General features: G+C 35.0%; 4 protein-coding genes across 7 annotated transcripts; 3 read left to right on the forward strand and 1 right to left on the reverse strand.

Moving 5' to 3' along the window:
• Positions 1-4,023: 4,023 nt before the first annotated feature.
• LOC132282930 (F-box/LRR-repeat protein 4) lies at positions 4,024-6,395 on the forward strand. Its single transcript, XM_059784772.1, has 2 exons — positions 4,024-4,336; positions 4,418-6,395. Exon 2 carries the CDS (start codon positions 4,426-4,428, stop codon positions 6,169-6,171), a length of 1,746 nt encoding a protein of 581 aa, XP_059640755.1. The 5' UTR covers positions 4,024-4,336; positions 4,418-4,425; the 3' UTR covers positions 6,172-6,395.
• A 3,630-nt stretch (positions 6,396-10,025) lies between these two features.
• On the forward strand, positions 10,026-17,949 carry LOC132282927 (leucine-rich repeat receptor protein kinase HPCA1). Its single transcript, XM_059784767.1, has 19 exons — positions 10,026-10,680; positions 11,831-11,954; positions 12,066-12,140; positions 12,391-12,465; positions 12,572-12,643; positions 12,738-12,899; positions 12,986-13,060; positions 13,136-13,207; positions 13,326-13,397; positions 13,499-13,567; positions 13,662-13,736; positions 13,826-13,897; positions 14,000-14,134; positions 14,230-14,702; positions 14,796-14,942; positions 15,040-15,179; positions 15,265-15,484; positions 16,043-16,278; positions 17,252-17,949. The coding sequence occupies exons 1-19, from the start codon at positions 10,599-10,601 to the stop codon at positions 17,783-17,785; spliced, it is 2,910 nt and encodes a 969-aa protein (XP_059640750.1). The 5' UTR covers positions 10,026-10,598; the 3' UTR covers positions 17,786-17,949.
• Positions 17,950-19,502: 1,553 nt separating this feature from the next.
• LOC132282928 (probable galacturonosyltransferase 7) lies at positions 19,503-33,920 on the forward strand. 4 transcript variants are annotated; one of them, XM_059784768.1, is made up of 10 exons: positions 19,503-19,994; positions 20,680-20,711; positions 20,831-20,887; positions 21,126-21,185; positions 29,568-29,619; positions 29,747-29,793; positions 29,868-30,163; positions 31,486-31,843; positions 31,938-32,477; positions 33,075-33,920. In XM_059784768.1, the coding sequence occupies exons 1-10, from the start codon at positions 19,853-19,855 to the stop codon at positions 33,354-33,356; spliced, it is 1,866 nt and encodes a 621-aa protein (XP_059640751.1). In that variant the 5' UTR covers positions 19,503-19,852; the 3' UTR covers positions 33,357-33,920. The 4 variants fall into 4 exon arrangements, with proteins under 4 accessions (XP_059640751.1, XP_059640752.1, XP_059640753.1 ...); XM_059784769.1 differs by having other exon boundaries at positions 21,129-21,185; XM_059784770.1 differs by lacking the exon at positions 19,503-19,994 and having other exon boundaries at positions 20,682-20,711; positions 21,129-21,208.
• Positions 33,921-35,372: 1,452 nt separating this feature from the next.
• LOC132285875 (protein SCARECROW) lies at positions 35,373-39,456 on the reverse strand. Its single transcript, XM_059788109.1, has 2 exons — positions 37,097-39,456; positions 35,373-36,140 (listed from the first exon to the last, which is right to left on the reverse strand). Exons 1-2 carry the CDS (start codon positions 38,995-38,997, stop codon positions 35,675-35,677), a joined length of 2,367 nt encoding a protein of 788 aa, XP_059644092.1. The 5' UTR covers positions 38,998-39,456; the 3' UTR covers positions 35,373-35,674.
• Between the last annotated feature and the right edge of the window lie 30,590 nt (positions 39,457-70,046).

Genomic DNA, 70,046 nt, shown 5'->3' on the forward strand with positions numbered 1-70,046 from the left:
ATCCTCTAGATAAGTCCATGCATTGATCCATTTTGCTTTTCCTTCCCTTTGGGCTTGTCCACTGGGTCAAGGGTCGCTTTTGTAATTATCCTTATACATCAGCTTACATAATTTACTTTTCAAAGTAAATAAAAATGAGCAAGTACTTATTAATTGTTATTTTATTCAAAAATATAAAATAAAAAAATTCAGTTACACCTTTCAGTTTTGGCCAAATATCAATGAAGCAACTTTCAAAAATTAGTATTATATGTAACTTTGGCATGTAAAATGATATTATTACTCTTTTGACGTGTTAATTTATAAAAAAATTATTTCACACATAAAATTACTTAATTACCTAAATGCCTATAAACTGAATCCCTCTCTCCTCCTCCTATCACTGAGTATGTATGTATGTATGTATATCTCTTTTCGTCTCCATATCCTCTGGGAATTACAGCAGCCCTACAATAAAAAATCAAAGGAAAATGAATGAGACAAACCAGCTAAAGCAGTCGCAATGATACAAGTTATTACAACTATCAGGTGTCCAAGTGGCAGGGGCCAAGCCAAAAATTAAATTTAAGGATGGCACAGTGAAAAAAAAAATTTTAATAATCACTATAATAAATATAGATTTTATAAATCAAAAGACATAAAAAATAAATAAAAATAAATTACTAAAAATAATATATGTCAATCAATGAGTAATTTTAAAAAGATAAATAGTTAAAAAACAAAATTAAAAAGGAAAGAAAAATGAGAGAATTTTGAAAGGAAAAAAATTGGAGTTTGATTCAAAAGGAAAATTTTGACTTTTTTTTAAAGGAAATTAAACGAATTTAAAGAGTAAAAAATAGAAGAAATACAAAATTTAAGAAATAATTTTAGAAAATAAAAATTTTAGGGTGGTATTATATGAATTTTTTCATATATACATGTAAAAATTTATAAATTCAATATATATAAGGGCGACTGTCATTCACAGTTGCTATTCTTATTGGTGAGTGAAATTGTAATTAATGCTTTCATTAATTACAAGTTTCCAACTTTTGATGAAATATTAAAACTATTATATATATATATATATATATATATATATATATATATATATATATATATATATATATATATATAACTTTACTCTACTTTTCTTTTCAACCATGAATTCATATATATATAAATAGCTAACAATATGTGAGTATATTCTTTCTAATATGTGAGTGTGTTCTTTCTTCTCTTTTATTTTTAATTGTCATTTAACCTTTATATATATATATATATATATATATATATATATATATATGAATTCATGGTTGAGAGGATTGCATGTATATATATAAATTTGGCAACCGGATCTAACAAGGAAAAAAGCAGAAAAGAAAAGTACAGTAACCTGTACAAATCTAACAAGGAAAAAAAAAATGAATAAAAGAAAAGAAAAATAACGTTTTATATATATATATGCATATATTTATATATACATATATTGCCATACGGATCGAACAAGGAGAGGAATATATATATACATATATATACACACACACTATATATGTAAACGTCATCAAGTGAGAAGCGAGAACTGAGGAAACGGATAAAAGGCTTAAAAGAGCTGCATTAATTACAATTCTACACACCAATAAGAATAGCGACGTGAATGACGGCGCGAGCGCGACTGTCCTTAACATTTTCATGTACTGCTATTTAGCATGACTTAAAAAAACGGAGTTATAACCGACTCTATATTTAGATTGCCACGTTTACAAATATCACCGTTGTCAAGTTTTGTTTTCTCCACCGTCAAATCTTGTGAAGGCGTCGGATTGGGGGTTTAAAAAACTACTTTAGTTACAAAACACGGTGGTTGTTTCATTAATCCAACCACCGGTGATCCAGCAAGATCTGTCGAAGAACTCCCAACAATACTCAAATTCGTCTTCTGTTTATACGATCCCAAACACACACTCAAATTCATCTTCTGTTCCTATCATCCCAAACACACACATTCAATTTTCATCTTTTATTTGTAGTACTCACTCATAACCACATAACAGGGACAAGAACATTCTTGTTAAAAAGGGGTTGATTTTTTTTTTAGTGGTTGAGAAACGTTATGATGTAATTATGGAGTCCCAATCACCATGCTAACACCTCCCCCAGAAACAAATTTGCCATCCCATGAAGTAGGTCTTTCTCTCTATCCATGGTGATGAGTGATGAATGAATAAAAAGGTTAAAAAAAAAAAAAAAAAAAAAAAAAAAAAAAAAAAAATTGAATGAATAGGTGTCACTGCCGGTGGTGAGTAATAACATTCAGCCATATATTGAATCAGTTTTTTACCGATACAAGAAAGTCGTCAAAAATATCATTTTCCTTTCTCATATATTATAGTAAGTTGTTTTCCTTTCTCATATATTATAGTAAGTGTCGTGGCAACGTCCACGACAAAGAGAAGACTAAAAATTGTGATTATATACATTGTATGTATTATACAATATATATATATATAGGCAGATTCTCAATCTAAAAGAACAATTTTTTAATGGACCAAAAATCAAATAGTCAATTAGCACTTTTTTACTTTATAATCATAGTTAATATTTGTTACCTTAATATTCAATTTAAGGTAATTAATATTTGTTACCTTTATTCAATCTCTCTCCTCCTTAATCTCTTCCGTCTTCCTTACAATCTCAATCATTACAGCCATATCCATACCATCACAGCCACCATTCTGTCCTTTCAATTTTTTTATTTTTTCTTTCAAAATAGAATTTCATTTGTCAACACTATTAAACAAACCCTTTGCCTCCAAACACAATATAAAAAATAAATATATATCTTCACTCTGGACTTTTTCCAAATAACAAGAAGCATTAGCCACCTCAATTTCGAAGCTTCATTCCCCATATCTACTTCTAGGTCAACGGAGGTGGGTGGAGGTCAATTGATTCCTACACCAGTATATCCCTCGGAAGAGCATAGAGGAGATACTGATCACTTGGACACGATTTTTCGATACCATAAATTATTTCCAAAATTGGGATGATGAGATTGGATATTTAATTGTATTTGTGACATAAAATTTAAAGGAAATTGTAATGCGTGAAAACGTAAATGGAAATGAAAACGAGAAAATTGCAAGAATCAGAATATGGAGATTTTGCTTATTTTTGTCTTAGAAAATCCAAATTTGGAGACCTTTTATTGTTTCCATGCCAGGATTAAGCAATATATGCTTTGTTTGAGACTCCATTATTCACGAAAATGTGGAATAATAAGTCGAAGAAAAAAATTAAGAAAGCAAAAAAAAAATAATAATAATAAATAAATAAGAGAGCAATAGTCAGGCCATCAAGGGAAAAAAATTAAGAGAGCAAAAAAATAAAAATTATATAAATCAAAGTGCAAAAAGAAGAGAGAGGGAGAAAGAGAGAGTGACCGCTGTGGTCGTAGTGGTTGAGATGGTGTGAATATGGCAGAAGTGGTTGAGATGGCGTGAATATGACAGAAGTGGTTAAGATGGTAAGGAAGATGGAAGAGATTAAGGAGGAGAGAGATTGAATATTAATGTAACAAATATTAACTATAGTAAATTGAATATTAATGTAATAAATATTAACCATGGTTACGTTTGATAAAGTAAAAAAGTACTAATTGACTATTTGACTTATACAAGACCTAAGTTGTTATATATATATATAACCCTAATTTGTGAGTATCAATGATAAATTTAAACATATAACTGAGAAACGGAACCTAAATTTAGAAAACCCATTTTTATCAACAAGCCCATTTTTATCAACCACCACAACGGCCTTGGTTTTTTTGTTCCATGCCCAAGTGATTCAATTGGGTTGGGAAGCGTATGAATTTGATTAAAAATTTATGGATAAAATTATTATTTTTTGAATATTTTTAACGTGACAAAAAAATAAAATTAAATCAAAACAATAATAATTTTAAAAACTGTTTCAATAAATATTTGAATAAGCATGAGACGGTGCAACTAAAATTATTAAATTAACCCAATTTTCTTTTTCTCCTGTCCGAATTCTTCGATTTTCCTTCCTTTTCTATTACGCAGGAGCCAAACCGCGCATACCAGTTATCCGACGGTTATAATTAGGGGATTAGGGAGGAAGAGAGAGACATGTTGAAGAGAGAGATTCAATCGAAAAAGAAAAAGAAAAAGAAAAAGAGAACAATTCAAATTCAAATTCAAATTCAAATAACCCAAAAGTCTTCCAAATCGTGATCACTCAGCAGACTCCTTACTCGAATATGGGTCACTACTCCAGCGGAAGCTTCTGAGGAATTTTCCTTCTTCCCAAACAGTGTCAGATCCACAAAGTAAATTTCTATTTCCCTCAACTCTCAATTCAACTCTTTGCTATTTCACCGTTCAATTCTCTAATCAATCTTTCCATTCAGTTCAACAAATGGCGTTGATTTGCGTAGATTTGCCCGATGAATGCTGGGAATTGATTTTCAATCGACTCAATCACCACTCTCACTTCGAAGCCCTATCTCTGGTGTGCAAGCGATTCCTCTCCATCTCAAATCGGCTTCGGGTCAGCTTAGCAATCGTCGACCCAACTATTCTCATTCACGGTACTATCTCTAAACTCCTGCACAGATTCAAACACCTCAAATCCATTGATTTGAGTAAATACGATGGCGATATCGATCTCAATCGTGTGATTATTGAGATTGCTCAGTCTAACTTGAACCTCGAAACCCTAAATGTCTCGAAACAAAAGTGTCTCCCACTGGAGGGTTTGAAAAGGTTGGGTTCGAACATGAAGGGCTTGAAGTTCTTGAATTGTTCAAATCTTTCGCTTTTACGTGATGTGGAATTGAGAGTAATAGCATATTCACTTCCTTGTTTGGAAGAATTGGATATAAGTTATCCTGTCAATGACTTTGATTTCAATCTTGAATTGCGTCCTCATGATCCGAGTGAAATCCATGTGACTGATAGTGGTTTTGAGGTCTTGTCTCGCAAACTTTCCAACTTGCGCAAAATCAATATTTCTGGGAATTATTTCATCACCAACCGCTCTCTTGTAGCTCTGTCCTCGAGCTGTGTTCTTCTGAGAGAAATTAAGGCTTTGGACTGCTCATTCATAACCCAAGATGGGATTCATTTCGTTATGAGTCACAGTCCTGATTTGAGTTCAATATCAGTGAGTGGTATTTGGTCTCGTCTTAGATCACCATCTTTTGAAGATTCACTTAGTTATCCAACTGCTTTAGGTACTCTTCATCTCTATGGTGTGTTTCTTTCAGATAAATTTCTCTATTCATTAGCAAAAGCTTGTATTCCATTAAAGAGTTTCGGGCTCTTTGATTGCTTGAATTTTTCATTGTGTGGGATCTCATTGCTTCTGCATACATATCACTCTCTTGATTACCTAGCTCTTTCGGAAGTTGATTTTCTCACTGATCAGGCCATAAGTGATTTGTCTCAGTATCTCCAAAAGCTAATAACTATAAAGCTCAACGGATGTACTAAGCTAACCAGTTCAACCTTCTTCACCCTTGCAAAAAACTGTACTTTACTGACAGATATTGAAATGGAGAGAACAAATCTCCGGAAAGAAGACTGTAGTATGGATTTTGTGAAGAACCCACGAATCAAGTCATTGAGTTTCGCAGGGAGTACCCATCTGAATGATGAATGTCTAAAAAGAATTGCTTCTGCCTGCCCTGGATTGGAGCTGCTTGATTTGAGCTCTTGTTTGGGTATTGCAGAAGGAGGTCTTGCCGAAATTTTGAAGAGCTGTTGTGAGATTAGGCATCTGCGGATTGATGATTGTGGGGGGATTAAGAATATTGGGACGGGTTCAGAACTCCCCAAATTGGAGGTTTTGCGAGCTGCAAGGTCCGGAATCAATTCCGAAGGGCTGGCAATGATTGGGAAGAGATGTTGTGGGCTCCTGAATTTGGACTTGGAGGGTTGCTTAGGAGTTACAACAGAAAGGGTTAAGGAAGTGATTAGAAATTGCACAAGGTTGAGGGAGATTAATTTGAAACACTGTCAGAATGTGAATGTCATTAGTGTAGATTGGATGGTGTTTTCCAGACCATCATTGAGGAAAATAATCCCACCCCCTCGTTCTTTTTGTACTGAAAAGCAGAAGAAACTTTTATTGTGCCATGGATGTCAAGTTTGTGAGCTCTAGCTTTCCAGAGCAACCAGGAGTGCTTCCATTGTACCTTTGTTTTATTTTCTTATGTGTAGTGTTTGTTTTGTGATAATAAAGGTGTGGAGATTGAAACTGCATTGCATGTTAAACACACCTATGATTATTAGGTAAGTTAGAGATTTTAGAACTTAGTCAATTCAATGCCATTGTGTAAGATGTTTTGTGATCATAATAAGATTTTGGATCTTCATCTTGTTTCATTGTTTTCCATGTATTTTTTTTTAATGGTCATGAATGTTGTTATAGTTCATAAAAGTTGTTTGATATTTGCAAGATATACACAGAATGAATGTAGGTGGAGCTCTTAAAACTTAAGATGTACCAAAACCAAATACAACCATAGATAAAGTGGAGTTCTAAAAACCAACTAAATGAATCACAATTACTTGACTTTGTAATTTTATTTCTTTTTTCATATGATGTGGTATAGTTTGCAATCAACCAAGGTGAAAAGTCGAAATGCCTTTATATATATATTTTTCTTAATTGGTACTTACACACACATGCTTCCAATATGGCTCAAACCCTAAAGACTTGGTATCTGGCTGGCATTTAGATCCTGGACATTTCTACCTACCATTCCATTTCTGCAGATGTCTGAACTGAAAATCGCAAACCAATTGATCACTGCAGCATACACTTGGTTTCTGTGTCCTTTTCTGTCTCTCTTTTCCTCTTAAAATCCATGAATCAAACGGAAGCTTCACTGAAGACATTTAAAAAATCACTGTAAAAAATACAGTAGCATTTAAATATAATTTGTTTTTATATATTACAAAAATTATTATTTTGTACTATTTTATTACTGATATCCCGATATTAAATTAAATTGGAAATTTGGAAGAGTGATTAAATGACATCTACAGAGTTTCATATTTATTTATTTAAATATCTTATATTTTTACTTGCCAAAAAAGCAGATCTTCTATTATTATATCTTCATTATTAATATATGATTTTAATAAAGTGCGTTTAATTACACAGCAGACTAATTTATCATAACATTACGAGATACATAGATGTATAGTATCACTCTGATACTAGTTTTGGCTCACGAAATATAAAATTTTCAAAAATTCGTTAAGTTTGATTGAGAAATTGAAATGGTTAATTTTTTATAAATGATATTATTTATTGTAAAGCTATCACAATAGTAATACTCTCATGTGAGCTCAGGTCCTTAAATGTTAAAAAATTGATTGATTACACTCATTCTTATTACTCTAACTCCTAAGCATGATCACAAATTAATTTTAGAAATTCAGTTTTTCTTAAAATATATATATATATATATATATATATATCTGTTCATTGATATATAATATAGCAAATGGTTACCAACCCAAACCTGGTGATGGTGGGTGGTGGTACAAGATGATTTCTTTTGAACTCTCTCTCTCTCCTCTCTCTCTTACCAAATGAAGCCACCAACCTTCGCTTCTGAAGAGGATCATGTCTATTAAATTGCAATAACCACTCTTCAATGTGGACTAAATGTCACTCAGAGAAGATCCCAGTCCCCACTTCTGCACCCGCACCCATCGCAATCACCACCCATCACCCTAGTTGCTGGCCATACTTGACTACGGTATCTCCTTGCGCCCTATGCTCTATTTGTGTTTTAATAAAAGGGTGATTGCAAACAAGCCGAGTTGAGTTTTTGACTGTTTAATTTCGATCTCAATTTAAGTTCATACAAGCGTGTTCTAGATCGAACTCGATTCTTTTACTTGTTTAATTAATTTAGATTTAAATCTCGAATTTGAGTACAAGTTTGAGCTTGAGATCGAAATTATTATAAGGTTGTTGGACTCTTTTACTTGTTTAATCAATTTTGATTTCAATCTTGAGTTGTTCAAAATTATTGTTTAAGAGAAATTGAACTATATATTTGTAAACAACTAGATTTCTGTTGTACAGTATTAAATCTTCAAACCTATTTAAGCTATCTAAATAAATAAAAAAGCACGTAGATAAAACCACGGTAACCATGTTATTGGTTATATAGAAAGATTGTATACAATATAATGAAGTGCAAAAAAAAAAAAAAAAAAAAAAAAATGTCAGAAAAATATTAATGTAATTTGGTAAGGTTTTTATTTTTAATATATATATATATATATATATATATATATATATATATAGCTCCCTTTTTTTATATTATTTGTGCCCAACTCTTTTTCAGCTCTACTAGGTTTTTTCCCATTCTTTTGACTCAACGTAAACACAAATCAGAAAATAGAAAAATGGATTAACCTGGATGTGCATTCTTTACTTTTGTACTTTCTTTGGTGACTAACAAAGATAAGCAAGTTGCATTTATAAATCTCACTCATGGTCAAGTTGCATTTATAAATCTCACTCATGGTCACATTGAATTATATGCCCACGTATGGCGAGCTCTCCAGGCTTTGCCTTTGATAATTACTTTTTAAAACCAAAAGTCAAACATTTATAGTGATGTGAATAGAGAGAGAGGGATGGGTGACCCAAAAATTAAATTAAATTTAAATAACTTTAACATCATTAAAGAATTCTATAATTACCAACAATTATGGTACATTAAGACGATTAAGAGTAGTACTTATTACATGAAAATGGCTATATACCCAATGTTTCTCATTAATGCTCTATTAGGTAGAAATAAAAAAATTGGATGGAAGAAATAGGAAGAGATTTCGTATGTATTTTCATCTTTTTGTTAGGTTGAAGAGATTTCGTATGTATTTTCATCTTTTTGTTAGATTAGATGGATAAAGAAAAGAAAATAAGTTCATAATTTACTATGTTGTTAAAAAATAAATAAATAAAAAGTTTTAATTGTTTTTATCATTATATTGAATAATATTTATAATATTGTAATTTATAAATATAGTACTGTAATTTAAAACTTGTATTATTTAGGATAAAATTTTTATAATAGTCCACATGTCTTCTTTCATTTCTTCTGCCCATTTTTGAGCGGATAAAAATTTATAATGAATTTCAAATGAAGTCAAAATAACATTTTATGATTAAAAATAAAGTTATTAATCAAACAAACGAGAATAAGTCAAAAATTTAAAAATAACATTACTATGATTAAAAATAAATTGATTAATCAAACATAGAGCTCATTAAAATCATCAATCTAATTTTAAAAATTTTCTTCTCAAAATTTTATGTAATTTATAAGATAAAGAGTTGAAATTAGAAAAATTATATTATATCCTCGGCTAGTGGTTGGTGAACTCTCGGGCAATCCGTATATCCATGTACCGTGATAATTAATTATGAGTATTTAGCAATAGCTTGTCTCATAAGAAATAAAGTTTTTTGATTAATCGAGATATTCGATAATTGTTATTCTGAGTATCCAATAGTTTTTCTAAAATTAGATATGCCCTTAAAAATTAATTACATTTTCAAGATGGAAGCAGGTGGGAAACCGATGGATTTCAATGCGAATGTAATGTCGTTTTTGTATGGATCAACTTGACATTAGGATCAAATTGGACGCAGAATTGGGTTTAAATATTTATACAAAATACATGTACGAGATTAAATATTTATTCCCTTTGTTTCATAAAAAGTTTCACTTTTAAAAAAACGTGACTCTGACAATTTAAACTGACGCAGTTTTCGAACCTAACATTATTTTTTAAACGGAGGTGGTATAAAATATACATGCACGAGAGAGACCGACTGTGTGTGGGTCCAACTTCCACCCACTACACGTAGCTGTAGACAGTGAACATTGAATTGTTTGTTCTTAGTTACATGATTATTCATTTAGCGAGCGATGAAGTTAAAGATTGGGAAAAAAAAATGATAGTGCCCATTTCTTAATACAGAATCGTGTCTCTGTATTTCTTCACGAAACACTCACTACTTAAAGAAACGGTCTTTGGTTTTAACCCAAGACTGTCTATCTGTCTGTCTTTTTTGTGATCATCATGTTTGGGCCGGCAATAGGAATGGGTAAAGCATCCCAATCAGAAAATCAATATTCTTCCTTGTGTATGAGTTAGACCTTGTAGAGAGAGAAACACACATGGGATGAGAGAGAAAGTTTGGAGATAAGAAGATGATGATGATAGAAGATAATTATGTCAATGGTGAATTTTAGGAGGAGGAGTAGTAGTGAGATGGATAGATTGATTGGCTTCTAAGACAAGGGTAATCAATAAAAGTAGCAAAAAGGGTAGTCTTTTCTCTTTGCTTTGTGTTGATATTTTGAGACTAGAAATCATTAGTTCCTGCCTTCCTCACCCACCCACTAGAGAGACAAAAGGGTGGTTAGTCATCTATTGGCACTAATAACCACAACCCAACACACACAAGTTATTCATCTCTAAGAATTGTGGTGTGGTGTGTGTGTTTTTGTGTGTGTTTGTGTGCACTGGAGTTGTGTTGTTGCAGCAATGTTAGCCATTAGGCTGCTCTGGTTTCTGGTCTGCTGTGCAGGAATTCATGTGATCTCCGCCTATACGGACTCTCGCGATGGTGAGCTACATATGCTCTTAAACATATTTAAATAGTATATGTTTAAATTATCATGTGTTCATCAAGTGTTTGATTTAATTTCTAATACGGTTTCATGTTTTCTGTTACATTCGCAAATTTCACTTGTGGCATGATCACCTGGCTTATGAATTGCACATTTTGATGTTTCATGGGTAGCTTCAGGCATAAAATTTTGTATTGAAAAGAGGATTTCAATTGCTATGTAGTAATTAAAATGAAAAATTGGAAAGGAAAATGTGAAGTGCGATTTTCTCTTGATCACATGACCATGAAATTTTGCTTGCTTTAATTGATCATAAAGAGAAATTTCATTCTTAGCATGGCAAGTATTTGTAGATTTTGCATTTTGATACCTTATGTTCAGGCTGTGATTAGAGATTTTCAAAATCAAGGTAAAAAATCCTTCCTCTTTCTGGTTCTAATAATCCAAAGCAATTTTTAATTCCATGCCAATGTTTCTCAAGCCTTTCAGATGCATTTTTCAGGGTTCAGACTGAATTGTCTACAAAAATTTGTTATTACAACCACATTTTGCACTTTCTTAAGCCTTCGGTAGGTGTCTTCAGAGTTCAGACTGAATCTTCAATAAATATTTGTTTTTTAATTCACAATTCACACTCCATCTCCTTAGTTTCACTTAATAATGTTTAGACTTGATAGTAGGTACTTGTACAACAATGCAGGTAAAATTAAATTTGAAGTTGCTTGACTGGTTTGATAAATAGTGATTCATGATCATTTTTCACAAATGTAATCAAGGATAGAAACTGTTATCAGCCAAATTTACAAGTTTAGGATATATATATATTTTTTTCTAATGGGTATTGGTATTTTGCTGATGGGTATTTATAGACACTCTCTTTAAGCTTCTTATATTCTTGATACTAGCATTTGCTAGCTTTCCATAAGTGCATGGCCTGCACAATTTTCAAGAGTCCAAGTCCTTGACTTCATATTAGAAAACATTTCTGCTACATACATGGCTGCAAATTAAGATGAACACACACCGATATACTACCCTTACTTGAGATAAAGCCTCTTCTGGCTACTTAAATTCCTTGATATACTGCTCTTCTTGAGACAAACGCAGTATGAAATTTAATAAGCTTAAAATGGTGATATGATGCAGCTGTGGTACTCCGCTCTTTAAAGGATCAATGGCAACACACACCACCAAGCTGGGATAAGTCAGATGACCCTTGTGGAAGAGCTTGGGAAGGAGTCATGTGCAACAACTCAAGGGTGACTGCTCTGTGAGTAGTTTTCTAGTATTTCACCTGGTCATGGTTGATTAGTCTTTTTTTCGTCCTTCACTAAATGCCTATTCCACTGGATGACTGTTGCAAGCCTACTGATTTTTTCAGGGGACTATCAACAATGGGACTCGTAGGTAAGCTAAGCGGTGGTGACATTGGGGGGCTCACTGAATTGAAAGTGTTGTGAGTCTTCTTATCCTTTTATCAAAAGTGAAAGACTAGTCATTTAGTTGCAGCATACCACCAAAAGTACCATATGCACCAGCATTGAAATAAAATAAGAACATAATTCGGGTGTCTCTACTGTAAAGCAAAGAAAAAAGATTTGTGGAACATCCCGAAACATATATTGATGATGCTCTCATTCCCACACATTTTCAATTAAGGTCTGTTGTTGTTCATTAAGCTTAAGTTTGAAATTATTTTATTGCAGGGACCTTTCATTTAATCGAGGCCTCACAGGTTCCCTCTCTCCCCGGTTAGGAGATCTGACAAATCTGAACATATTGTGAGATCCAATAAACCGACTATTTCTTTTATCCATCCTGTTTTGGACTGGAATTCTTTTCCAATAAACACACATTTATATCAGTAAATTTTCTTTTCTCTCCCAGAATCCTAGCAGGCTGTGGCTTCAGTGGTAATATCCCAAGTGAATTGGGCAATCTCGCGGAACTAACCTTTTTGTAAGAATTGCTATAACAATTATCTCCCTTCATAATGGAATTGATAGCTTAATATTCTTTACTGAGTTTTTTCCATTCCTACTTGCCTTGACAGGGCTCTGAACTCAAACGGCTTCACTGGTGACATACCACCTTCTCTGGGAAAACTCTCCAACCTCTACTGGCTAGACCTGGCAGAGAATCAGTTGTCTGGAACTCTCCCTGTTTCAACTATTACCGCGCCCGGCTTGGACCTCCTTAAAAAAGCCAAACACTTGTGAGTGCATTTTAAATTTCCGACTTGCGTTCCGTGTGTAAATTATTTATTGCACAAACAACTGCTTGATACCTAAAAACCTGCAGCCATTTCAATAAGAACCAGCTTTCAGGAAAAATTCCACTCAGTCTTTTCAGCTCCGATATGGTACTAATACACATGTAAGTTGATATTCACCCACCAGTTTATTATTTTGATTATTCTCATTCTGACTGCTTGTGGTTCTGCAATGACAGACTGTTCGATGGAAATCAATTAATTGGGAATATTCCACCTACATTAGGACTTGTCCAGACTCTTGAGGTTCTGTGAGTAGACTCCACCATCTTGTTCATTTCATCCTTTTAGATAGTTCTTTATTTTTTTTTAAACAATTATCATTTTTCTCTCATCTTGTTTGGCATGCACGCTTTCAACCTGCAACAGTCGGCTCGATAGAAATTACCTGAATGGGGAAGTACCATCAAACTTGAACAACCTCACTAATCTCAATGAATTGTGGGTATTTCTGTTCTACCTGATTTAATATCAGTTGTTCATTTTAAAGTTATGATGATTGATAAGATGTCTTCCTTTATGGTCATATGTTTCTCTTGTAGGAATTTAGCACACAATAACCTGTCTGGACCATTACCCGACTTAGCTGGGATGAATTCACTCAATTATGTGTAAGAAGACTGTATGGAAGTTTATGCAATCCAGTTTTATCTACTAAAAAGTTGTATCATTGAACATGATGCCTTTGCTATTTTCTCTTCACAGGGATTTAAGCAACAACTCCTTTGTTCAATCAGAAGCTCCAGCTTGGTTCTCAACCTTACAATCCCTCACCACTCTGTGAGTTTTCAGTAATTGACATTGCAAAATGTGAAAAACTTCCTTAAACAATTGACCTATCTGATGTTGAAGTTTTCTATGGTGCTCAGGGTTATAGAATATGGGTCACTTCAGGGGCTTCTGCCACCAAAGCTTTTCAGTTTCCCACAGATACAACAAGTGTGAGTTCACAGATCAATTTAGAAGACCATGAAAAGTTAACAATATATTTAGAAAAGAAGCTTGGTTTACCTATTGATTCAAATATAATTATTTTTTTACAGTAAACTGAGGAACAATGCATTCAATGATACACTGAACATGGGTAACAGCATAAGTGAGCAACTGCAACTTGTTGATCTGCAGAATAACGAGATATCTAAAGTGACACTGGATTCTGGATACAAAAATACATTAATGTGAGTTTTCATTTCTTCTAAATGTCTGTGTCAACGATAATTAATGTACATTTTCCCCTGATCATCATTCATATTTGTCGATTTCTGTACCACAGACTTGTCAATAATCCAGTGTGCTCGACTGGTATCAAGAATACAGATTACTGCCAGATTCAGGCGCAAAACACACAGACTTATTCTACCAGCGTAGCAAATTGCAGGGGAAAATCATGTCCCTCGGATCAGAAGCTCAACCCTCAGAGCTGTTTTTGTGCTTTTCCATTAGAAGGGACATTGTTTTTCAGAGCGCCCTCCTTCAGGGAGTTGTCTAATGCCAATATATTCCACTCTCTAGAAATGACACTCTGGGAGAAATTAAACCTCACTCCTGGTTCAGTTGCTCTGGACAACCCCTTCTTCAATATTGATGACTATCTTCAGGTGCAGTTGGGACTCTTTCCATCCTCAGGAAAATATTTTAATAGGACTGAGGTACAGAGGATTGGGTTTGATTTGAGTAATCAAACTTTCAAACCTCCTCCAGAGTTTGGACCCTACTATTTTATCGCATCTCCTTATGTTTTCCCAGGTAAATGAATTCAAAATGTGCTTATAAATGCAATTTAAAAAACTTCCTTACTATTGAATGGATTACCTAAAAGAATACAAAAAAAAATTTCAGTTGGAGGACATTCTATTAGCACAAGTGTAATTGTTGGGATAGCAATTGGCTGTGCTTTACTGGTCCTGGTTCTTATCGGACTAGGAATATATGCTGTTCGGCAAAAGAAACGTGCTGAAAGAGCTATTGGATTAAGTAAACCATTTGGTAAGTCACGCAATCTATTGAAAAATTAAAGTTGGAGGCATTTGGTAGGTTTTGCAAAATGCCTTGTTAGCTCATTTTGTTTTCTTATGTGTTTCAGCATCTTGGGCTCCAAGTGGGAAAGACAGTGGTGGGGCACCACAACTAAAGGGAGCTAGATGGTTCTCTTATGATGAACTCAAGAAGTGCACGAGTCATTTCTCTGACAGTAATGAGATTGGTTCTGGAGGCTATGGCAAGGTAAGCCGTTCAAAGTCCTTGGTTGAAACCTAGGAAGTCTAGCAAGTCTAGCTCTAGTTGAAACTCATTTATTTTGTGTTTTTAGGTCTATAGAGGGGCTCTGCTTGGAGGACAATTGGTAGCTATCAAAAGAGCTCAGCAAGGTTCCATGCAAGGTGGGGTTGAGTTCAAGACTGAAATCGAGTTGCTTTCACGAGTTCATCACAAGAACCTTGTTGGCCTTGTGGGTTTCTGTTTTGAACAAGGAGAACAAATGTTGGTATACGAGTTTATGCCTAATGGAACACTAAGGGAGAGCTTGTCAGGTGAGCTCAATTCCATTTCAACTATTTATCATTTCACATAATAAGCAATGAGTAAGAGTTTATTCAGCTTGTGAGAAGCAAATACGAAATAAATGGAAATGAACACAATGCAAAACACAAGGTTTTAAGTGGTCCAGTGTGTCATTAAATGACCAATGACCTGCAATGGTATTAGTTCTTGTGAATCTCCAGAAAGAATTAAACAGAAAAGGAGTATCCAAACAGAAACCATGTAGAGAAACTTAAGACCATTACTTCATTATCTAAGAAAAATTAACCACCAAAATGAATTTAGTTGTTTTGATGGAAATTCTCTCTCTTTGATAGAAAGAAAAGTTGAAATATTAAAACCATCCAAAACTTTTCTGCTTATCTAGTTCAATTGATCGTGCCCCAAATGTAAAGACTTACAATCTTTTTCTAGACCTTTCCGTGAAATGTACATAGATAAAATTGTATATGATGTTATTGTAAAATTGTAAATCACTAGTGGGCAAACTAGTTGGATTTATCTTGTGTAGTCCATTTTGTATTATAACAACTATTTGTAAGTTGCAGGGAAATCCGGTATTCATCTAGATTGGAAGAGGAGACTTCGCATTGCTCTTGGTTCAGCCAGAGGATTAGCTTACCTTCATGATCTTGCCGACCCCCCTATAATTCACAGAGATGTCAAGTCCACTAATATTCTGCTGGATGAACACCTAACGGCAAAGGTTGCCGATTTTGGCTTGTCTAAGCTAGTGTCAGACAGCACAAAAGGGCATGTTTCAACTCAAGTTAAAGGCACACTGGTGAGTATTTCCGCACCCCAAACCTCTCTCATTTTTGCAAAGTATTACTGCACCCCAATAGGCTATATAGCCCATGGTAGTTAGTTGGCATTTTCTTGAGTTCCTTGTTAGTTGACATCTTCTCCAGCTTCTGAATTGGCAAAATGGTTAAATTGATGTTCTAGTTTTGAAAAATTAATTGAACAAGGTAGGGTATAAAAGTGGCCCTTTCTTTTGGAAGCTTTGGGAACAAGGGTGTTTGGCCTTTTCTTTTGGAAGCTTTATGGACAAGGGAGTTTTCTCTTGGTCTGATTATTTACTCTTCTTTTGGCTGAGGCCTAACTCCAACTTTTGATGCCTTCCTTGTAGGCCAAATATTCGTTACTAAGTTAAATATTAATCTATCACTCGAGGAAGAAATGATGATTTCTAAATAAAAATATTCATTGCCAACAGTTGTAGACAAACAGGCCGGCTAGTCTTCCCTCAAATGATGATTATTCTAGTTTTATTTATTTATTTATTATTATTATATTAGGGGGGGGTGGGGGGGGCAGGCACATGTTCAATTATATCCTCTCTTTTAATCTCCTCTGCAATACAAACATGAGCTTTAATGTTATAGAGAAACAGCTCATCTATTCTTCATGATTATATAATTTTTTATTTTTATTTTTTACCTTATTTACATATCATTTTTTTTAAAAAAAATATGTGCCACTTCACATATATCCTGATTCATAACCAGTAACCTGCTGCAGTTTTTATTTTATTTTTATTTTTACTTTATAGTAATGTTTGTTTTCCAACATTAAGTTGGTGAAAATGACCTTCGATTTTGTCCAGCCAACTCTGATAGATCAAGTAGAAACTTCCTTTCTCCAAAAAAGAAAGAAAAGTGTGGAATTGCCTTCAAAAATCTACGTAGCTAGGTTCTGTCAAAACTCAAAACTGATTCATGAATCAAAATCCTAACGATGCCATCTGGTTGCAGGGTTATCTGGATCCCGAGTACTACATGACACAACAATTGACTGACAAGAGCGACGTGTACAGCTTCGGTGTAGTGATGCTTGAACTGATAACTGCTAGGCAACCAATCGAGAAGGGAAAGTACATCGTCCGCGAGGTGAGACTGGTAATGGACAGGACTGACGAAGAGCACTACGGGTTGAGGGAGATAATGGATCCATCCCTTAGAAGCACCACATATCTTGTCGGGTTCGGGAGGTTCCTGGACTTGGCAATGCAATGTGTGGAAGAATCAGCTCCGGACCGTCCAACAATGAGTGAAATAGTGAAGACACTAGAGACCATTCTACAAAATGATGGGCTGAACACAAACTCAACATCAGCATCCTCATCTGCCACTGAATTTAACTCTGCTAAGGGTGGTGCTCCTCGACATCCTTACAATGAGTCAACTCTGCCTAAAAAGGATGTCAATGGCAATGGCAATGCCAATGATAGTGATGCCTTTGAGTACAGTGGTGGATACACTCTTTCCGCAAAAGTGGAACCCAAGTAGCATATATAAATATATATTATATGATGTTTTGTAGGTTTTCCTTTTTGACATTTTTGAATTGTTTTCTTGGAGAATTTGGTGACTATATGGTACAAAGACGATTACAAAGTTTGATTGTCCGTAAAATGTGGGAAAATTATTAGTAAAAAGCGTGAATTTGGTTACTACATTTTTTTTTTTTTTTTTTTTTTATTGTTTTTTGTTTTTTAATATGATGACAGTGCCTATAAAACGCACGCGCGCCCAGAGACACACAGTATTGTGAATGTTGCTGCATTATTACTAGGGGTACAACTGACAATTGTTCAGAAAAGCTGCTTGAATAGAGGATTTAAGAAATGTTCGTGGAAGAAATTTTGAGTGGAAGGATGGGCAACAAAAGTTGTTTTGAATTGTCATATGATCAATCAATACCTCATTATTTTAATTTTTATATAGTTTTTGGATCCCCTGTTTAGCTAGGTAAGAAATCATTGATATTGAATGTACAGACACTTAAATATATTTATTGTGATAACTTAATATGTCTTGGGAGAAAAGTTTCTTTCAACGGGGGTGGGGCCTTGACCTTCCAAAGAGAACTTGAAAAATAAAACCAATAAAAAATATAATTCAAAACATTTTTAATTTAAGTATACTTTGGGAAATGAAGAATTCCTTCCTAAGAAGGAAATCGGATTGAATAGTGAATTAACGAAGGATGCTAGACTAGGCTACTTTAAAGATTAGAGTGCTTTTTAAGTTGAGCCTAAAATTATTTAACTGCCGAATAATATATTACTCAATCAATCATCTGGTTAATTTCTTGAATGATTAAGGATTTTGTAGTCTAAAGGTATCTTCTCTGATGAATGGTAAAAGTCCTGAGTTGTTGGTGGTGTGTGTTTTTTCAGACAATGAAAAAAAAATAAAAATTCCTCCTAATTGCAACTGTGTTATTTAAATTTTATTTAAGAATTCCTTTCAAAACAAGCCAGCAGTAGAAATAGAGATCATGGGTGGGAATTGTAATTGGGCCTATATCATATCAACAAATGAACAGCTTAGGTCAAGCCCATCTTGAAATTAGTAATGGAACTAGTAGTATATATTATTCCTCAAAAATAATAAAGTAGTACCGAGTATTCTTTAGAGCGATTTATCCTGTGATTGCACATCAAGAACCAACTTACACTTGAAGCCCAACTGACTGCAGAGGTAATCTTGCACTGGACAAGGCTGAAAGAAATGAATGGACTCACAGTTTTTTTTTTTTTTAATGTTTTGGTGCCCTTTTTTCTGATCAAAAGTGTAAATGGACCAATTTGGAAAAGGCTGCATGAGACACAGCTATACTAAACTTCTTGACTAATTTGAAATATATATATATATATATATATATATATATATATATATTGATTTCTCAAATGACACTCATTTTTTGATATCCATTTATAGGAATGGACACTTATTTGGGATTGGGCTTTGGAGCGTTCATTTTAAAGATTAGAATACAGTTTTATTCAAACAAATCAACTTGAAAGTAATAATAATCGATTAGTGGCCTGTCGCAAGAAAATTACAGGTGATAACATAGAATCTTTTCTTACTATTATTAATTTGAAGTTACAATATATAGTAACTATAAAGTATAAATAAATAAATATATATATAAAATATTTGCATTTATTTATTTAGTTACCATTATAAATAATTTTTCATAGAAGTTGTCCAACCAACATGTGAATGTCGGCTGTATAAACTCGATCTGATTGAAGACCATTAGATCTGCTGATTTCACTTGCGAATTCTCTCTCTCCATCTCTTTCTCTCTCTAGAATGCGACTGTGATTCGAAGGAATAACACAAGCAAAGGAGAAGAGTCTGTCTCAGTGCTCTCTCTCTCTCTGAGTTTTTGAATAATGTAGATTGGACTTTTATCTCATAATTCTGGTTGCGATTGTTCCAAGGAAAAGGAAAAGGAAAAGGAATAAGAGAAAGCAAAAGGGAAAGGGAAAGGAAAAGGAGAGGAAAATAGTAGTATCGTAGCGTGAAGAAGGAAGGAAAAGGAAGAGTGAGGGAGACGAAATGAAGGGTTCGTCTTACACTCTTCCGGCGAAGCGGCGATGGAAAGGACTCGTGATTGCTGTGCTCGGCCTCGTTTTCCTTTCCATGCTCGTTCCCCTCGCTTGCTTGCTCGGCCTCCATAACGGCCTTCTCTCTGCATCCGGTATTACAATTTATACTCTCTCTCTCTATATATATATATGTAAATATATAATATAGTGTTTGTTTGTTTAGATCTGTTAGTATCTTCAGTTTGCAATGCACTTCTTGTACTATTTTCAGATCGAGAGTAGAGATTTTGATGTGTATAAGAAAATCTACTGTGTTTATTCGATTTTGCTGTGTTCATTTATTGTCGTTTCGTCTTTAATTGCCAAATTAGGCTAATTCGCAATGCTCTTCTTCTACTATTTTCAGATCTGCACTTGAGATTGTGATGTGTTTAAGCACATTTAGTGTGGTTTCATCCATAAATTGGTTATATTTGTTTGTGATGTGCATTCTGGTGCGAATAATGTACTACTTCATTTTGCCTTTACCATTTGGACTTATCACAAAATTTGCCTTTATATATGGATAATGTGATCCTTAATTACGCTTCTGATCTCCTGTTAATGGTTGGGTTTCTTCATCATATATTATGACGTGGGGTGATGTAGTATTCATTGTCTCCTTATTTGTACCTGGTCGTAGTTCCTTTTCCTGATATTTCTTGACGTGAACTCTGAATTTTATATCTAAATTTTTTATTTTTATTTTTAGTACTAAAAAATTTCACTTATTTATTTATAATATTGTTGTTGAAACTGAATTCGTCTAACGACTACTTCTTTATATATATTCTGCAGGATACACAAATGAACAACATAGTTCAACTTCAGTAAGGGTTTGAAGGCATTTATCAATTTAGTGCCAATTATGTGATTTTTATATTTTCATTTATTAATGATTATTTTTTAATTCTACCTTTTTTTTTTCTGCCTTTCCGGTGGGAACTAGGATGATATTAGAGTTTATGATCATCACGATGGCAATAACCGCCGGAATCAGTCAGAGGTAATGTGTTTTGTTTTTGAAACTGGATTTGAATTTTTGGCGATGTTGTATGCTTTATGTCTCCTGATCAGCAGAAGCAGAGGGACCTTTTTCTTTTTGCTGTCATTTCTCATTTTATTTTATTTTATAAGTATAACAAGGGATTTCTCATTTAATTCTTAGGACCATTGAGATATAATCTGGTACTTTATTTATATGTATGCATACTAATTTGTAATTGATTTATTAATTTTTGTAGCAGGACAAATCAACAAAAGTAGATGACCTTTTACACAGATTCAGACCAACTCTTCCAAAGGTTCATTGCCTACTGCTTTGATGGTTAAGACTCAACTTCTTGCACTGTTAACTTATTGAGAATAGTATTTTATTATATTTATTGCTTAACTTGTGTGAGAGGAAGTGGGCAGTGCTTCCGTTGCCTAATTTCTGTTTGTTCTGTGAAAGCTTCTCTCAGATGGGACCTTTTTTTTTTGCTTTTAAAAAGGTGACTTTGCCGTAGGCTGGTCCTTATTATAGAATAAAGGTCTTGGAATCTTAGAGGGCAGTTTGTTTCTTGTACTTCTATGTTCCTGCTAAAGTATTGGTGTTTATATTGTTGATCAGTAGTAACATCAATGTTATGTTTTTGAAAATTGAGATTTTGGAAGCATTGGTGACCAAGTTCAAAAATTTTGTAGTTTGAACTTGTGATTCAGATTACTAAATTGAATTTCTTGGAGTATTAGCAGACCACAACCATGGTTGCCGGTGAAGCAATTTGGATTCTGTTTTAAGGAACCTATATCCTATTATTTCTTAGGAGAATCAATGAGACATTTGATTATGTGGCTTCATGTAGCACGAAATCTGGAGAACCATGATCCTGTACTTTTTCGATTGTATTCCATCTTGAAGGAGCTCGAGGATAGTAATGAGTTTTCACTTCTCGTGGTTATCCAGCAAATTATTGGATTGTATGGCTTTAGGTACTTTTATTATTTAACTCACAGGCTGGTTGTTTGATGGTAATTTTCTACTTTATTTGTTCAATGCACCCAGAGATTTGTAAAGTCTAGTAACTTGAGAGCTTTTCTTTATTTGGATGACCTTGACATTGAGCTTTGAGCAATTTTTGCAACATTATGCCATCAAGAGATTGTCATATGGAGGTTTGTTGATTCTACATATTTACTGTAGGATATCAATAGATTGAAACCACCTAGACTAGCCAATAAACCACATGGGAATCAACTTAGTCTGCCCTAAATTTACTCTCAATTGGACACGGCTACAAAGAATAGATGCACCCCAGATATTGGTACTGATATGACAAACGCATCGAACCCAAGATAGAATCAAGAATCATGACAGAAAAGTAAACACACCACACAAAGAATACAAAAATTTTTACGTGGTTCGACAACAACCTACATCCACGGCGGCGAAAGTCTTCACTATGTGTAAAATCGGAGATTACAAGTTTTTAGCCCCACTCTGTTTCTACGAATTTCAGAGTCTCTCTCTTACACCACTCCAAACCTTAAACGCCCTTATATATTGGGCTACAAGATAGTAATTAGGGCCAACACAAAGCTCATCTAACGGGTCGTCGAGTCGTAACGCGACCCGGCACCAAATTCGGGCCACAACATCATAGTTACATCTCTTGCTTTGCTCCACAAATAATTATGGTATCACATTCAAAACAAGTGGTAGTAAAGAGACTTAATATCCCTCAAGTTTGCCTTCCTTAAAACCTCTTGACATAATTATGTGCTTTACCTGTCGTTGACATCCTACCAGTGCCTCCATTACCAAATTGAAAAGAATGATAAACAAAGGACCCTTTGCTTGAGATATCTCAAACTTACAAATAAACAACTGATGTGTCATTCATCATCATTGTCGTCATCCATGCCTTTATGCTCTATGGATGGAGTTGGACACATGAATTCTCTTCTTCCATGCAATCATATTATACACCATGTCTCATCTTTGATTTAATTTTTTAAAGTCATTTTTAATTATTTCATCCCATGTAAAGTGTGGTCGTCCTCTTTTTCGCTTACCTTCTAGGGAAACAAATTTTCCTTGTCTAACTGGAGCATCTTCGGGTCTACGTTGTATATGACCATACCATTTAAGTTTACTTTTTTGAAATTTTATCATTAATAGGTGTTATTCCTAGTTTTTCCTCACACGTTCATTGCTAATCTTCTCTCATTTAATTACTCCTACATTCTATCTCAGCATCCTTATTTCCAGTACATGGATGTGTTGTTCTTCTTTCCTTTTCAACGCCCAACACTCTGTGAAATACAATATAGCTGACCTAAGGACCTTTGTATAGAATTTTCCTTCTAGTTTATTTGATATGCATTTGTCCCATAGCATACAACTAGACAAGCCTCAATCCACGTAGGCCCAAAACAAATATTTTGGAAATCCTAATGAACATGATCTTATGGCTTTACAATATCTAACTTGCAGATCACTCCAACTTTACTGCTTTTAAGCTTAAAATGTACACACTCGTCTTTTAAAAACCGCATCTGAAATTTTGACAACCTGGCAACTGCTCTTGAAACCAATTTGTGGCTTTATGCCTCAGTATATCTTAGCTATAGATTTTTCCTACCAAGCTGATTGGCTTCAAGTCTATTGCTCTCCTTTCTTTTAATCAAGCCTATAAATGAGGCGTTCAAAACTTTTTATTATGAAAGTGATTCAGATCCTGCAGAACACTCTCCATGACCAGCCCTTAGCACTTCTGGAGCCACCCCTTCGGGCCTGAGTGCTTTATTCCCTCTCAAACTTTTCAAAGTTATTAATTCCTCTTCTATTAGAAGGGGGGTATTCCAACCACTCCTTGGTTACCTCCTCAAGAGAGTTGAGATCTAAGCCATCAACCTGTGATCTTTAATTGGTATACTCAACATATTGACTACATTTTTAATATCACAGTACACTGAACCAACTCTTACTGAACAACCCACCCACCACCACCCCCACCCCACCCTTCCTCCTACCTTTTAGGTACCAACTCCTCCAACAGGCCTTCTTCCCCTCTCTTTGCCATCGAACTTATAAATCTTCCTAGTAACTTAGATCCTACAGATACCTCCTTGTTCCAAATCTTCCAAGTCTTCCTTTAGCAACTTGATCTTGTGTGCCAAGACATAACCGATGTAGCCATTACCTAATGACCCTTCTACCAACCTTGGACCCTCTCCTCAAATATTGCTCCATTCAATTTTCTAAAGAATCAGGGCACAAATTCTACAACAGAAAGATCATAAGCTATTACTACGCATTTTGTAAATCAAGAAAAAACTTCTACCTAGCTCAAATTATAGTGCTTAGAATCTAGGAAACTTAATATATATTTATGCAAGGAAATAGAAACCTAAAGAAAAAAATATTTGCGAGCACAATCCCTAACTCAAATTGTTGCTACAGAACCATTTCTTCAATTGGGACAAAGTTTAGCGACGAACTTGAACCCAGTCTTCAAGCAAAATATGAGTGTGGTGGATCTCCATGACGAGTAACCCTCAAGAGTGTCTGCATTGGCACATAAAAGTACCATTGAATTGAAAGATCTCCATGAGCTATTGGCTTTGAATAAGTATGGTGTTGAACTGTACATCGATCAACATGTTGAGGTCTGCCCAAGAGAATATCATAGATTCATAATAATAGAGGACACTCTTAGAACTTCCTTCATATTGTCCAAACGTAACTGAAATCTTGACAATGGTATCCAACATTTTTTGAAAGTCCACAATCGTAGCTCGTTACTACAGTAGAAATTTATCGGGCCTCTTTGTGAAACTGAGTCCTAAACTCATTGGGTCCAGAGTCTAATCTACTTAGTTCATCACAAAACAAATTTTCATCTGAACCAATTTGACCTTGTGAATATTGGCCCCAAAATTGACAGAGCAGCACCAATTTTGCCACCTAGATTTACCAGTCAAACACCACGACAAATTAGTAACCACCACTAAATGGGAGGACTGCTTTTGACATGTTGTGTGATTGCATATAACTCTAAAATTGGAAGATAAATATTACAAAACAATTATTAGACCATCCATGCTTCATGGGACAATGAACAACATATTCATAGATGAATGAGGCAGAAGTGCTTATGTTGAGAGGGTGCGCGACAAGATAAAAGTATGATACTAGAAATGATTAGATACGTTAGATGGCTGAAGTAGAACTGATTGGAGATAAAATAAGAGGAGGTCATTTAAGATGGCTTCGCAATGTGCAAAGATGCCCTATAACTGCATTAACTATGAAAAGCGACATGGTTCTTATTGAGAAAGTCTTGGGGAAGGGGAAGACTGAAACTAAAATGGACTGAGACAGTTAAGAAATGAATGATATCATGTGGTTAAATGAAGGGCATATGTGGTTTAACTGTGGTATGACCTTGGAGTGGAATGGCAAACATAATTTATATACCTGACTCCAAATAGTTGGGGTAATGGTTTGTTGAGTTGATTTGGACATTGAATTGAAGGCCAAGAAGAGGGGGAAAAGTTTACAGTTCATTTAGGCATGGTGGATGATGTTTGAAAATTGAAATAGGGGGCTGTTCTTGGGCCGTGAAAAGCAAACTCAATTTCTTTTCCTTTTTGGATTGAATGAGCTGTAGATGGAATGATTGAGATTATGGACTTGGGAGTTTTACAGTTCAAAAGACACATCATTAAAGTCTAGTTGTAGGTTAATGAATTTACCAAATATGAAGAATATCACCTCTAATAATATAAGCTTCACTTATCATAACTCAGCTCCATTTTATAGGAATATATATCTATAAATGTATATACATATAAAATTTATAGGTTGCCAGACATATCCTCCTATTACTAGGACCATGACTTTCACCATTATGAGTTTTATACACCTATGAAAGATCACAAAAAAACCCTAGTAACTTGATTTGATCCAAAAGTAAGACTAGTGGACTGTTATAACAATCCCGGATGGGCAAATTTACAAATTAATACCTTTCACCACTAAAATCTAATAAATATGAATAAAACTCAAATATTGGCATATTATTGTGGAATTTACAGTAAATAATACTTGACCCAAATTTTTGGCACACATGATGAGAAGCACACTCAGTATAAATGTTCAATATTACTGTCAAACTAAAAATTTAGAATCTGATTTCCTACAGAGTCTTAAATATCAGTTATTACTCCATAGATAGCATAATGTTGTACCACTTTTGAGGAAGCAATAGTTGCTCCATTGTGATAGCAATGGGTGAATGGCTAAAGCAGTAGTAGAAGAAAAAACTAAGCTCACATTCTTTTCAGTAGTTCTAGTGTATTTAATCTTTTTATAAGTCTTGTCCTGAGGTCTAAAGTTGACATTCCCATTTGATTCTAGCAAAGTTATATTGGTACACGTCTTGTGTCCTTGTTCTAAAGCAAGCAATAGATGGCATGTTCCACGAAATTTAATTGTTGAGTTGACAATTTAGATTCAGTTTCTTCTACGAAGTCTCAAACATCAGTTATAATTCCATAGTCACAATCATGTTATAGCACCCTTTAGGAGGCAGTAGTGTTGCCATTGCTATACAATGGCAGGATTGGCTACAGCAGTAGAGGTAGAAGGAACTATTCTAAAAGTCTCATCCTCAGGTCTAAAGCTAACATTCCCCTATGGTTCTAGGCTTCTGATGAAGTGTTGTATTTACTTCTTTGGCATCCTTGCCCACCCTTCAGTTTCTCCATACAGGATTAAATTTTGAAGGTGTACCTGAAATTGATCATAGCATAATTATTATACATACAAAAAATTGATTTTTACTCATTTTATCCACATTATCATGAATCAAATCACTAATTTGGAGCTCAGAGCTAAATGGAGGTTTATTGTTTTGTAAAGTTTATATTATTTTTGTAATTATTCTGTAATATATTTTTAAATTGCATTGGAATCCCATTCTTAAAAATATAAATAATAATAATAATACTATCATACTGTGTCCTAAACGTTTCCCCGTGGTGTCCATGTTGTTCCCAACCAAGATAAGATATTCGAATTTTAGGATACTTTTAGCCGTGTTGGACGCGTGTCCAGCTGTCCCTCGTGCATGACGTTTATGGGATACGTTTCCGATACGTCCACTGAACTCCTAGGAGAAGTGTTTGTGCTTCCTAGCTTCCACTCTTACAAGGACTAAGGATTGGAAGTAATGTAGAAACTTTGACTACTAAAGACCATTCTCGATGAACCAGGACTCCCCAGAAAAATCCAATAGGATAACTTAATTATAATTAGACCCATGGGCCACTACAACGGTCCTTGTTTTGTAATCTTAAATCAATAAATACCCTTGAATCTTAAAATCTATATAAATGGTGTGTGTGATATACTACCAAAAAAATTAAAGTTAATTTGTGACGGCACAAATCATTCTTCTATTGATTAAATCCTTCTGTCATCTAGTAAACATGGATAACTTAATTGTTTTTATTCTCAACTCAACAAGTTTCTACCCCAACTGCTTTTAATTGATGTTGAAAAAGGTTGGAGATGTGAAAAGTATACAAATTTATTTAGAGACTATAACAGCTAGGATAATCTATTAGAAGTTTAAGTTTATTCTCTTAATGCCGCATGATTCTATAGAATGTAAGACTGGCATGTCAGCTCTATTTGAGGTCAAAAAGTCAATTGCTGCTATGTTGTCTGAATCGAAAGATTCTTTTTTGATTTAATCTCTGAAAATCCGCTTTATACCAAAATCGGTGTCTAATCAAGCGGAACTGAATCAAGCTTGATCTTCTTAGAGCTGAGCTTGAACAAAGTCCACTGGTCTCTAAAGCTTGATCATTGCTTTATACATGCAAAAGCTAGCCCACAGATCTACGTAATTAAAGTTCTACTGGCTTGGGTTAGAGCAGCCGTTTGCATGGCTCACTTGGGTTAGGCCACATAAATCTCTTCAGAGGTAGATAAAATTTAAATCGAGTGGTTGCAGCTTAATCTTTATTACTTGAAGGTGTAATTAACAGATTTCCTTCTCGTGATGGGAGGCTCTCTAAGAAACATGGATACTGACATAAAATGTGTCATGAACAGTGACACAACATATCTTAAAAATGTAGGAAACAGATATTGCGAGGACATGACAAATATATATATATATATATATATTTCATACAAAAATTACTTTATATATGAGAAATTTGTACTTTACAATAGCTACATGATATTTGTAACTTGTATATTATATACATGAAATGATGATTTCTCTCCTTCTATATCACTCCCTTCCATGGAATGTCAAACTTAATATAACTTTTATCAAAACCTTTAACTTGATTGTTTTTACAAGTTACAATAATAGTTTATTTCCATGCTAAAGAAAAGTTATATCCGACATGTAAGATTCATTAGTCACCTGTTTGGATGTGTTTAAGAAGTGTTGACCATATGTGTGAAATTAAGAAATTTATTTTCAAATAATGGAAATGTCGAAGATGTGTTGCACGTATGTTTGGGAGTGTTTGAAAAATGTCTGTGTCTGAAGCACGTCCAACATGGAAATGGATCCTTGAAAGTGTGTGTGCTTCTTAAGATGCTCTCCTATGCTCTATATGTATATTCTCAACCTTTGAAGCGTTTATTTGTTTCTATTTGGTTTGTTTGTACTTGTTTTCTCTTTCTTCCACTTCTAGTTGCTTGCCCTAAGATATTTGCCTGTTGGTTATATGTCTTCTTATAAACTGAGCTCCCCTATGGATTATGTGTCATCGTCAGCTTTGAAACAGATTTGTGTTCACACTAAGGTTACTATGTTTAAGTTATGTATTTCCCAAAAAAATATATATGAATAAAAATAAAAACAAACAAATTAAGGAAGAAGAAAGCTACTATATCGACATTATCGAGTGCTACTCGTATGATGCCTATCCTTTCGCTCGCTGCTCTTTAAAGTTCATACCCCTGTAGATGAGTTTGCTTTTTCTTTGTTAAAAAACCAAAAACTTGGTTCCTTCCTTATTCTTTATTAAGTCGTTTTTATTCTCTTAGCTTATAAATATTGAAAGCTATTGGGTTGCTTCCAAATGCACGAGCTTCATATTTTGGCCTCTAAATGTTTTTGTTGTTGCTTTAGGCTTTTACATGTTCTTTATTTCGAGCCCTAATATTTTCTTCTGGAGCAGTATGCGGAGCCGTTTTTATTCTAATTTTTCCAATATTCAGGGATTTGATTGGGGATCTCTTTTGTTGACTTCCATAGGAGGGGCTTTTACATGTTCTTCCCAAGTATATTTAGGGTTAATATTTTCTTTTGGAGCAGTATGCAGAGTCAAGTTTATTCTAATTTTTCCAACATTCAGGAATTTGATGGGGGTCTCTTTTGTTGACTTCTATAGGAAAGCAAGTATTCCCATTAATGTCTGATGTGGGTGCACTAGACTTTTTAGTTGTCACCTTATTGATGTCTACTCATCCATTTTCAGTCGGCATTTTTTCTTTGTGAATTGTCATCATCATACACTTTTAGCCCTTTTGCTTTCATATTTTTTATATTATTATTTGTATGCTAAAAATACTTGTATCAGAAACTAGGATGTGGATTTTGTTAATTCTCATCTAAAATAATGTTATGACCCTGTTTTTCTCATTGTGTTGTATGTACTTTGATCAGGATTTTCAAAGTGGTTCCTTTGAGGAAGCTGAGCCTGAAAATAAAACCAGTGGTAGGGATGCATTGCTTGGTTAATAGAACATAGTTCCCCTTCTTTTGGAAATTGTTGTCATAGTCCTTTCCTTCTTAACAATTGAAGCTCACGTGTTTCTTTTTCCCTTTTTTGAAATTACTTACAGGTTTTCCAGTGATTGTTAATGTGCCAAAACAACTTCCCAGAGAAAATGTATGAATGATTTACTGAATTTTGCCATCATGCGATCGAATCTCCACTTACTTTGTATTCAAAATTTGTTGCAGAGCACTACAACCGGTAAAGTTGAAGTTGCTAAAGAAATTAAAGGTGTTGATGACAGTGAAAAATCGTGCGAGATGAAATTTGGGAGCTACTGCTTATGGCGTCGTGAACATAGGGAAAAAATGAAAGATGCTTTAGTGAAGAAGATGAAGGACCTGTTATATGTGGCTCGGGCTTACTTTCCTAGTATTGCAAAGCTTGCAGCACATGACAAACTATCACGTGAAATGAAGCAAAATATTCAGGAGTTTGAACGTATTCTCAGCGAAGCTACAACAGATAAAGATCTCCCACCACAGTAAGTGATGATGACTTTATGATTTCCTAATATCCATCCATAGGCCTGCGCTATAAGAATTTTAAATGCTTCCTCTGGTGCAGCAAAGTGTTTGCTAATTGCCTGTGGATCTGCTTGCTAAGTTCAAATATCACATTTCTTTATGCATATGTTTGTTTAGTTGAATGTAATTTCTGTACTTTAAGCCTATACAAATGTTTTTACTGTAGCCTTTTCATAATGGGGACCATCAACAAATTCTTTCACTACATAGGTCATGTTGTATTATATTTTTAGCTGTACTGCCTATGCATGTTTCTTTTATGTGGCCTAGGTTTTCCTGGTGCATTCATAACATGGTCCATTGGCAAGTTTTTTGACTCGCAATTCTTTCTTTCATACATTTTATATATTGTAACATATGTAGTCTTACTGCTCAAGGCCTGCCTTTGTCTGAATTTATGATTCTGGTACATAAATGTATGGTATAAACCATGCGCTTGCCAATCAAAAATGTTTAGAGGTAGGTAGTTGGAACTTAAGCATGTTAAATAAAAATCATTTCCAATTTTTTGGGGTCACTTTTAGGACTTATTCTTTTCTGGCTTGTGCTATCTAGGGTCAATCTTTTGTTACATGACAGGGGATGATGTTTCTCCCTTCGTCCTAAATCCGTGACCCATGTTCTTGTGCTTCTTTTGTTGCCCTTGTAGCCATCTTATTTTAAATATTTCACATATTTTCTGCTGCAATGCTGATTTTTATTGAACATGCCCTAACTATATCAGTCCAATTAAGTCAATTTATTCCAACTTGACAAGCCTTATTTTCTTGGCTACATGATTCCATCTTCTCCTATCTATGTAAAGTCATATGCCATGTTCTTTGGCCTTCGGTATTATTCCTTTGGCATCTTCAACTCAGACCAAATTACTTATCAGTTCTAGACTTCTAGTGCATTTTGGTCTATGTTTACTTGTAAATTCCCATCTATTGCTGATGATTTTTTGTTCTTGAGCACTCCAGCGCAGTAACAATTCAATGCATTCCAGTGTTTCAGCATATATCTTGCTGCTATTGTTAGCAGAATAGTCAATAAGCTAACTTTTGTTAGCTATCTATTTCCTTTTTGGCCGTGGTTAGCTATGTTCAACGAACAGACTGAACTCATGCTCCACTTTCTCGCAGTGCTTACATTCTTCATGCCATTAGCATAAAACCCTATTTTGTTGCTATGATAGTAATTTATTTTTTCTTTTCTATGGTTTTATTTTCTCATTGAAGTAGCCCAATTTTATTAGTCACCGTTAGAAAACTGAGCATGATTTTGCCTATTCCGTTAGGATTGAGAAAAAGCTACGCAAAATGGAGGATGTCATAGCCAGAGCAAAATCATTTCCTGTGGATTGTAATAATGTCGACAAGAAATTGAGACAAATAGTTGATCTGACGGAGGATGAAGCTAGCTTCCACATGAAGCAGAGTGCCTTTCTCTACCAACTTGCTGTCCAAACCATGCCAAAAGGTCTACACTGTCTGTTGATGCGACTGACTGTGGAATATTTTAAATCTCCTTCATTAGATATGGATGAATCACTTGCTGAGAAATATTTGAATCCAGCATTGCACCACTATGTTATATTCTCCAGCAATTTACTCGCATCTTCTGTAGTAATTAACTCAACCGTAATGCATGCAGAGGTATATTCCATGCATCCTCTTATGTATATTAATTAATCTAAATTTTAAATTTGCTGTAGTTTGTTCATGGAACTGATTGGTTTTAATATTTCAGGAAAGTGGGAATCAAGTTTTTCATGTGCTAACGGATGGACAGAATTACTTTGCCATGAAGTTATGGTTCTTCAGAAATACATACAGGGAAGCAACAGTTCAAGTGTTGAACATTGAAGATCTCAATTTGAAGGACCATGATAATGCAACTCCGTTACATCTGTCATTGCCTGAGGAATTTCGTGTTTCCTTTGGCAATGATAAACCATCTATGAGCCGAAGAACAGAATATATATCTGTTTTTTCTAATTCACATTATCTCCTTCCTAAAGTATTCCCGACTTTGAATAAAGTTGTTGTTCTGGATGATGATGTTGTTATCCAACGAGATTTGTCAACCTTATGGAGCCTTAACATGAAGGAAAAAGTGATTGGTGCCATGCAGTCCTGTGCTGTGAAGTTGGGTCTGCTGACAAATTATTTGGGCGAGAAAAGTTTGGATGGAAATTCTTGTGTTTGGATGTCTGGGCTCAATGTTGTCGATCTGGTCAGGTGGAGGGAGCGAGATCTTACGAAAACCTTTCGGAGGTTGGTGCAAGAGGTGAGTGATGATTTATTGAACCTGACATTTCTCAATTTCTTTAATTGCATTTAAGCTGGGAGTATCCAGTAGTTTGAGGGTTTGACATGGAATTTTTTGCGTGTGTGTGTGTGTGTGTGTGTGTGTAATTATGGAGTTTGGTCCCTTTTTTTTTTTTTAAGAAAAGAAAAAGAATTGGTGAGCAAGATTACAAAATCTTTAATATGAGCTTTTATATAGGGCTACTTTTGTTATAAATCGTGATTAACGGAGGTGACATTTTCACTGCTTCTGCATGGTGATAGTGACCTGGGTTTTATTTTTTACTTTTTTATATTTCACAACTTTTTTTTTTTTTTTGATCTTTCTACCGATTTCTAGTTGATCTTGTTCCTCCATGGAGCTAAATATTGCTCTTTGATGAGATGTATTTTGGTTTTCTATTTGTAATAATCCCATTTATTCTGTGAAGCATTCCATTCAAGTGGTAGTTTTTCTCCAATTCCAATGCCACCATTTTCATGCTACCAAACATCGCATTAATAGTATATACAACTACGTCACTGCAGAGCCAATTAAGTTTTCTGACTTTTGCTTTTGTTTTCTAATGTACACCAGCGGTTGAGCACAGGGAAGGTATTATCTGAAGCTGTTACACTGCGTGCAAGCTTTCTCACTTTTCAAGGCTTGGTTCATGCTCTTGATGATGCCTGGGTATTATCAGGATTAGGTCATGATTACGGCCTGGACGTAAATGCAATTAAGAAAGCCGCAGTGTTGCATTTTAACGGGAACATGAAACCTTGGCTTGAGCTGGGCATTCCAAAATATAGAGGCTACTGGAAGAAGTTTCTGAATCTAGAAAATCAGTTCCTGAGCGATTGCAACATAAATCCATAGAGAGTTACGATCCAGTTTTCATTTATGGCGTTTGTGGGAAACCTATGATGCACATAATGTGATGTCCGATTTCTAGGTGCAGAAGAATTTTTTTTTCTTGAGCTATGGCTTGCAATGAAATGGAAGAATATTTTTTTCCACTTTTAGGCAAGACAGAAGGGAGATAGTTCTAGTGATGGGTTGCAGCTGATGATAGGCCTGGAGGACGGTGATGGTTGACATGAATTAATTGGACAATGCAGGGACAGAGGAAGAACTCGGTTCTCTGCTTTATTGTTTAGCATCGTGCAAGGGAAGTGGAGCCATGAATTTGTGTATACACGGAAAGCGTATCTGCATGTGTTTTTCCAGGAAGATCAATGGCTATTCATTATATTAATGATTTTTGGGTGAGAAACGTATGTTTGATTCCCTTTAGCATGTCAATTTTCTTCTTCTTTTTTTTTCTTAGTTTATTTTATTTTTATTTTTTGTAAGTCTTTTTTTTTTTTTGGTTTTCCCAGGGCGGTGAGAAGAATAATAGACAGATTCATCTTTACTTTCTGTATCAATTCAAATTTAATCTCCCTGGGTTCACTCTAGAATAGTGATGACAACATTGAGATGGTAGTGGACATAGGAGAGAGTGAGTTGGTCTGATTTAGAATCTTGGTCAATATATGATGTTTCGTTGCATAGGTACTAATTTTATGTTCTTAAACTAGCTTCAGGAGTCGGGACATTTTGTTCGAGCAAAAGTAAAATCAGGATTTACAAATTATAACTGAAGTAAAATCAGGATTAACAAATTATAACTGAAATAGTTGGGTATTTTTGTGAGTTACAATTATCAAAGTATTCAACTGTGTTGCATTAGAACGAGGGAGTATTAGAACGAGGTACTTTTATGATAAATTCATACCTGGGGCGATTAAAATAGGATGATTATTAGACAGAGTGGGGGAAAAAGGTTATTTTCGCATTTATTGTTATTTCTGTTTTTTTTCCAACAAGTCCACATGGTCCTACAGTGAATGATTATGACTGTCTACCAATAAGGATCTTTGCACTAAAATGCAACAGTATACATCATGAATTTCTTTTAAGATACTCGTTAATAATTTTTTTTATTTATTTTTCAACATACCATAGATTTTTTGAATAAAAAGGGGACTCAATAGATTAGGATCATACCAAGTTTGGTTAATTTCATTCGTGCTCAATTATATTATTCAATTTTAAGTACCTAGGTTAAGTGCGCGCCCAAACACTTTAAAATTTGAGGTAATTTGACAAGACAAAATTCGTTCAATACGGTTGATGTAATAAGGCCTATCAAAGTTTTTTTTTTGTGACATGCATCAAGTTTTCATAAATTGTCTCATTTTTATTTTCAACTTAATAAGTTGGAAAATAATTTCTCATTTTATTGCCATGCTCTTTTTATGTTCTTATGCTTTTTCAGTTAATTGGAGGAGACTACACTACTTTCAATATATATATATATATATATATATATATATATATATATATATCAACAAGCCAGTGGCCTAGTGGTACCAAGTAGAGATCAAAGGTTCAAACCATATCAATTAAATAGTATCTAGTTCTTATTGATATGTCCAGGGAAAAAAAAAATAAAAAAATGTTTTTGTTGACTTATTAACAAATTTTAGAAGATAAAAATGCAACCTCAAATTGGCAACTTTAGAGAAATTTATTCAAGTCGTGAAACTTGTAGGACTTGGTTTAAGCTAACTTTAACTATTATTGGATTATGTTTTTCGGTGAATCAAATGGATCCAAACCATTCATGTATAGTTTGGATTGGTTCAATATAGGTAGTTTCATGGGTTCAAATTCAGTTCCAGCAAAAATTGGAGCAACTAGAATTAATTCGTTTATCTTCTAAACCGAACCAAATCAAACCGACTGCATCTTATATAATGTTTTTTTTTTTTGACTTAAAAAAGAAAATAATAGTGATAAAAACAAGAAGAAAAAAAAATGCAGTTAAATGTCAACAAGAACACCAAATTTTAGTGGGACATCCAAACATGCCTTTACTATATATATCAACCAAATTCCCATCGAGCTTTGCAGTCCAGGCTAGCTAAGAACCCAATGAAAATGGATAATGATTCTAGGCCTAAAATTCTAATATTCACTTCGTTCAAAGGATATAAATGGTCATTTAGAATTTTAGGTCTAAGTATCATTCTCCAAGGAAAATTTATCTGTAAACAAGAAACTTGAAAGCTCATTCCACATCTCCATATAACTGCCAACAAAAGAAGCCAATCCCCAAGTGGAATGGTGCATCATTGAAGCAGCATCAACTAGTTCACAGAGTGTGGGAAGTGGTGGGTGGTGGTGGTGTGGAACGGCCTCCAGGCGGAGGCAGTGAGCAAGCACAGGTCCTTCCAACCAAGCCTGAGAGTGCCATTGTCCTCCACAAGAGTGTACCCATCGGAGGGGAACATCCCGAGAAGGAGGGTGGCCTGAGCCGCGGCATTGCCTGCCAAAGACACACCCTTGAAGCCAGACTGCTGCAGCTTCTCCCTCCAGTTGTTGAACTTCACCTCACCAGTTCTGGAAGGTCCTCCCACTGCCAGCACGTTCCGGATCTCCCTCGACAGCAGCTGCTGCTCCACCACATGCCTCTCCTCGCTCTCCTCCCCATAGCTCGCTCCTAATGAATCAAACAGTGCTGAGTAGTAGTGTATGGCCTCCACAAACCTTCCCAAGAACGAATCTGCATGGCTCAGGTCCTGCTCTACCACGGTTACCACTTTTGGTGCCAATCTGAAACCATTTTTTGCATCCTTAGTACCCTTAGGATATCAAGAGCAAATTGATAAAAATAAATGGTAGTAAATCAACTAAATGAATTTACAAGTGAAAATCTAGTAAAGATGAAAGCAAATGTAATGGCCGGAGAAAGTATATAATAACCTGGTACTTCCGGCCAACAGACAATCATGAAAACTCTCAAACCGACTTAATAAAAGAGAAATTAAGAGTTTTCAAGAAAAAACATGTGTCTATTGAAGGTCGACTAGTGCTAGATTGGGACCATCAGAGGGATGTCAAAATAGAGTAGGAGATATACTTGGTTTAGATCATTGTGCAACTGTAACCTTTAATTGGTATGCATAAATTTTAAAAAATAACACATCAACTTGTTATTCTATGATGAAATAAGCAGAAAGTATGAGAGTCAAAATATTTGCATCCATTGATGCATTGATGTGGTCCTACCTTGAATTGGATTGGATGCAAACACTTGGCTTATATTTCTGCCTATTTAGTTATATTCAAAGTTAATCAAACATATAAAACTATCAAATCAATCATTGCATCACTGATTAAACCCCAAATCTAAATTATTAAATTTGAATTTGTGTCAACTGTGTATAAACTCAAAACCATTTATTTTAGAGCAGTGCCCTCATGGGAACTCATCCGCTCGATAGCATTTTCCTTCATTTTAAATCTCTCAGTCCCCTAGTGTTCTTTTTCTACCCCAAAAATTTTTCTGGTATATAGAGAACTCATTTGTCAGTTCATTCATAAACTTTGACATCAATATAACATATGAAGGATGAATGCATATGGAATTTAAAATGACAAAGCCATTCAAACATAACCAACAGACAAATAAAAGATATAATATACAAAGTATCATTTTCCATAATTTGTTGAAACTTTGAAAGCAAAAAAAAACAAAGGGAGGGATATTGAGATAGAGCTAGAATTACCTCTGCAAGAGCCACAAAGTATTGGTGTCGGATCCGGTGACGTCGTAAAGCGAATGCTGCAACCAATGCACTGCAACAGCCTCCCTCTTGCTCACATTCAGTCTCTCCGGATCCAAATTCCCAACCTTCTCCGCCACCGGAATAAACTCAAACGGAAGCCCCAATTTCTCCGCGAAATCAGACAAACGCTTCCCTGTTGCCTCCAATGCTTCCATGGACGTGCCCAACCCGGTGAGCCGCACGAGTGGCGGCCCACCAGGCCGCGACGCCAGAATGTGGAATAGGCCCGGCCACTGCAGGCCTTGCATAATATCAAGGTCTATGATGTGCACTCTCTCCTCCCTCTCAAACGCCTCCTGAATTGCCTGATTGGCCGTGAAATGTGAAAACTTCACAAAAGGACTGATCCCATTGAACACCTGAAAGGCCGAGGCCACCTTCTGAGCGTGCGGCACTGTGGGAAGCGCCGCGTAGATGCCCAAGCACGAGCCCACCAGTCTTGCGGACATGGCTTCGGAGAAATATGCAGCCACACGCTGCACTGATGTCCCAAATGGCGTTGACAGCTCGGATATCTCGAGTAGCATGCTGTTTGCCTCCTCAAAGTTGTCTGCTGCCACGGCCTCCGCACACTGCAACAATAATGTCAGTAGGTGAAGTCCTTCGTCGATCTTTTGCTGACGAATTTCTTCTTTCTTGTCTCTAATCAATGCTGCTTTTGCCGATGTTTCTGTTGTTTCGGTAGCTACCTCAACGGGTGGAGATTGATTAGATTGTTGTTGTTGCTGCTGCTGTTGTTGCTGTATCTGAGGCCGAGGTTCCGAAGCCTGTTGCTGCACTTGATTTAGTGACAGCTCGGGCGGAACCGAGGATGCACAAGTGGGATTGGTGTGTAATTGATGGGTGTTTCCCGTGGCTGAGGCGGTGGTGGTTGTGGTGGGCAATGTTAGGCCCCAATTCGAGAACTGGGGGCTAACATTGTAATCCGGAATTGTGTAAGCTAAGTTGCTTAAACCCGACTCTACAAAGAGTTTAAGTCCGGAAGACCCTTGCACCTGTGCTTGCTGGTGCTGATGTAACCCTGCAGGAGGTACCTCCCTTCGTCTGTCTGGATAATTGGGGGACGGATCCGTTAAGGACCGGAGCCTGTACTCGAGAAGGGCGGCTAGATTAGGGTTGCAAGGGTGGATGATGTCCCTCACGTTTTGGATAAGCTGAGGAATGGAAACATGGGTGGAGCTGTGGATCAGATCTTTTATGATACCATCGATCCACGCGGTCGCCGCCGCAGTCTCCTCCATTGAAGAGTTAGCACCAGAAGTAAAAGAAAAGGAAGATGGAGAAGCAACAGATGTGGGAGCGGGTAGTTGTGGAGCGGGTTGGTTTCGGGTTCTCTCGGAAGGGGGAAACAAGGGCAAGCCGGAGAAAACACAGAGAGCAGGAGAGGACTGGGTTTGAGGAGTTGCTTGATGAAGATGAGGAGAGAGAGAGTCCATTTGGGCTGAGGTTGATGTCACACTAATTGGGTTTATGCAGGAAGGTGGTGGGAGAGTGATAGTGGAGTGGTTGTTGGTGACGTGGTTTGTTGAATGTGCTTTATGAACATTTGCAGAGTCAATATTATGACTAATACTGGGTGGTGGGAGGCCCAGGTAAGAGCAAACCAAAGAGTTGTTGTTGGTTTTGGATGGTGCTGTTCTACGGTTGTAAAAAGGGTCGCCACCACTTTGGAGTTGCATCTCAGAAGCTGCCCTTTTCCTCACCATCTTGATCTTGTCGGATTGGGATTGGTCTCCGGTGGTGCTGCTACTAGTCACGCTTTTTAATGGACTCTTGTTCGCGTTGTAGATGTCATGGCTAGCACTCTCACTTCTAACCTCGTCGTTGCTGTTTCCGTCCATGGGAGAGTTGAAGGGAAAAGAGACTGCAACATTTGGTGTTCTTCATTGGGGGTGGAGGAATGTAGAGAGAGAGAGAGAGAAATGGGTTAAATTAGTTGAGGAGAGAGAATCCAAAAGGAAAATGGTGTGAGGATTGGGACAGGCGCATTGGGATTCTTTTTCTCTGTGTGTCTAACCCAACTGTCTGATGATATAACTAGCAGAGAAGCAGTGAGAGAGGGAAGTTGTTGTTGTTGTTGTTGTTGTTGTTGTTGCTGCAGTGAGAGTGTTTGATGATTTGGTAGTGTAGTGATTTGTTGTGAAGGTAAAGAGAGGGAAGTGATGGGCGTTTTGTTAACTGGAGGTGCCTATTAATTTGTGAGGGTGTTGTCTTGGGGTGTTTGACGCGTTCGGTGAGGCTTTTCCAACGAGCATTACGATGATCCTATTCCTCTACCAGCGATATCCAGAACACAGATCATGTGTGTATTTGTGTCTCTGTATTGTCTATATATTTCATTTAATAAGATTCACCTGCTACAATAACTCTTTCCGGTACAAAATATGGGGAAAAGGTGCTACTTTTCAACCCTTTTACCAAGATACTATTTTCTTGAAAAAAATTAAATCTCCATCTATTTAGGTCGGAGCTTGGGACCATTAGGATTGGCACTAAACACTAGGGTCTATTTGGCATTGTAGAGCTAGAGAAATTCGTATGTTAGGGCAGGGACGGAGCTAATGAAGACTTGGGGGTACGTGGATTGGTCAGGTCAGCAATTAATAATATATGTGGTAATTTTTAGAGAAATTCGTATGTTAGGGCAAGGACGGAGCTAATGAAGACCTGGGGATACGTGGATTGGTCAGCAACTAATAATATATGTGGTAATTTTTTTAAAAAATTTCATATATATGAAAAAATTTATATAGTACTCCCCTCAAATTTGTAGTTCTTAAAATTATATTCTTATTTTTAGAAAAAGTCAAATTTTGCTTCCTCAATTGAAACTTTTTAACTATTTCTTATTAAAATTCTTTCATTTTTCTTTCATTTTATATTTTTATAATTTTCTTCTTTTTTGTCTTTTTGAATTTTATAGTTGTTATATATGTACTCGATATTTTTTTTTTTTTTGTTTGGCAGTGTGTCCCCTCACTTGAAATCCTGGCTACGTCACTGGTTATGGACTATATAGTCTGAACCAATTTCAACCTTACTCGCAAATAAATATATTAATTTTATTATCTTTATTTATTTGTGTACGGGGTTGTCGTTGATCGGAATTATGTAATCTCTGACTATGTAATAAATTCTCATGAAATTAAGAATTAACTTGCCGTACAAAACTTTCTTGTTACATAGGTGTGTACTGTGCACACGACTCTCTTGTTACGGAGATCTAGGAAGTTTAGTTATCTTACTTCGCATTGTTTTTTATATGAACTTGTAACTTTCAAATCAGAACAGAGTAACTTTACCATTGTGCTAAATCACACCCTCATTTGGCTGTAGAATTATGATTCCTAATTTCATTGTCCTTTGGTCTTTTTTTTGTTTTTTGTTTTTTGTTTTTATCTCTTTTTGTACTACATAGATATGGAAGTCTCAACATTCTATTACAACTCTTCATTTAGATTTGCATTGTTTGATTCATTAAATAAGGAAAATGATAACAGGACAAACAAGTAAACTTACTTAGCCCAATTTATGAAGCTATGGATTTGGAATTCATGTATCACCAATTTAAGGGTTATTTGCCAAATAAAATACATCTACTGTATAAGTTTTTGTAACATGCCCATGCATCGTGACTTATCCCTCTATTATTGAACATGTCATTTACTTTTAACATTTTCAATGATTTAGTTAGCAAGATGCAATACAACATGTTTTTTTACGTAATTAACCCCAAAATATAATGAATAAGGCCAATTACTTATGCGATTCATTGATATGTACAAATCCACATAGGTGCTTGCCAGCGTGTGTTTGGATATGTAGATATGTTTGTGTTTGGATATGTAGATATGTTTAAATTGATTGATGTCTATGTACCTATTTATTTGGCTGCACACAAAATATACAAATACGCACCCACATAATTATACACATAGAGATATATGTGTGTGTCTCTCTCTCTCTCTGTAGCTACGCATTGTTTTTGTACCAAAATTTGCAGGCTTGTAGTTTGAGGTGAATAAACATACCAGCGATTATAGAGTGTAAATTAAGTTTGGTTTTACGTGGTAAATGTTGTACTTCAAAAAAAAAAAAAAAAAAAAAAAAAAAAAAAAAAAATCTTATAGTAGATTATTGAGCTCTGCAATGGTCTGGTTTTCCACGTGACTTTTTAATTTTTATTGTTGGTTGGTTGTTTCATGTTTGGATTTCCATCTGAACATTTCATCGTACAAGTTTCAATTTTGTCGTAAAAGTTGAAGGCATCAGAGGTTTGTTCTTTGTACCAGTTATCAATAACACGACGTTGTATTATTTGCCGCTGTTTTTTTCTGGCAATTGACACTTAAATACAACATAGGTCAATGTATATGTAAGTGTTGTTTACTCAATATAGGTAGATGTACATTGATGTCATGATGAACACAAATTTGTTCTTTACATTCAATTGAAGAGCCCCATATATGTTTTGATATTTACATTAATGGCTTTTCACAAGTTTGCCTAACAAGTTGATGTCATTATATTAATTTTATGGTAGTTGCATTCCGAGTTAAATTACAAGGGAACTTGAATATTATATCTTTAAAGTCAAAAAAAGTATTACTACACTACAATCTTTGATTGATAATTTTCATAATAAAATGCAACTATTCTTATTTTATAAATGGGTCGGTCATTGAAAAAATAAATAAAATATTGACAAATACTTAAAAAAACTCCAATATTTGTAAAGGTGGAATTTCACGGGTATAATTTTACCATTATGTTAGTGAAATTTCACAAACAATGACCGTAAAATTTTAAAATAAATGTGGTAAAATTTGCAATGCGACATACTAGTAAAAGAAATGTACTGAAAAGAATTTTGATTAGTCAATTTGCACTTCCCTAATCTTTCTCTTCAATCCTCAACTGCGTTGGAATATCTGACAAAGAAATTGATGGCAAATAGGTATGTCTCAATGTATATGCAAGTAAAAGTTCATATGTACAGATTAATTTCATGTAATGTATAAGGGGTGTTTCACGCTCTCATGTTCTAAATTCGAATTGGCGCTTTCGACTTTTGCAATTTACAAATCCAATTTTGTAAATTTCAAAATTGATCTCGTGAATTCAAATTTGTCAACTAATTAATAAATTGCATGCAAGCATTACTAGAATGTGTAAATATACAAGTGATCACATTTGAGCATATCCAATGCATATTTTTCTTATAATCTGTTTGTGCAATGATAATTTTTGGCTTGAATTAGGTTCCATTCTTTTAACCAGCTAGAAACCTACGTACCAATTTAATTAATATCAGATTGTTATGAACGAAACAACATTAAAATGGAAGTGTATAAACAATATTATTTGTTGAAGAAAACGAGGCGTAAATAGCATACATTAACATGTACTATTTAACTAACAGCAACACTTTTAATCACGATTTTTACATGGGTAATCGTTATTAATCAAATATTTAAACATTTCATGCCAATTTCAAGATTGGTTGTTCATTTTTTGATCATGTTTTCGTTAGTAGCAACGAGCCCATTATTCTAATGCGTTATGTTTAGTGAGAATGTCTCCAATGCACTACTACCCTTTTTTCCCACATGTATTTTACTAGGCATGTCGTCTTATATATAGTCTTTTTTCAAAGTGACAATAGGATACAATTAAGGATTTATCTTAGGTTGCTCCGTTTCAAGACTATAGCATCAAGTGCCACTATGCTTAAAAGGGTTTAAAGGTCTATCACTAACCTTTGTGACCTCATGCTGAGCATCAACTCTTTACAAATTACAACACAATTCTCCTTTGTTTTTTTTTTTTGAAACAATTACAACACATTTCTATGTACAACCCTTAGCACGTTGAACTTCAAGTTTCAACCATGGAAGTGGTAAAAGCGGATATGAGCTAGGGATAATTTTTATCTACTCATTGATGAGCAGGTGATCTCTAGATGTGGTTCAATTACAAAGACACATGTAATATGTAATTACAAAATCAAGAAAGTAATAAATAAGAAAAAAATGATGGTAGCTGAATTTATTTCAAAAAAAAAAAAAAAAAAAAATTGTTTTCCTTATTTATTATTTTCTTGGTATTGTAATTATAGATTGCGTGTGTATCTGTGATTGGACTATATTAACGTTAAGTAGATATCACTTATTCACCGATGGGTAGGTAAGTATTGTCCGCTTGCTAGGTTTGCCAAAAGTTTGTTTGGTTAATTACACGGACATCTCCTATGGTTTGAGAAATTATTCGGACCTCCCTTGAAAATGAAGAGTTATTACATAAACCTCCATTTTTAACGGTCAACGCAAGCCAATGATTAAATTTGTTGATGTCAAATATACCAAAATATTGAATTACCAAAATACCCTCATCCCTTCCAAAAACAACATTTTGGGTTAACTATAACTTTGTGTGTATCCATTTGATGTGGTTACATTGAGTAGGCGTGACTTGGGGTTGTCATATGAACCTTGAGTATATACTCAGTAATGAGAATGTATCACCTCTAGAGGTGCACACGATTCGGTTCCTAACGGTTCCAGAATCGGAACCGGAACCGGAACCATTCATAACGGTTCCTTAAAATTGAAATCGGAACTAGAACCGTATATGTATGGAACTAAACCGAACTGAACCGTGAATAATGGTTCAGTTCCGGTTCGATTCCACGAGAACCGATTGTTTGCTCTTTTTTCGCCGACTTCAAATTGTTATAAATCTTTAAAGCTCTCAATTTCGACTTGATCAAACTTTCTTCATGTTTTTGCTGATTATCATGATAGTCATCAAATAGATCATAATTATAACATGAAATGTTAGTTTTGATTTGTTTGGGCCTCAAAACAGAGAAACTAGTTTTTGTTGAATTCGATGTGTTGAAAGATTCAAAACTTGAATCTGAAGAGATCAAAGAGGAATTGAAGAACAGATGATCGTTGTCCTGCTTTGATCTCAGTGATGAGACCTTCTCGTGAACCTTCTTTTCCATCCATTTCTCTATCAGACTGAATCGACTGAGGCGAGGGGCGATGAGGAAGCCTTGACTCTTGAGATGAGGGGGGGTGATGAAGATTGAGGAAGCCTTAAGATGAAAGGGTGGCGATGAGACTTAGGTTTAGATGAAGGGGGGTGATGAAAGTCTGAGACTTAGGTTTAGGCTTAGATGAGTTTGTTTTGTGGACACTGGTAGACCATGTGGCTGCCTCACCTATATATACTTAACTTAACTTACTTTAGACTTTAGTATGGTAAGCTGGCTGTAAGTAACTAACTACTAAGTACGTAATTAATAATATATAATCAAATATATATATATATATATATATATATATGGTTCCTCTAATGACTCGGTTATTTTCCTTTCTTTCATTTTTCCTTGATTTTCACGGATTTTTTTTTCCGTTGATCTTTCCTTTTCTGAGTTTGGTTTCTCATCACTTAGTGTCGTCTCGAGTGCTCGGGAATGGTTTCTGAGACTCTTTTCCTTGAATTGACAACTTCCTTTAAGGACCGTGTCATTTCCTCATTTTCATTTTTTCGACACTATTCACTTTTCGTTCTTTTCCCCGTTCATCACTTTTTGGCACAACCTCACTTTTTATGTTTGGAGTTGGTTTTTGACTTCACGTATCTTCATTCTAAGTGGTTTCTACGAAATACGTATCTTTACTTTTGCAGAAAAGTACTATGGTTGCTCCCGGTGTCTATAGGGGTATGGATGCATAGTTCTTTAGAAATATTTTCTTTTCTTGGGGTGTTTTTCGTAAATATCTTTTAAAGATATTTTATTTCGGGGTTTCTAAGAAAATATTTTTGGAAGATATTTTCATTCTAGGTCATTAGTGTAGTTATCACTTTTTGGAGGGGCCATTATGCAATTAATGAAAGTTATTGCTTTGAGAATCTAGGTGGCATGAATCACTTTAGTTGATTTCGTACCTTAAATTTCAAGTTAATACCTTTGAGAATCTATATCTTATTGTTTCGTATAATATGCTTCTATATTGTTGAATTGCATGAACGATGTGATTTATATTAGAAATGAGTTATGGCAGTTGAGGATGATCTCTGAGTCTCACTTTGACATAGACGTTAGGTAACATGATCCTTTTGAATTGTTTCATGTTAATGTAAAAATCTGTAAAAAGTTGAGTCTATGCATGCTCATTCCTTACGAGTAACTTGTTTACTCACCCCAAAGTTATCGAGTGATTTGTCAGGTATGGATGGCTTGGTTTAAGATGCATAATATCCCTGAATCGTTTCGATAAATTGAAGTTCTTTAAGTGTATTCTTGTTCATGATTCATGCAAATGTTAGCATGAAATGCTATTTGTAACTCATATGTCAAAACTTGTATATTTGATTCCATATATGTAATATGTACGTAAGTACATCTTTTGTAATGTATTTGACATATATGAGATGAGGCCGAAGGCCAATGACAACTAGTTTGTATCCTGTGTAACTTACAACTTCATGAAATATTATGAAAATATTAAAAAATGACAAGTCATTGTTTCACCATGTTTGCATCAGGTGTGGGAATTCAATTTTTATTCTTTCATAGAGTCTCATTAATCATGTTTGAAGTGTGGTTAAGGGCCAAACGGTAATTTGTAATCATTTGTTAATTTTGGTTTTTAAAATTTTCATTTCATGTGCATTTTTGACTGTTGGGGGGTCGAATTTTGTATCGGCGATATTTTTAAGCCGTGGACCATTGTAGCATGTTCTAATAGGTAAGTTACATTTGCGTGCATGATCGTTTTCAAGAAAAACCTCATCATTGGTGATTTGAGCCTCCTATGGACTCATTTTGCATTTTTAATGCATAATATGATTTTAGGGCATTTTGGAGTTTTTCTTTAGGAAAAAAATTCCCGCCTTGATTTTAGGGGGGGTTCTTCTTCATGTTTTTCCAAAAACTGTCGTCTTGGTTCAGGAAATCCTGCGCAAAGTTCATTTTTCTGGTTTATGCCATTTTCTTTAAAATTTGAGATTTTAGTACTTGGTACTATTCATTGATTTTTATAAAAAAAATGTGTCGATCGATCCGAAACTTCTGGGGGTCTTGTAGGTGTATTTTAAGGTTGCATTTTCAATTTAGGCAATTTAAAAACCTCCCAACGCCCCATTTCCTTTCCTTTGGCAGCAGTTCGGAAAGATTTTGATCCGCTTGACCTGATTTATCTAGGGGCATTCTGGGCATTTTACAGTACGTTTTTTTTTTTTGTTTCCATCCACTTAGTCGAGTAGAAAACTTGATTTTGGGGGGGGGGGGGGGAGGGGGTTTCTTTTTCGTGTTTTTACAAAAGGTCCGTTTCGATGCCCGTTTTTGCTCTCAGTTGCAGCAGCAGTGGGCTGACAGCAACAGTAGCTGTCATTGCCTTCGTCGGGCCGTCGCGACGTCGATTTTGTTTTTGACTTTTTTCCCTCGTCCGGACTCCAATTCGAGTGAATTTTTTTTTGAACTTGATTAATTTTTTATTGTATATCCAACGGTGTGCTCAGTTGCACCCGGATATTTCTGGATAATTATCAGTTTACCCTTTTAGCTTTATTGCTCGTTTTTTTTGTTTTGCTATTTCTTCTTCACCCGGATTCCGAATCATGCGATTCTTGAGTCCATCTTGATTTGTTTTTTTCTATCATTTCATTGGTGTGCCTGGTGGCACCCGAATTTATATTTTTAAAAAATTACCATTTTACCCCTGGGGGTTTATTTCACATATTTTCGATCTTTTGCTTTCGTGTCAGTTCTCATTGAGTTCCACAACCTCATGGAAGGTCACTTTGACTTCTTAAAGTCTTGTTTTCTGTGATACCCCTCGATTCTAGAGTCACGGGTGATCAAGTCCGAGCACAGATCCGAGGGATACCAAACAATTAATATGTAAACAAGCAATAATACAAAAGAATTTAAAATAAAATAATAAGCTGAAAATAATTCTAATATGAAAAATCCTCAAAAGAATAAAAACATTATTATAATTTAATCTTTCCAATTCGTACAACTCGGGAATCCATCAAGTAGACCCCTAATAATCCCTGACTGTAAATGAAATATAGAACCAAAATCCAAAACTAAAATAATAAAGGAACTCCTATGTAGTCGGAAGAGTGAGTGTCTGTATCTGCTTCATCACGATCAAGCTCTAAGTCTGGTACTGACGAATACCTAAAAAATAAGAGTGGGTCAGGCCCACATGCAAGTTCCATCCTAGTACAATTCATACATAAACTCGATACGCAGATACATCCTATATAGCTCGGCAATAGCTAAAATAGTCCATATAGATATAAATACATATTATAGGACGCTCACTAACCTATAGTCATCACACCTGAGTATAAGGTAACACACAAAATGCACGTAGCGTAGTCATGCACACCTAGACCTACCAGGGAACGTCATTAGGTCCAGTTATCCATCCAAGGCGATATACGCACCCTAACCGTGATCAGGAGACTCAAGTTCATATCACGGTACCATAATGATATATATTTAAAGTTCTCTCCTATCCATCCCTAAGAAAACCAGTTAGTCGTTCAGCTTATTCAACTGCACAGACTAAACATCCGCAAGAAATCCAGTTAGTCGTTCAGCTTGTTCAACTGCACAGACTAAAAATAAATAGGATTTTATATTCACAATCCATTTCCTTCATAATACAGAAAAGTAAAACAACCATCCATTATGTCGTTCAACTGTTTTAGTTGACAGGACATGCATCAATGTAGGATTTAACTGTTTTAGTTAATCCATTCCGTATGTATGAAGAAGTAGGACTTAGCTTTTTGATCAAATCCATCTCCAATATGCCACCGTCCTATACCAGTGCATATAATGCAAATGATTCATAAATGATGCACACTCATTTGAACATCAAATACATCCCCAATATCCATATAATTGATAACGCCAGTATTTAATGGTTCATCAATTAAAATCCAGCACAATATCTATGTAATTGACAGACATATTTTAATAGTCCAGTAATTAAAGTCCAAATCAATAATCCAAGTAATCGTAGAATCAAGTTTAATATTTCAGCAATTAAATTCCAAAATCGTAATCCATGTAATTGCAGATTAAGGTTTAATATTTCAGCAATTATAACCTAAAGTAAGTGTGACACTCCTCGAATCCGAGACATGACATAATGCTAATCAAAAATATAAACTGAGCACATTAATCTAATCCATGACGTACAAATATAAAACGGTACATCAAATAGTCCAGAATATCATGAATAATATCATATATTCAATTATTGCATTTAATCTAAACAATAAAATAGTTCTAAGTAGTACGCATTTAATTACAGAATACGAAATTAACATGCCTCTCAAATAGACTGTAAAACATCCACAGCATGATTAAACTATTTCAATTCAGTTGATTGATTTAAAATAGTTTAAAACAATATCCATAAATTAACCATTATGTTAATTTTATCCCAAACCTAGCATACTATTTTATATATATGCATTCCCGTTAATTGTCGAGTCCCAGAAATTCATTAAAATAATTTAACCAGGCCCAACCATCCCTAGATACCAACTCCAGTGCCAAAATCCAACACTGGACAACCCATATGATGATTTCAGGAACCAGTTGATGTAAAACCTCAAGTGTTGACTGGTTCGCCTAAACCGGTTTATGTAAAATTCTAGATGTTGACTGGTTCGCCTAAACCGGTTGATGTAAAATCCCTAGATGTCAACTGGTTTGCAAAAATCCACTGAATCTAAAAGATGTCAACTGATTCATCATAGATGTTGTAATACACCTAATTTCAAAAAGGATAGTCCTAGTATTTTCGTTATTGTTTAAATTTCATTTTTAATTGTTTAAATGTATATGTGTTTATCTAATTGCTTTAATTGTAGTTACCTTATTTAATTGTTTTAATTATTGATTTAGTGTATTGATTACTTAAGTGTTATTTAAATTGTGTTTGTTTAATTAGTTGATTTAATGGTATGAATTTAATTAATTAAATTTATTTAGTTTTAACGTGACTGTAGGATTGGTTGCATATGTTAGGTTTATAGTTCACAGCCGTCATTAATATAAACCTAGATTACTTTATGGGCCGAGTAAATCCAGTTAGGGTTTGAGAGAGCCTAGAATTAGTGTGGCCTATAAATACTCACCTAGGATGTCTGCCTAGGGTTTTAGAGATATACTACGACATAGTGAGGTTGAGAGAGGTTTTGGAGACGGCTGGGAAAGAACAGAGAGCAAACAGAGGATTTGCCAGAAACATTGAGACGAACGTTGGTGTAAGGCAAGTTCTATCCTTACTCTTTCCCTTAGGCTTCGTGTTCTTTATATTCTTAAACAGTTCTAGGATTAATTGAATCAATTATAAATTTTCTTTGTTTATGCTTAAACTGAAACATATCAATATGTGTTGCATGCTTGAAAAACCTGTTAAAACATGTTATTTGCTTGCTTAATTCTCTGTTTAAACCTAAGTATGGAATGTGTTAATGACTTGAACATGGATTGGGAACCTACTGGGATTGAGTTACAACTTCTGGAAACCATAGAGTAGGGCAGAGAAGTTGTAGAAGACATCTGAAGAAGATGGAAGACAAAGAGACGAGGCAGAGAGGAAGAGAGCCGGCTCTCCCTTGGAGAGAGCCGGCTCCCTTTGATTTAGAGGCGGCTCCCAAGTATGGGAGCCGGCTCCAAGGTCTAAAGGAGGTGGCTCTATATTTTGGGAGACGTCTCATTTGGTGAATTTTCATTTTTCTTTGTTCTCCAGTCAGTTTTGCATGCAGTGATTGATTCTGGAGTTTTCAGTTGAGTGCAGTTTAATATGGAAGGTCTAATTAATGTATATGAATAGATTAAAGCATCAGATGTGGTGTTACTTAAGTCTACTTGCTTAGAAAAGCTTGGACAGTAGGGACTTAATCGGGTAGTTACACTGTGTTTAAATCTGTGAAGCTACTAATGTTAACTCTCTTTGAATTAGTAATTTTCTGATACGAATGACATAATTGTAACATGTTTCACCATATACCATGATCATGTATCTGAACTATACATGTGTATGATGTGTTAGTGTTGACGATGTTAAGTTTTAAATTTAACATTAACTGGATTTTGTGAAACAACCAAAATTGAGCATGTATATATACATATTGTAATTCTGTCTTGATGCTTGCACTGATACTGTTAGTTTCAACTGTTGGAGGAATGGACTTTGTTGATGTTTACTCTAAATGTTTGTAATATCAAATGCTGAGTGTTGAATGATAATTTGAAATAATCCTATCATTATATCAGATTTTATGGAACAACTTAAACTGAGTAGGTTTGTATATATACTGTGACTATGTTTCTTGATGCTTACATTATGACTATTAGTATCAGTGATGGATATAAAACTGAACCTGTTTATGTGTATAGCTGATTTTGTTTATTGATGCTTACACTATGCCTGTTAGTATCAGTGATGGAGATATGGATTTAGTTAATGTTTACTGTAATTGTTGGTATTATCAACTACTGGATGATTCGATATTATACACTGGTATGGGACGGTAGTATACTAGGGACAGTTTGGTTTCAAAATACCAAAACCTACCTACTCTGGATTAAGAATTGGATTAACTAAAAGTTAAGTCCTATTGATTGTAGTATCATGGCAACGACTAGTTGAGTGGCACTACTAGGATACAGGATGGATTTTAAATATATTGTTATGGTACCTCGATATGAGCTTGAGTCTCAGGATCGACAGTTAGGGAGCGTATATGCATTGGGATACATAACTGGATATGATGGTTGGAGGTGTATCTTGTTTAGGTTTAGGTACACATGCCCACTTCGTGTGCGTTTTAGCATGTTACCTCTATTTAGGTTGAGGCCGGCCTGTAGTCTAGTGAGAGTCATTTAGTGTGACTATATATATATATTTACGGACTATTAGCTATTGTGGAATTGTTTAGGATGTACATGCGTATCGGTCCTCTGTTTGGATTGTAGTAGTATAGAACTTGCACGTGGGCCTGACCCACTTCTATTTTTCAGGTACACGACAGTTCCAGAATTAGACGTGTTCGTATTGAGTAGAGGTTTTTACTCACTCTACCGATGATGTAGGATTTCTCTCTATAACTTATATCAGGATGTTCTTTCAGTTGTTTTAATTCAGTTTGGATTTTTATTAGAGGTCCACTAGAGATGGATTCCCAAGTTGTTTAATATATTGGAGGTTTTGGATTATTGGGATTTAAGTATTTATCTTTAAAGGATTTATTTTAGTTTCTTTCAGCTTTTAATATTTATTCTTATTTCATTTTGTTATCTGTGTTCATTAAAGTATTAATTGTTTGATATTTCCCTTGGGTTTGGGCCTGGGCCTGATCAACCCGTGTCTCGGATCCGAGGGGTATCACAGATGTCGACTGGTTTAATAACCAGTTGACGTTTTTCCCCAAGCCGTCAACCGATTTCAACCAACCGGTCGACCAAATTACCAAGGTGTCGACCGGTTCATGCAAACCAATCGACATGTGCACTAAACCGGTCGATCGAACTATGATAGTTCGTCTTCCACGGCTCCGGCGACTACGTCTTCCTCTGTTAAGGTCCTAAGACTACTGTTTTAAGTCCAGAATAACCCTAAACATTATGTAAACCTCTTATGCATAATTTAAGCAAGTTAAAATCACAACTTATGCGATAAACTTTAAACAAAATTCAAACATATACACATACAATTAACATACTGTAATTCAAGTTTTAGCATGCATATATAGGCATGCACAGAACACAGGTTTAAGGGACGGAGATAGAAATAGAACTTGCCTTTAGGTTTCGGTTTGAAACCTTTCAACGTCGTCTCTAAGTTCCGGCAACCCCAAGTAATTCTCTTTCTCTGATCATTGTTCCATTCCTCTGTTACTTCTTGGTTCAACCCACCAGTAACTCCCTTCAATAATTCCTTGAGCCTCTATATGTTTCACCTAAGCCTATCTCTGTTCTCTCTCAAGAACCCTTACATGAATAGGGTTTATTTTCCAACCCTAGCCGACGTATACCATTTAATATATATAGGCATTTACTTAAAACCTAATTTTAATTCCCAACCTAATTATAAGACGGCTAACATAATTACATAAAATAAAACCCTAAACTATATATAACACCTACAAAATATAAACTAACTAAGTCACACAAGCCATTAAATAAAACACGTCACTTAAACACCAATTAAATTAAACAATGAATTTAAACTAAATAAACAATTACAATTAAACATATAGCCAGATATTAAACATTTAAATGTACGTAAACCAAATAATCAAATAAAATGCACATAAAACAAATAATTAATTAAAATGCACATAGAATAATAATTAAATTCCAATAATATCCTTTTGAGAAATAGGGGTATTACATTCTTCCCCCCTAGCAAAGGGAATTTCGTCTTCAGAATTCACGAAATTCTGAATTCTTTTATTGTAAATTCATTTCCATTCCGTTGTGGACTTTGCCTCTTTTTATGGGCTCCACAGAATTCCAAATCCTCAATGAAAAGTTATGGTTTCTACATGATCATGTCAAGAGAAGTTTTTATTCTTTAGGTGCAATACCCAAAATGACCCATAAACCAGACATTTTTCTGAAAAAATTCGCGTACCAGAAAAACAGATTTGACACGGGGTTTTCGGGTCCGAGACGACATTTGTTGGAAAAACACCAAGAAGAAACCCCCCTTCAAATCACGTTTTCTACCCGACGAAGTTGAAAGAAAATTTTAAAACGCGCTGTTAAACGCCAAGAATGGCCCTGATTAGTTTAGGCCAAAAACGAAGAAAATGCAACTTTACACCAAGTGCTCATTTGACTCCAAATGCATTTTTAGGCTAAAATGATTATGTACGCAAACGTATTTAGTGATTTTAATTACACGGGAATGGTCCGCGGCTCCCAAAAATGACCGATGCAAAATACGACCTATCAAAGCTCAAAAAAGCCTAAAATGAACTTAAAAATGAAAATTTGAAACTTAAAATTATAAAAATGTTTCAAATGGCCATTTGGCCCATGGCCAAACTTAATGCATGATTGAAGAGACCCTATGGAAGTGTTAAAATGTGATATCTCTCGATTCTAGAGTCACGGGTGATCAAGTTCGAGCACAGATCTGAGGGATACCGAACAATTAATATGTAAACAAACAGGAATACAAAAAGAATTAAGAATAAAATAATAAAGGCTGAAAAGAATTCTGGATATTAAATTCCTCAAACATTAACTAATAAAATCCAAATTGTCCAATATCCGTATAACTCGGGAATCCATCTAGTGGACCCCTAATAAAAACCCAATGGAAATTAAAGTACGAAAACGAAATCCAAAACTAAAACATAAAAAGTAATCCTACGTAATCAATCGGAGGAGTGGGTGACTGTATCTGCTCGGCACGATCAAGCTCTGAGCCTGGAACTAACGAACACCTGAAAATAGAGTGGGTCAGGCCCACTAGCAAGTTCTATCCTACTACAATCCATACAGAAACCCAATACGCAGATACATCCTAAATAGCTCAGCAATAACTAAATAGTCCATATATGTATAAATACACACTATAGGACGACCACTAACCCACAATTCTGTCTCAGCCTGAGTAGAAGGTAACATGCAAATCGCACATAACGTGGTCATGTATACCTAGACCCACCAGGGAACGTTATTAGGTCCAGTTATCCATCCTAGGCGATATACGTACCCTAACCATGATCCTGAGACTCAAGCTCATATCACGGCACCAAAATGATAGATATATAAAGTCCGTTTAGGGTATGTCATTCAAAAGGTTTATTAACCTGACGCATAATTATAAGTAGGACTTAACTTTGTAATTGATCCATCTTATTTCAGAATAAGTAGGACTTAGTGTTTGAAACTAATCCATCCGCAGAATAGGTAGGTCTTAGTGTTTTGAACTAAGTCATACCTAATATGCCACCGTCCCATACCGGTGCATATTTATACATATAAGTAGGACAAAACTTTTATAGTTAATCCAACTTATTTTAGAATAGATAGGACTTAGTGTTTTGAACTAATCCATCCATAATATGCCACCGTTCCATACCGGTGCATACAATTCACAAACCAAATGATTGATGCAGTAAATGTTAAATTTAATCATCAACCATACTCCAAAATAAGCATAAACAGAGTCTGTAATACCCCTAGTTTTCAAAAGGATAAAATGGGAATTTAATTTTGATTATCTAAGTAACTTATGTACTTATTTGACTAGTTGTGTTTATTGTATTTGTTTAAATTAATTGATTGATTAATTGTGTGTTTAAATTAATATTGTTTAAGTGTGTTTTATTTTATTATTCATTTGACTTGAAATTGTATGTGTGTTCTGTGTGGTTTTTAGTCATAATTATTTATTTATTTTCCTTAATTATGTTTAAGGGTAATTAATTAATTAGTTAGTTAATTTTATTCCAGATATATGTATAATGAACGTAACTGTTGTGGTCACTTGTTTATTACCATGTTGGGTGATAATTAGGTTTAGGGTGTTATGATTAAGTAATTAGGTAGCCGACTTGTAGTTGGGCTGGACTTAGGGTTAGGATTACTGGATTTGGGATTAGGGTTTCAGAGGAGTCTATATATATATCACGATATATGTTGCAAGGGTTTTTGGGAGAAAACCCTATTCACGTAGGGGTAATTTAAGAGGAAAAACAGAGATACATAGAGAGGGTTGTATACACTTCAATGTGTATATTCTTGTGTAGTCTGCAAGGGTTAAAATAAAACACTATTCACGTAGTATTAATCTATGAAGCTAAGGAGGAAGAACAGAGGAATGGAACAATGGTCAGAGGTGGGAGCAGTATAAGAGAATTCTGAAACTTAGAGACGATGCCGCTGTAAAGTTTCAAAACGAAATCTAAAGGCAAGTTTCATTCTCTCCTTCCTGTAAACTTGTGTTCTGTGCATTCTATATAGTCTCCAGGGTTAATTCAACTTTAAAACTGAGGGTTAATGCATGTGTAACAGACTGTAACTTGTTGTGTTTAAAGAACTGGAATCGGTTTCCTGCATACTGTGTTTGTTTATGAATTGAGATTTGTGTAAATTAATTCATAGTGGAAGGTGAATAGTTTCTAGGACTCTAGAAACTTAGACGGAATCTTAGGAATGTAATTAAACTTTAAAACGAATATTTATGCATAATGAACCAAGCTGAAATCTGTTTTTACGTTTTGTGTTTCTGAAATTTTTCTTTGTTTCAACTGTTGCGACTAAGATTTAAGCTTCTGTAAATCAAATCCTAAGAGGATGTGAGGAGGTTCTAGGACTGTGTGGATGTAAATTGAACTCTAGGAAGTTTAAAAATCTAAAAACAAAAGGGACAGAAGGTTGAACTTCGCCGGAAGCATAGAAGATCACCGGACGAAGCAGAGACAAAGCAGATGGGGCTCTTAGGGGGAGAGCCGGCTCCCTAAGTGTGGGAGCCGTCTCCCATGAAGAGAGAGAGCCAGCTCTCCATGGGGGGAGCCGGCTCTGGAAGTGTTAGAGCCGGCTCCCATGGTGGGGGAGCTGGCTCCCTTGAACAATTACCCCTTCGGAGGTATTTTCGGCATTTTTCTGCCTTTGGGGCCTTAAACGAAGTTTCTGAAAATTAAAGGGGGTTCTAAATAATTAAAATTTATCTATTAGAACCTTTAAACAGTGGGGTTATATTGGGGTCTGATTCTAAGGGGCATCATAAACATAAACAATAGTAATGTGTATGTTGTCCGGAAGAAAGGAAGGGAGACTAACAGGCGAGTTGTTTTAGCAAAATTTAATAAACTGTTATAACAGATATTTCTGGGACTATATATCAACAATGTCTAAGATATATTTAAGTTCCAAGAGAGTTGGTTAGGTTGTGGTTGTGGACATCGTGTAATTTAAATACATGGCTGTGTGCTGACAGGAGTGAAAGAGATTTTATTTGCTGGTTTGTTTTAACCAGTTTACATGAGTAGGTATAAAGTACCATTGGGGTTTTACACAATGTGCAGTGAGACTTCTCAGTGTCATATGATATCAGGCACAGGTTTTAGGATGCCGGATTAAAAAGGGACGTCATATGTTATAAACGTTAACTTTCATGCAGTCAAGATTGAGGAGGTTTTCATTACTAGTCTCGGTTGCAATAATTTGAATGAACTAGTATGAGAGGATGGTTTGGGTTTTCTAGTATAATGTTGCTCAGTTATAATTTTGATAATCATTATATCATGCTATGAATGGCAATTGCTGAACTGTTATAAATTCTTGTTCTGTCAATTATATGGAGATGAATGGATTAAATTGTTTATTGTTTTAACAATTTCAAAAGGAGTTTTCATTATAAATATAGTCATATACTGGATGCATAATAGGATCTTGTCTATAATTGATTTCTATTATGTTTGGTTTTAGATGGATTGGATGTTTGAGTGATTCTGCTTTGTACATGAATCATATGCATTATATGTACCGGTATGGGACGGTGACATATCAGGGATGGATTAGATCAAAAAGTTAAGTCATACCCCTTCATACATACGGAATGGATTAACTAAAATAGTTAACTCCTACATGGATACATGTCCTGTTAACTAAAACAGTTGAACGACATAATGGATGCTTGTTTTATCTTTCTGCATTAGGAAAGAATTTATATATATATTTATGGTACTGTGATACGAGCTTGAGTCTCCTGATCACGGTTAAGGTGCGTATATTGCAAAGGTTGAGTAGCTAGATATAGCTAATGTTCCCTGGTAGGTCTAGGTACTTGACCGCTGAAAAGCGTGTTTTATAGGTCACCTTCTACTCAGGCTGAACTATGTTATAGGCTAGTGAGCATCCTATAGTGTGTATATATATATATGGACTATTGTAGATATTGCCGAGCTATCTAGGATGTATCTGTGTATCAGGTTTATGTACGGATTGTAATAGATTGGAACTTGCATGTGGGCCTGACTCACTCCTATTTTTCAGGTGTTCGTGAGTACCAGGCTTAGGGCTTGATCGTGGTGATGCAGATACAGTCACTCACTCTTCCGACTACATAGGATATTCTTTCTTATTTTGGTTTGGGATTTTATTTCTGTATATGTTTTACCAGTTGGAATTATTAGGGGTCCACAAGATGGATTCCCGAGTTGTACAGATTTGACGGATTTAAATGTTATTAATTTATTATTTAAGGTTCGAGGATTTTCATTTTAGTTTCTTTCAGCGCATTATTATTTTATTCTTAATTCAGTTTTATTCTTGCTTGGTTACATATTAATTGTCTGATATCCCTCGGATCTGTGCTCGGACTTGATTACCCGTGGCTCTAGAATCGAGGGGTATCACAGAGTCTAATATGTATATGACCATAATATGCATCCAATACAAGATTTAAAAATCATGATCCAGTCCTTTAAATTGCTAGAATAAGACTAAGCATTTGAATCCTCCAAATAATCTATAAATTGATACTGTTTACAACAAATTAAATATCAATTTAATTCAATTCAAGCATAGTTAATTACAGATAATCCACTACACTTATAACATGGTTGAAATATGATTAAACATTATTAAATCATATACAAAAGATTTGTTAAGTTCCAGTAAGCAAATTCATTAACAAAACAATATTCAACATGTAGGTTTTTCCATAACTTCCTGTTGCTCCAGTCCTTAATACATTAATGTAATAATGCTTCCCAATAATTTTATAGGTCCATAGCAATCATTTACAGCATTTAGTGCAATTTAAATGGCTTAAGAATACCTTGTACAACCCAAACAGACCATAAAAACATTTTTTGTGCGTTTCAGGGCGAGACCAGGCTCTCAAAAGGTGAGAGCATGCTCCAAACACATGGGAGCCAGCTACCCACCCTTGGGTACCGGCTCTAAACCCAAGATTTAAACCAACAGTAACAAGATTAATTAAAACTTCAATCAACCCCAAACCAGTTTAATTCAACGAAAACTAATACAGTTTAAACATGCATAAAAGATATATTTTAACATTAATTTAAACCCTGGAGTCTACCTAGGCATGCACAGAACACAGGTTTAAGGGAATGAGTTAGAATAGGAACTTGCCTTCGATTTCAGTTTTGAAACCTTCAACCACCGTCTCTGAATTTTTCGACAGATTTTCGACCACCGTTCAACACCTTCGTTGCTCTTGGTTTAATCCATAAGCAATCCCTTCTTTCCTCCTTTAGCCTCCCTCATTATCTCTCAAAACCCTCTCTGTTTTCCTTTCAAGACCCTCTCTGTTTTCCTCTCAAATCACTATTACGTGAATAGGGTTTTCCAACCCTAGCAGACGTAAACAAGAATATATATAGGCTTCCAGAACACCTAATTCTAATCCCAACCTAATTATAAGTCGACTAACCTAACTACACAAAATAAAACCCTAAACTATACGACATATATAATTTATAAACAAATTACGTCCACATAAGCATACACGGAAATTAAAACAAATAACTTATATAAACTAATAAATACAACAGTTCAATTAAACAATTAACCAACTAATTATATTAAATAAACAATTACAATTAAACAATTAATTTAAATAAATACACAATTAATTAAATTAAGCAAATAAACAAATAATCAAATAAAAACACTAAAACAATAATTAAAATGCCGAGACTATCCTTTTAAAATTAGGGGTATTACATAAAACCCACTTCCCACCACCCCTGCAAATGTAATGGAGTTAAAGCATTGTATTTTTCTATATTTCAACAAAATAGCCTTGAAAGTAAAAGTGCTTAAAATACAAATCAAATGTCGTTGGCCCATGGCCTCATCTCATACATATCAAATACAACTCAAAATGTGTACTTATGTACATAATACATATTTAGAAGCAAATATACAAGTTTTGAAATTATAAACTAAAAATAGCCTTTCATGTTAACATTTGCATGAAATGAAAACTTCAAGTCTACAAAACTTCCAAGGCATAATGTGAATCTCAAATTATGGTCCCTATACCTGAAAAATGTCCCCACTACGCAGGTGAGTAACATAAAGTTACTCATAGGAGATAAGCATGCATAAACCTAACGTTTTACTGTACATTAAATTGATATAAATCAATAATTAAGGTCCATGCCACCTAGCGCCCATGTCCATTGTGAGACTCAAGGAGCATCCTAAGCTACCTTAAAACATTTTTAACATAAACCATATCATTCATGCAATTTAAGCAATATAGAAGCATACGGTACAATGTAACAAGATAATCAATATACAAGTATACGTACACAAGTATACAATTAATATTGAAATGCCCGTAGAACAAATATACAAGCCACAAGTATACTAGGTTATCTACCATACTAAATCATCAATATACAAGTGTACACACCAAGTACGCTAAGCAATATTGAAATGAAAATGCAACATATATACAAGTATACACTCACAAGTATACTAAGCATTTTTTATATACATGACATACAAGTATACAAATCCAAGTATACTAAGCAAGAAATGAAGTTTCATGCATCCAGGTACAAGTTAAAAATAATCGACGTTTACAACTAGGAATTGAATGCGAAATTAACCAATGATGGAAAGATAAAGCACTACCTAGTGCGCGATAAACCCGGAATTAAACCGTGTTATTGGTATTTTTGGGTTATTAGCCCTCAGGGTACCACCTAGTGCGCACTATATGAAATAGAGGAAACTTTCATTCCCCATACTAGAGCCATACCCTAGCCATAACAATTTCTAATGTCCATACAAGCTTTCCAAAAATCATTAAGTTGTGCAACAAATATATCACACATACACAATGCACCAAAATCAATTACCACACACAACCAAGTCATGGAATACACACAAGCCATGCCCTAGGCATTCAAGCTACAATGACATATTAAATGTCATATAAGTAAAATGTGAATACTTACAAGTTAAATCATAACTTCAACTCATGGAATACTATCATGTAATCATATAACAAGTTCTAAATTACAAATTAAGCAAGAATACAATATCAATGCCTAATTACCTCAATGAAAGCATAAAAGGGAATTTAATTAACTTAAATAATTAAATTCTCAAGATTACAAAGTAACCCCAAAAATTCTACAAATCAAATATGTCAAAGGTCATATCAGGGCCTATTTTAATTTCATGATATAAGTTAATTCCACTCTAGGCATCACTAGGTGAATTAAACTCAATGCCAAGAAAATAAATAAATAAAGTTCTCAAAACTTATTCAAATATTCTCAATTTAATATATATAATAGAGCATGCCAAGCTCATCAACAATATCAAGTCAAAAATCAAATTAAGTGAGTAGAACACTTAAAGTAAAATTAATTAATCTAATTAATTAATTTTCTCTAGATTTTAAAACAACTTCAAATGCTCTCAATTTAACGTAAGTTAAAGAACATATCAAGGCCTATTTTAATATCACATTACAAGTTGATTCCATGCAAGTCACAACCATGTGAATTAAATTAAAATTTAAGAAAATAATTAAATAAAAGTTTCAATACTTAATCAAATACTCCCAATTTAATATATGTTAATGAACATATCAAGACCTAATTTAATAGCATGCCACAATTTAATTCCAAGCTGTATACAACTGTGATACCCCTCAATTCTAGAGCTACGGGTGATTAAGTCCGAGCACAGATCCGAGGGATACCAAACAATTAATATGTAAACAAGCAGGAATAAAACTGAAGTAAGATTTAAATAATAATAAACAGAAAGAATACTAATATGAAAATCCTCAAACCTTAAATAATAATTTAATATAATTTAAATCCGTACAACTCGGGAATCCACCTAGTGGACCCCTAATTTCAAAATTTTAAATAAAGTTACAGAATTAAAATCTAAAACCAAAATAGAAAGGAAATCCTATGTAACCGAAAGAGTGAGTGTCTGTATCTGCATCAACACGATCAAACTCTAAGCCTGGTACTGGCGAATACCTGAAAAATAGGAGTGGGTCAAACCCACATGCAAGTTCCAATCTATTACAATCCGTACATAAACCCGATACTCAGATACATCCTTGATAGCTCGGTAATATCTACAATAGTCCATATATATATATACACACTATAGGATGCTCACTAGCCTATAACATAGTTCAGCCTGAGAAGAAGGTGACCTATAAAATACGCTTTTCAGCGGCCAAGTACCTAGACCTACCAGGGAACATTAGCTATATCTAGCTACCCAACCTTTGCAATATACGGACCCTAACCGTGATCAGGAGACTCAAGCTCGTATCACGGTACCATAAATATATATATAAATTCTTCCCTAATGCAGAAAAATAAAACAAACATCCGTTATATCGTTCAACTGTTTTACTTGACAGGACATGCATTCATGTAGGATTTAACTATTTTAGTTAATCCATTCCGTATGTATGAAGGGGTAGGACTTAACTTTTTGATCTAATCCATCCCTGATATGTCACCGTCCCATACCGGTACATATAATGCAAATGATCCACCAGTGATGCACATTCATTAGAACATCAAGTATATCCATGAACCAGCATAATAGAAAACATGTATTATTAAGATCCTATTATGCATCCAGTATATGATTATAATCATAAAACTCCTGTTAAATTGTTATATTACTGTTAAACAATTTAAATTATCCACATCCATCCAATTGACAAAACAGAAACTAAATCAGTTCATCAATTAACAACCATAGCATAGTATAATGATTAAACCATAAATCCTTCCTTTAAATTGTTAAAGTAATGATGAACAACTTAAATTATCCAATTCCATACAATTGATCGAACATAAATTTTAACAGTTCATCAATTAACATCCATAGCACAATATAATGACAAATGAGTTATTACTGTGCACATTATACTAGACTGCCAAAAATACCTCCATACTAGTCCAGTTCGTTTGCTAAAACAAAACTAGTAATCACAACCTACATCACCCTTGACAGCATGCCAAATAATGCTTAAATTACATGATGTCTCTTTAATCCTCACTATAGATCATGTATCTGATATAACGACACTCAGAAGACTACCCGGAGTACATCTTATGAAACCCCAAAAGTATTCCCATACAAGTCCAATTAGTTCGCTAAAATAAAGCTAGCAACTAAAACTCCTACAACTCCTGTCGGCATACAACCTATCAATCAAAATTACATGACGACCCTAACCATAGCATAAACAACCCTCTTGGAACTGAAACATGTCATTTATATCATTAGTATAAATTCCTAACACTTACCTTTATAGCAGTTCATTTAATTTGCTAGCCAACCAACGATTCCAGTTCTCCTTCCTTCTTGACAATATTGAACATTCTTATTTTAAAATTTATGTTGTCCATTCCCATGACCTGAATCAATGCATCTTAGGTCTTAAACATGCTCTATACACCATTTAAGAACCCCCATGAAACTCCAAAATTACCCTTTTGCCCCTGAAGTATCAAAAATTACCAGAAATACCCCCGGAGGGGTTTCTGTTCAAAGGAGCCGGCTCCCCCCCATGGGAGCCAGCTCTTCATCTTCCAGAGCCGGCTCTCCCTCGTGGAGAGCCGGCTCTACCTTCTTGGGAGCCGGCTCCCTCATTTAGAGAGCCGGCTCTCTTCCCCTGAGAGCCGTCTCTGCTCCATTGCTTCGTCTCTGCTTCGTCCGGTGATCTCTGTGCTTCCGGCGAAGTTCAACATCCCTGTCCAAAATATTTTTAACATACCTAGGGTTCAATTTAAGTTCTTATTGTCCTAGAAACTCCTCTTCTTCCAGTATGAATTAATCAACAAAAATCTAAACCAAAACCAAAAACAGTTTATATTGCCTCTGTTTGTCTTCCTTGATTCCGGTAAAATTTTAACCTCTGTTCCAAAGTTTCCTTAAAGTTATTAAGGTTCAAGATAAGTCCCAACAGTCCTAGAACACCTCAATTTTAATTTTTAATTGATTTACAGAAGTTTAAAACAAACACAGACCAGTTTAAGCAAGAAACCGTTTTCAGTTTAAATAAATATAACACAATTTACAGTCCGGTGAAACATGCATCAACCATCCGTTTTAAGAGTTGAATTAAACCCTGGAGTCTATAAAGAATGCACAGAACACAAGTTTCTAGGAAAGAGATAAACTGAAACTTGCCTTAAGATTCCGGTTTGAAACCTTCACCGCCATCTCTAAGTTTCAGAATTCTCAAGACTGCATTCCACCTCTGACCACCATTCCAGTCCTTTGTTGTTTCTTAATTCCATCCAGAAACAACCCCTCTGTTCTTCCCCTATTCTTCCTCTTTTAGCCTCACAGCTTCTCCCTCAAGTCTCTCTCTGTTCCTCTCTTCTCTAGTTACGGGGAAAAGGGTTTTTCAAACCCTTGCAGACATACAACATTTATATATATATATATCTGCCCTATCAACCCTAATCCTAATCCCAGCCTAACCATATGTCGGCTAATTAATCCCTATAGAAGAAAAACCCTAATCCTACGACCATACAAAAAGAATCCATACCAACTAAGTCATTTTAAAACACACGTCATTAATCCAAGTAAATCACAATTATTTTAATTAATTAAAGTAAATCACAATTACACAGCTAAAAATACAACCAACATACAATTACAGTTAAATAACTTAGTTAAAGAAAAACCAATACAATAAAAAAAATAATAATAATAATAATTTAAATAACCACTTTCAAACAAATAATAAATAAAACAAAACACCTAAGTCACATAATTAAATCAATTAAACAAAATTAAATCCCCATTTTTACCCTTTTGAAAACAATGGGTATTACAACAACCATGAGAATTAAATCTTATACAAAGAAAATAATTAAATTAAATTCTAAATAAATTATATAGGCATGCATACAAGTTGTATAAGCTTATAAAATAATTAATACAACAATTATATAAGCCTAAGACATCTCCTATCTCACTTTGAGATGAAATCTCAAATCCCCACCGGAAGGAAATCTCTCCGAATTCGATGATACTTTTAGGTTATGTCGGGGACTACGAGGGAAACAACTTTAACCCTTGAGGCATCATAAAAATTCAAACCCGAACTCAAAAATGGTTAGAATCGGCTTCTAATAAGGGGGAAATGACCACCTTGTCAAGGCCTACGATAAACGCTAAGGCATTACGACATTTTACAAAGGGGAAGAAGGTCAATTTGAGAGAAGAAGGGTGGCAGCCCCCTTCGGCTGCCATGGCTAATCTACAGCAATGTGAGAAGATGGAGAATCCCATGTTTTAATTTTATAACCTCATATTCATAGTAAAACCCTAAAAGGGCCCCGAAATGGCCCCGCCAGGTCCAAAAAAGTGAAATTTGCGCAGACGCGCTCAAATGGTACAACACCGTGAATGAAAAAGAAACAAAATGAAAAAAATGAATAACAGAAGAAACAGCGTCGAAAACTGAGTCCAGTGCAGGAAGATATACCCCGAACAAGTTCGGCGGTAATTGGGGCCGAAAACCTTAAAACTGGGAAAAACGATCAGAATGAAATTATAAGAATTCTCGACTCACCGAAATGTGAAAATGAATTCCATACAAGGATTCAGGCTCAAAATGAGGTACTTTGCAATAACTTTCGTTAATTGCACAATGGCCCCTCCAAGAAAAATAATTACAAAACTGCCCAGAATGAAAAGATATTTTCTTAAAAATTCCTGAAATAAATATCTTCAAAAGATATTTATAAAAAACACCTCAAGAAACATCAATGTTTCTGAAGAATCCTTTCATCCACGCCCCTGCGGTAGAAAGAAACAACTGGCGAGCTTTTCTCCAAAAGTAAAGCTACGCATTTCAAGAAAATCAACTAGAATAAAAACTAGCGAAGTCAAAACTCAACTCTGAACACGGAAAGTAAGGTTGTGCCAACAAAGTGACAAACGGAAAAAAGACAAAAAGTAAATAATGTCCAAAAATGAAAATGTGGGAATGATTCGGTCCTTAAAGGAAGTTGTCAATCCAAAAGAAAGAGTCTCGAAATCTATTTTCGAGCACTCGAGACGACGCTAAGTGACGAGTAATCGAACTCAAAAAAGAAAAATCAACGGAAAAAATTTGTTCGTAAAATTTGAGAAAAAAGAAATGAAGAAAAATGACTGACTCATTACAATAAAAGAGGTCCCTATAATTATGGCAAACAACATGGGAGGTCCTGTAATTAACCCAAGTTTATTGGTTTTGATTATTTTTGTTGAGGTGATCAACAAATTGACAAAATATAATTTTGGTGATATCTCTACTGTTTGAGACGCTGACTCACGATAAAGGATAATGATTTGGTGTTCGAAAGTTGGACAATTCTGATTGATTTATATAAGTGGAGGTTAATGTTATCATAATGTCATTGCTAACGACATTAGTCTCTACTCATACAAAATTAATCGAATTTATAAAACTGCCAGACTCTCTATCACTCCATAAAAGTTCTTTTATAATAAACTTTTTATCAACGATGAGATATTTGAAGTAGCATCAATTGATCAAGTCACGGATGCATATCCTATAGTGTGCTTTCACAATAAACTTTTTATCAACGATAAGACATTTGAAGTAGCATCAATTGATCAAGTCACGGATGTATATCCTATAGTGTGCTTTCACAATAAACTTTTTATCAACGATGAGATATTTAAAGTAGCATTAATTGATCAAGTCACGGATGCATATATCTTATAGTGTGCTATAGATATTTTCATGACACTTAATCTTATTGCAACATATATTTTAAATGGGATAAGTTTTGCATACCTTTCCTAAGATTTGTAAAAATTCCACATAGACCCCACTTATTTCACGGTTATCTAAGTTAGCAACTGTCATGTGTTATTTTATCATTTTGCCTATGAAATATTTGATATCATTTCAAACATTAGAATGGCAAAATTAGCATTCTATTCATGTTCTACTACTGACATTAATCGATTATGTTTATCTCCGTCATGTGTCAAGTAATGGTGCAAAGTTGAGAACAGAGAAATATATCAAAACCTCATAGGAGGTAAATGGAATTATAAAAGGTAAAGATAGTCTCACTTAGAAATTAATGAATTTAAGGGGCGGTAAATGAAATTTATCCTTTTAAATTTTATCTGATTAAGTGTAAAATAAAAAAATAATAAAAAAAGAATTATCTGATTAAAAATAGGGTAAAGTGCATTAAACCCCCCCGAACTATTGGGGTATGTGCAAGAAACCCTCCTGAACTATAAAAGTTTCAAAAAACCCCCCTGAACTATTGGAGTATATGTAAGAAACTCCCCTGAACTATAAAAGTTGCAAAAAAAACCCCCTAAACTATTGGGGTATGTGCAAGAAACCCCCCTGAACTATATTTTTTTTTTTGCAGTTATCCCATTCGCTCGAATTGATTGACTGAAATGGACGATGAAGTCGAGGAATTTGTTACTGGGATCGTTGGGTCTCCTGTCATAGCTCCATCATAGCCGTTGCACCACCCGCCAGATCTGTCGGCCATATATATCGCACTTCTCTGCACCGTTGCGTCAGCCCATCGCCGTCACCACCTTGCTCGCCGTTCAGCTCACCTTGCTTGCCGGTCCATTCCACAGTCCATTCTAAGCTCGCCCGGCCCATTCCGCCATCTCTATAGCCAAGCACACAGCCTTCCACAGTTCACCGTCGAGCCCCCTTGAGCTCGCTGCTGCTTCCACAGTTCACGGCCGAGTCAACCGAGCTTTCATCATAGCCGAGTCCTCCGCGCATAAGCCGCCATCATCCGAGACTGAGCCATCCCGCCGACCTCGGATTTCTTTGGTTTCTTCTCTCTCTCTCTCTAACTCTCTATTTTGGGTTATGTTGGATGAAAAACATCTTTTGACAGGGAAAAAAAAAAATGTAAGAAGTGTATAAGTTAAAACGACGTAGTGTGTTATAAGGGTAAACTGGTTTTTCAAAATTTTCGGTACCGGAAGCTGATGTCATGGGGGTAAATTGCAACAAAATCATAGTTCAGGGGAGTTTTTTGTAGTTCAGGGGGTTTCTTGCAAATGACCAATAGTTCAAGGGAGTAAATTATAATAAAATCATAGCTCAAGAAAATTTTTTATAATTCAAGAGGATTTATTGTAAATGATTAATAGTTTAAGGGGGGTTTAATGTACTTTACCCACCCTTAAAAATATTACAGTACAGTTTGGAAAATGCAGACGACGAGGGTTTGAAATGAAATGAGGATCCCGGTTTCAATATTCAAAAGTAGGATAGGGAAATGAGGAGAGAAAGGACAGGACAAGAGAGTTAAACAGTGGTGGTGGTCGAGAAGGAGAGTTGTCAGATCTTTACATTTCCCAAAAAGAATGCAATTTTAGTGTTTGACATTTTGCTTTCAACGGCATCATCATCTTAACTTTATTGTTCTGATTTCTTTATTTGTCTCTTTCTTTCCTTTGGCCCTGTGTTTGACTCTTTCACTCTTCCTATCCCTATTCAGATCTTGATTCGAACCTTTTTATTTACACAAATTATTAATTACACTTACACATGCAAAGTAAAATAAACATATACTACTGTAGTCGAGTAGTTTAAAAGAGGATGTGTGTGTGTGTGTGAGAGATGCAAAATGCCACAGTTTTCAAGGTTGTAGACTAGGCTTTTAGGGCTAATAGCATGTAAAAGTTGAAGGTCTTTCACACCTTGGCTTGGTTTAGTCTGTGGTCCTGTCAGATTTGAGAGTCACAACACGAGACTTTTCTTTCTTGGCTTAACTTCAACACGTGAGATGACACATCACCCGAGGTGTGACCTATTTCTTTCAAATCAATTTTACCTCGCTTTTTCCTTCCTCGCACCAAAAAGTGGTAACTTTATTTTACTAGTAATTTCTTGAAGAGTCCATGCCAACCCATTGATTAGTGATTTTGGACTGCTTTTCCATGGCCAAAAAAGGTTTTTGTACTTGTTGGTTTTGCTTTCTTTCTTTTTCTACACCTAATGCCCTATTGCCTAAGCTCTCTCTCCCGCTCTTTCGAATCTTGAGGAATGTGATTTTACAATACAAGTTTTTTAAACCCTCAAAAACTCCCCCAATATTATATGCCTAATGTCATGGCTCTTGTCCACATCAAACTCCAAATCAAAGAGTCTTGCATGTATAAGATCAGCATGCAATAACATTACATAATAATTTAAGTTAAAAAAAGTAAAGTTCACTGGTAACAAATAATATCGAAGCAGGACAAATAGTATCATAGATTCATAATAGATTGGTACACAAAATAGACTCACATCACATCGAATAACTAGAATACAAGGATATATAAAGTCTCAACTTCTTGTCCCACATCAGATAGCTATTCCCACTAGAATATACGCGAGGCCAGTAAAATCTAGCAGGATTTTAATTCTGATTCATTACCAAGATTATAAAATGAGTTATGTTACTTAGACTGAGAACTGGCCAAGATTATAAAATGAGTTGTGTTACTTATACTGAGAACTGACCAAAAATCATTTTAGCTTTGGGATATCGGAACCTTACAGAATTTAAGTGACTACACATACCGAATTTCTAAGCTAGTTACTACTGTGGTTTGATGAGGGATTCCTGAGTTCCACATTAATGTATCAAATGATTGTAGGTTTTAGTTTTATTTAGTTGCTTTAAATATTTTTGTCCACATACAAATCAATTAATCAAAGAAAGATCAAAATTATCCAAGAACAACTAATAATACAGTAGGTTTTTACACTGATATGAAAAGCCTTTACTCTTGGACTTTGTAATGATTAGTGGAGATGAATCTCAATTATCCCAACATGAGGTCCCATTTGAACCTCCTTGTCAACAAAATTGAACAAAAAAACAATGCAAAAAAAATATGGAATTAGTGGTTTCAAAGATTTAAATAAAAAGTTATAGATTCTACAAACCTTTTTATAATTTCCACAAGTTCGTACAAGATCAATAATAGTAGCATGATAGCATCTTTTTGAAGATACGGTGATAGAAAAAATTAGTGGAAAGACATGCATATATATATATACACACATAGTATGTTTGCATGAGTCCTGTCGCGTCCCAGCAGCTGAATTGAGAATTGAGTCTTTGACATGATGCTTTTTAGCAGCATCCACTTTTCACTGTTGTTGTTTTAAGTTCAATTTGACAGCATTTTGTTGTGTTGCACTCAAGCTCCATCTTTTGGCTACGACTTTCTTCGTCCTTTTCCTATCAATTCTTATTATCGTTTCTTCATCAATATTTGTTTATCTGTGTGCTTGTGTTTGTGTGTATATATATATATAACTATATATGTATGTATGTGTGTGTGATTCCATGTGAGGTGCATGCCACCCTTTTCCAACAAGTCTACAACATGGCCATGAATGTCCGACCAATTAATCTCCTTCCCAATTAGTCCAACGACTCCCGTCACTCCGTTGCACAGGTAGAGAGACAGCCATGTGTGCCTCAATGTGTTCACTGTCCATATCTCCTTAGAGTTTTCCAAATGTTTTATTAATTCAGGATATTTTGTTGGAAGATCAATCTAGACTTGTCTAGATTCATCTAAGAAGACCAAGTGATACTTGGAAAGGTGTAAAAAATCTCATAATAATTGCTAATACATGGAACATTTTGGTGTATATGAAATATTTTGGTTCATTGTGTGGTTCATTACATATATTAAATTCATGTACTAGAAGTATCCATTGAGTAGTATAAATAGGTGAGTTATGTAAGTGTATTTAAAAACACAAACAATTGAGCAATACAAGATAAAGAATTCAGTTTTATA

This window comes from Cornus florida, unplaced genomic scaffold (assembly GCF_030987335.1).
Source record: "Cornus florida cultivar Cherokee Brave unplaced genomic scaffold, ASM3098733v1 CherokeeBrave_3.0.0_Hap2_Chr11, whole genome shotgun sequence".
In the NCBI taxonomy this organism is placed as follows: domain Eukaryota; kingdom Viridiplantae; phylum Streptophyta; class Magnoliopsida; order Cornales; family Cornaceae; genus Cornus; species Cornus florida.

Excerpts from the sequence above, each read along its gene's own strand:
- LOC132282930 (XM_059784772.1), top strand. The coding sequence starts at position 4,426 with ATGGCGTTGATTTGCGTAGATTTGCCCGATGAATGCTGGGAATTGATT.
- LOC132282927 (XM_059784767.1), top strand. The coding sequence starts at position 10,599 with ATGTTAGCCATTAGGCTGCTCTGGTTTCTGGTCTGCTGTGCAGGAATT. Across the intron at positions 13,061-13,135 it reads GATATGGTACTAATACACAT|ACTGTTCGATGGAAATCAAT; the intron begins GTAAGTTGATAT and ends CTGCAATGACAG. Across the intron at positions 13,208-13,325 it reads GTCCAGACTCTTGAGGTTCT|TCGGCTCGATAGAAATTACC; the intron begins GTGAGTAGACTC and ends AACCTGCAACAG.
- LOC132282928 (XM_059784768.1), top strand. The coding sequence starts at position 19,853 with ATGAAGGGTTCGTCTTACACTCTTCCGGCGAAGCGGCGATGGAAAGGA. Across the intron at positions 29,794-29,867 it reads AACAACTTCCCAGAGAAAAT|AGCACTACAACCGGTAAAGT; the intron begins GTATGAATGATT and ends AATTTGTTGCAG. Across the intron at positions 32,478-33,074 it reads TTCGGAGGTTGGTGCAAGAG|CGGTTGAGCACAGGGAAGGT; the intron begins GTGAGTGATGAT and ends AATGTACACCAG.
- LOC132285875 (XM_059788109.1), bottom strand. The coding sequence starts at position 38,997 with ATGGACGGAAACAGCAACGACGAGGTTAGAAGTGAGAGTGCTAGCCAT. Across the intron at positions 36,141-37,096 it reads ACTTTGTGGCTCTTGCAGAG|ATTGGCACCAAAAGTGGTAA; the intron begins GTAATTCTAGCT and ends AAATGGTTTCAG.